Source organism: Chenopodium album, chromosome 17, assembly GCF_948465745.1.
Source record: "Chenopodium album chromosome 17, dcCheAlbu1.1, whole genome shotgun sequence".
Lineage (NCBI taxonomy): Eukaryota > Viridiplantae > Streptophyta > Magnoliopsida > Caryophyllales > Amaranthaceae > Chenopodium > Chenopodium album.
This window is the reverse complement of record NC_137850.1, coordinates 43008250-43079267: the sequence shown is the minus strand read 5'-3', so window position 1 is coordinate 43079267 and position 71018 is coordinate 43008250. Positions and strand designations below refer to the sequence as shown.

General features: G+C 34.8%; 7 protein-coding genes and 2 pseudogenes across 8 annotated transcripts in view; 2 read left to right on the top strand and 7 right to left on the bottom strand.

Moving 5' to 3' along the window:
- Positions 1-8356, bottom strand: part of LOC145589784 (uncharacterized) — a 9254-nt gene extending 898 nt beyond the window's left edge. Inside the window, exons 1-4 of the mRNA XM_081646471.1 lie at positions 7228-8356; positions 5736-5806; positions 4914-5025; positions 452-504 (exon numbers count right to left, since the gene is read on the bottom strand). Of these exons, the coding sequence (XP_081502597.1) occupies positions 452-504; positions 4914-5025; positions 5736-5806; positions 7228-8227 (1236 nt within the window). The 5' untranslated portion in view covers positions 8228-8356. The remainder of the gene's footprint in view (positions 1-451; positions 505-4913; positions 5026-5735; positions 5807-7227) is intronic.
- Positions 8357-23642: 15286 nt separating this feature from the next.
- LOC145588072 (uncharacterized) lies at positions 23643-29070 on the bottom strand. The gene is made up of 8 exons (XM_081644718.1): positions 28948-29070; positions 28616-28718; positions 27510-27608; positions 26808-26918; positions 26488-26634; positions 25934-26031; positions 24907-25117; positions 23643-24161 (listed from the first exon to the last, which is right to left on the bottom strand). Exons 2-8 carry the CDS (start codon positions 28689-28691, stop codon positions 24076-24078), a joined length of 828 nt encoding a protein of 275 aa, XP_081500844.1. The 5' UTR covers positions 28692-28718; positions 28948-29070; the 3' UTR covers positions 23643-24075.
- Positions 29071-29864: 794 nt separating this feature from the next.
- LOC145589783 (acetylornithine aminotransferase, mitochondrial-like) lies at positions 29865-33128 on the bottom strand. Its single transcript, XM_081646470.1, has 3 exons — positions 32672-33128; positions 31594-32028; positions 29865-30589 (listed from the first exon to the last, which is right to left on the bottom strand). The coding sequence occupies exons 1-3, from the start codon at positions 33101-33103 to the stop codon at positions 30065-30067; spliced, it is 1392 nt and encodes a 463-aa protein (XP_081502596.1). The 5' UTR covers positions 33104-33128; the 3' UTR covers positions 29865-30064.
- Positions 33129-33552: 424 nt separating this feature from the next.
- Positions 33553-37546, bottom strand: LOC145588071 (F-box/LRR-repeat protein 14-like). The gene is made up of 2 exons (XM_081644716.1): positions 37410-37546; positions 33553-35404 (listed from the first exon to the last, which is right to left on the bottom strand). The coding sequence occupies exon 2, from the start codon at positions 35344-35346 to the stop codon at positions 33943-33945; it is 1404 nt and encodes a 467-aa protein (XP_081500842.1). The 5' UTR covers positions 35347-35404; positions 37410-37546; the 3' UTR covers positions 33553-33942.
- A 1161-nt stretch (positions 37547-38707) lies between these two features.
- Positions 38708-43973, top strand: LOC145589782 (APO protein 2, chloroplastic-like). Its single transcript, XM_081646469.1, has 5 exons — positions 38708-39011; positions 40199-40260; positions 40652-40812; positions 41952-42301; positions 42840-43973. Exons 2-5 carry the CDS (start codon positions 40212-40214, stop codon positions 43669-43671), a joined length of 1392 nt encoding a protein of 463 aa, XP_081502595.1. The 5' UTR covers positions 38708-39011; positions 40199-40211; the 3' UTR covers positions 43672-43973.
- Positions 43974-44353: 380 nt separating this feature from the next.
- LOC145588070 (flotillin-like protein 4) lies at positions 44354-47067 on the bottom strand (annotated as a pseudogene).
- A 1098-nt stretch (positions 47068-48165) lies between these two features.
- On the bottom strand, positions 48166-54545 carry LOC145588069 (BRAP2 RING ZnF UBP domain-containing protein 2-like; annotated as a pseudogene). The gene is made up of 12 exons (XR_014101530.1): positions 54241-54545; positions 52989-53104; positions 52785-52893; positions 52574-52688; positions 51865-51962; positions 51223-51329; positions 50747-50996; positions 50594-50647; positions 50338-50480; positions 50132-50196; positions 48842-48896; positions 48166-48731 (listed from the first exon to the last, which is right to left on the bottom strand). The product of XR_014101530.1 is annotated as a BRAP2 RING ZnF UBP domain-containing protein 2-like (transcript).
- A 2761-nt stretch (positions 54546-57306) lies between these two features.
- LOC145588067 (putative receptor-like protein kinase At1g80640) lies at positions 57307-61890 on the top strand. The gene is made up of 6 exons (XM_081644715.1): positions 57307-57339; positions 58001-58201; positions 60356-60485; positions 61002-61129; positions 61299-61395; positions 61471-61890. Exons 2-6 carry the CDS (start codon positions 58007-58009, stop codon positions 61770-61772), a joined length of 852 nt encoding a protein of 283 aa, XP_081500841.1. The 5' UTR covers positions 57307-57339; positions 58001-58006; the 3' UTR covers positions 61773-61890.
- On the bottom strand, positions 61793-64161 carry LOC145589068 (uncharacterized protein At4g15970-like). Its single transcript, XM_081645635.1, has 4 exons — positions 63958-64161; positions 63057-63428; positions 62491-62968; positions 61793-61806 (listed from the first exon to the last, which is right to left on the bottom strand). Exons 1-4 carry the CDS (start codon positions 64159-64161, stop codon positions 61793-61795), a joined length of 1068 nt encoding a protein of 355 aa, XP_081501761.1.
- Between the last annotated feature and the right edge of the window lie 6857 nt (positions 64162-71018).

Here is a 71018-nt window from a genome sequence, read left to right as displayed (position 1 = left end):
GTTCTGGACAGTTATTATTTGCACAGGAATCAAGAAAGAAGAAAGAGTGAAAAGGAAATAGTGGCAAATGTAAGCATGTGGGCAAAAGGTTTTAAAATCAATTACCTAAAATGGAACGAAATAAAACTTTAAACAGTGTAAAGAACATAAAAGGAACAGAAGTAATAACTAACAAAGCGAAAGAACGACAAATATGAGAGTACACAGAAGCTCCAGACTGCCACCCCTAAAGCTGGCTATATCTAATAGATAATAAAGTATAATCATTATCATTTCTATTGAATATATAATATGCACGTCATATCAGGACTTCAGAAGCATATGACACCTTTATCAATTATTTATTGAAAGAACAATACAAATTCAAGAGAAACTTACTGTTCAACATATATATACACTGTAGTACACAATAACATACAGAAATGTTGAGGGTCCATAACAGAGTATTTACCTTCTTGTGCAAAACAGCAGACAAGTGAAGTATTTCTGTTGTAAGTTGTGCAACTGCAAAGTACAAAGAGAAAAATGATGATCAATTGCTACCGATAAACGAAAATGGCAATCAAGAAAACAACAGAAGTTTCAAAATCTTGATTTTATACTGGGGTATATACTTGAGCTGAACAGAGCATTATAGTATGTTCCCCAAACTCAAAAGTTCGAAAATACTCAATACCAGGTAAAAACTAAGGTTTCCACAGCCATGGTCAACGCTAACAATTTTCATTGACAAGAAATTTCCTTTCCCAGATGTCAGAACAAAATAAAACTAGCATATTGTCAATGACTCAAAGAGTGAAGCTGCACCTAAACACAAGATATAGCCAAACCAAGATGAATATGATCCGATCAATACAACACCCAATGAAAACGAAATTCCATCATTTTTTTTACACCAATAACTATAGCAATAAGACTGAAGAATCACAAGTGATCAACCATTTCAACAATGATGATAAGATCAGGCAGCACCTACAAAAAATAGAAAATGACTTAATACACAAAGCTGATAGCATTGTGCAATCCATGGGACCAATTCGTGCACATGAAAAGGTACCTCCAGAGGCTCCATTCAGGAGTCAGGACTCAGGAGATATGAGCCCAGCATAATCATGGCTAGTAAACGAGCAAGTGGAAAAACACAGTATAATAGTGAGTGATCCGGAAGGATCTGACACCATGGGCCATCAACTTGAAACACCCAACTAGATGTTCCATGTTTACATCCTTTCAATGTAGGAATTTAGATAGTGTTTGCCACTTTGAATCTCTTTCCTTCCACATCCTTTTGTTATGAATTATCATAACTGTAACAAAAATTCAAGGAAGAAGAAAGAGAATTCAATCTGACAACTATAGACATTGCAGAAGTCATGCTTTCAAGTGGCCTGATTCACTCCCAAAGCTTCTTCAATATTCTGGATGCCTTTCTACATGCCAACTCTACCTTATTTATAAGGAAAGCTATATCTCCTCTCCCTCTAACAAGCCAACTACCTTCCTCTTCAAGATACAACTACATAATTACATTGGACTAGCTACTATGTTCCACCCTTGGGTTGATATAATGTCCGTAACTTTACTTTGCTTTCCTATCCTTTCTCCCTCTCTCCTTCCCTTAACGGCTTAACACTTCCCCCTTTGTGATTTCAGACAGGATGCTTTTGATTTGTTGTCTTTCCACCAGTTTCTAAAGTGAGTACAATTTCTCTACACCCCAATTTGTTTCCTTCTCATTATTCCTAACCACTTCCCCCTTTGTGATTTCAGTCAGATTGCTTTGTGGTCTTTCCACCAGTTTCTAAAGTGAGTACAATTTCCTCTACACTCTTAATTTGTTCTTTCTCCGTATTCCTACTTAACTACTACAGTAGGTTTTACTGAAAGGTCATAGATAATTGGTGGTGAAGGTTGCCTATATCCCTTCAAAAAAACCAAAACTAAGGAAATAATTCCCTTCCTAGGCAACACTAGCTACTAAAAATTGCATTATTATTTCAACCATTTGAAATCATAATGATATATCCCTCATAGAAGCTATTTTTCTATGGATGCGAGTCCAACCACTTTTGCCAGGTTCATACAAGATGATAAACTGATGGTGGTGGTGGTTTTTCATTGCTTTTCTCAAAGATATTAAAACTAAGGAAACTTTTTAAATCCATCTTTTACCAATAAATTAAAATATAACACTAGCATGAACCCAGTTATTGTATACAATGTCCTATTTTAACCAATTCTATTATCTTGGTTGGATGGTGTTGAACTATTGACAACCATAGATTATTATCATGTGGGATATTGTAAGATTTGTCATTAACCACTTTTTAACATACGAAGCTAAAGTTAATAATGGTCAAAGGTACACATTAGAAACCACCAATAAAAGTGTATACCAACTACAATAACAGAGCTACAGAAGTATGTTATATGGGGAGGTCCAGGTACCTAACTCATACGTACAAAGGGCGACAATGAAGAAAGAACCAAGAGTCAAAAAATTAAAAAAAGAAAATATTAAAAAATACAAAAATAAAAAATAAATATATAAAAAAAAATTTAAAAAAATTGTGAGGCAGAGGAAGGCAGTAGAACAGAATGGAAGATAAAGATTAAAGAGAGAAACGAGGTCCATTGGAAGTGCCAAAAACTACAAACAGTATTTTCGACCTCAATACAAACAATGAACCATTTGTCTTGTGACAATTAATTCTCACAACCAAAAACTATAACTATAACTAATAACCCTTCCAAAAGAATTTGTAAACCTCTAATCGAGAGAAACTCTACTGTCTCTCCATTGCCAAAAAAGAAGTTAATAACTCACTGAACTGAAGCAGAAGTGGAAAAGAATTATGTTGAGGTGAGAAAGAACTAACCAGGTTTCTTTCTAGACCTTTCAAGACATTAACTAGCCCACTTTCAAGTATCATATTTCACAATCAATCATTATATTGCTAAAATGATTGGCAACCTGGTATCCATTGAGAAGAAAGATCATGTACTACATTTCTCAAGAATGTCAGAGGAGGGGGGGGGGTGAGACAATGATTAGTGCCTGTCCTGTAAATACTTAAACACTTTGACCATATTTGAAAATTTATTGGATTTGCACGAGTACATATTTATAACAAATATCAACTTTTTTAGTAATAGATGGTTAAAGATACTAATGTTTAAAAAATATGTGCTGCCACACATGGAAGACAAAGAGGAACATGGACCTCACATTTGGTATTTTTCACCTTTAAGGACCTCTCACTTTTTTTTTTCACCTTTAAAGAGCTGAAGGTAGAAATCAGGCCACTTAACTCATCTTTAACTCACCTCTGCATCAATTAGAATGTTAGCCTTTTGATAAACAAATGCCAAGTCCTTGTTAGGATTTATTAAAAAAAAAAAAAAAAACACAAATCCTTGCAAGAATTTAAAAAATAATAATAATAATAATAATAACAACTGTCATGTTTCTTCTATAACTGGAGGATGCCCTTGTCCACCAATAATCAACTCTCCAACTCCACCCACCTGGGTGCATGAAAAAACCCAAAACCCACAATTTTCTCCCTCTTATTTGCAGCTTCAATATTGTTTTTATAATTTCAGCCGGCAAACACGCATTGCTATCCAAAGCACCACCCATTGAAAATATCAACTAATATATCCACACTTTTTGGAATCTTTTAATTATTAATTGTTGAGTTAAAATAAATAAATAGATTTCTCTTCTAAAATTTGCCCATTCCACCGTCTTCTACACCTTTATGAGCTGATCTGATCAGCCAACATGCCCAACACCACCTTACTATCTTCTTCTTTCATGAATGAAAATGTATCAATTATAATTCAAAATCAAGCCCAAATAATAAGAATCAAATTGGGGGGAAAAAAAAACTATAACTAACTCACTCAAAGATTTCATAATCAAATTACCTCAATAAAATTTTAATCGAATTTGACTCTCTATCTGGCCTCTTCTACACCGTCATTGAAGGATTTTTCACAAACTCAAACTCAGGAACTCTATTTATGCTTCAATTTCTTGTACCTTTTTTTTTGGGTGTTGGTTGAGGGTTTAATTGTAGTGTCATATAATGAATTTTCTATCTTAATTATTTTCTGTTTTGATTTCTTAGATAGTACTCATAAATGACTAATATGAAGTAAGAGCTGAGATTTGAGAATGGTGGATGGAGGTGGAAGAGGGGAAGGTTGCAGAGGAGAGGTGGAGGAGCAATAAGCTTATGAGTTTCCCATAAATATTGTGCATGTCATCATTATTTGTGCAGACAAAGGGCCCACATTTAACTACACTTGGGTTTAAGTTGGTTAACTTTCACCGGAAAAGGGGTTTGAGGTCCTTAAAGGTGAAAATATAAGTGCAAGGTCCTTAAATGTGATAAATATATAATGTTAGGTCCCAGTGTTATACTCAACTCACATTTGTTAACAAACGGAGGGAGTCCCACAATTGAGTAAGCAACTCATGTATATGATTAATTATAAGCCATCACATTTAAACCAATAAACACCACCAAAATATAGGGCAGAAAGAAGATTTTCGGAAAGATAGTCCATTCTTTCCCTAATAGACATCATACAAAACTAACTCCCACCATATATTGGCTGCATAGCACTGTAATATCAGCACAAAAATCTACTACTCTACTTGTTTTAAAATTCTGTGACTTAACAATAGAGTCAGTGCCCTTGAATTTTTATCCATGAAAAAGGAAATTAACTATAACAGACCTTACAGGACAATTGATTTCCAAATAAGTCTAAAATCAGGGAAGCATTCAGATTAACCACACAAGGAAGAAAGGAAGTCTGCGACGGTATGATAAATGAAATACTCTGTAATATATAATATATATATATATATATACTATGTATAAAGTTATCCTGCTTACTTTGAACACGTGTTGATCCACAATCTGACTCGTGCATTTTAAACTCATCCCGCACTTTTTTCAACTCAAGCTTTAATTTCTCCTCTGCAGACATGTTATCTGGATGAAAATACTGCAAAGAGAACAATGAATTCAAATCATTATATCGAAAAGATAAATTGTATGATGTCTATCAAGAGTAAAGAAAATAGGCAGTATGATTTCAAACAGGATCTTAGCAATATTTCTATCCCTTATTATTGGTTCATGGTCAGATGTCAACATCATAATGAACTCGAATAAATATGAAGCTTTAAATAGAATGCTCTTAATTTTCAGAGTACAAGTAAAGGAGTTCCCAGCCATAGGTGTGCCATCAGAAATGGACATGAAAGCTAAACAGGGAAACAAATAAAATCATAACATACTCTTTATTTATTGTGATATACTACATATAAACAAAAAGTCTGTCCCATAAATCCCACTAATTTTATAATCCAAAATATTAAGCAGGCACAGTTTCATCCTAGAGAGATAAAAGCCAACCCCTCATACTGATCAAATTGGATCTGTAAATGAAGCTACACCCCACAGGCGTTCACATGTGTTATATAGTGGAGACTGACGAAAAAGTGATGGCAGCCCCTCTCTAGTACGTCAACTAGCATCATTCGTTGTATCAAACTGATTAAAATATGATACATAATTGTATAATAAATTAATAAGGCATGTTTGCAAGTTCAACTGACAAACAAGCATACAAATATATTTCATAATGATAACAAAAATTTCAGAGAGGAGACACAGAGAAAAGTAAAAGAGGTCTGATAAAGGAATCACTACCTTTTCAACTAAATGCTCTTGTGGAGGATACTCCGTGAAATTAGATGAAGACAACAAACCCAGACTCTGGACTACGGGAAAAAATGCATTCGTCAGCATATTACAACTTAATAGCAAAATGAACTACTTTAAAATTAAGTACAATATTACTTTAACCAATAATAATGGACAAAATACTTCATGTTTCAGACAATCCTCCTCTGAAGAATATTAAATAATGCAAATTACAACCATGCAGATTATAAATGTAACTAGAAACACTTCACAAACAGATCAAATACAAATTGATTTGTAGACAGCTAAGAGAGCTTCAAAGTAGCCCATTCATGCAGGCTTGCAGCATCCACTACATCGTCCAAGTGTAAAATAAATACTCTATATGGCATAATTTGTTGGAAATCATTACTTTAAATGGTGTAAATTTTCAGAAATTATTAGTGGAATTTCTCTGAAAATAAAACAAGATGAGATTATAGGATATTACCTAACAGAAAGCTTCAAAGAGACTTACAAGGCATATAAACACTACTCTTACTTTGCTACGTCCAAAAACAATAACTTTAATATGCAGGTTCCCATTAGGATAACAAAGCAAAACTAAGGATTTGACAATTGACATTACAATAGAGTGTGGCCAATGATGAGTAAATGCACAGAAGACAACATCCTTGATCCATCACACTTAGACTTTTCCTTTCATATGATTATTCAAAAGCAAACAATCATATCTTAAACCCAAACTTAGCATCATCCCCTCCATGTCTGCTAAAAGCATGAACATAGAACCTAAAGTCCCCATTTCAAGAAGAGAGCTTTAACCCCAAACATCAAACAGATCAAATATGTTGACTGCCTTCCATGTCCACAAAAGGATTTACTTCCTCTAGCATTTCATACTTTTCTAATTTATAACACATCTTAGCCTAGAATTATCATGCCAGTCCTTCAATGCTTAAACCAAAAATAAACTAAAACCTTGAATATAGATGAAACCATTTTCCACCCACCTACACCAACTTATCCCACACACAAGATGAACATAAGAGATAAGTACAATGAAATGTTAAACTTCCTTAAATACTTAGATCAAGTCCACGGATTGAGAATAAAACAACATCATTATAACGTAAGCATTCAATCAACGCGCTTGAGCTCAGCAAATTTGCTCAGATAACTAAAACAGCAGGGTATTAAGTCATTTCTTCAAGCTCAAACAAAAACTATGAATTCATCCTTCAATACACAACACTTCAAAATAACAATCCCAAAACCAAGCAAAGTTCATTAGCAATTTTTTTCCAAAAGAACGTTACAGATCAACCCCTTAGTTTGTGATTACTATACCTCTGATGATAGAAATCCTGGGATTCACACCAACTTAACTATCATGTAAAATAATAGACATAACATTCAACACAAAATCGCAATCACATTACAAAAAACACTAGTCTTCAAAGAATAAAAACATTATGAATGAGAGAAAGTGACTCACTGGGAGCATTCTTGAGCCTATTATCCTTGCTACTATTGTCAAGAGACGAAAGACTCTTCCTCAACTCTGCAAAATACTTTCCACTCTGATTGGATTGATTCTCCTCTTCTTTCTTAAGCTTCTTCAACCTCTCACCCAATTCCGAAATCGAAAACCAACTCTCCTCCTCTCCATCCTTGTTCTTCCCCTTCACCTCAGGCCTCAGCTCCCTCAGCTTCTTCCCCAACTCATCATGAGTGTACATATCAAACAACTCGAAACCAAACTCATCGTCGCCTTTGCCATCCCCAGCTTCCCCTGCCTTCATCTCCTTCTCCTTCATCTCCTTCCCAAACACCGCCATTGGCAATATCTCACTCGACCCACCAATCACCTTACCAACACCACCAACTCCGCCGCTTCCACCGCCACTTCCGGGCATTATCGGCTGCATTTTAAGGCTTTGCTTATAGTTATTCAACGACATCTTATCACTCGTATTACTCCCATCTACTCCTGTCCCCTTCATTTTTCGCAAACTCTCTCTAATTGTATCAAACGATAAACTCACACTATTTTTCCCAGCATTATCATTAGGGTTTCCGGCATTTCCGGTCTGAAACATCGTCTGCTTCTGCTGCTGCTCGAAACCCAGCGGCGGAACCGTCGATCGACGGCGAAACTCCGACAAATTCTTCTTAATTTCATCAAATGAAGCAGCATTTTTGGGATTCAAAGACCCTTGAGGATTTACCCCAATATTCGAATACTTCAAACCCGAAGATTGCTGCTCTTGTTCTCGATGTTGTTCATGGTGTTTCAGTTTGGATTTGATACCATCAAAGTAAGATGAAAAGGGGTGCGGCTTGTCGGGGGGATTACCGCCGCCACTGTTGTTGTCATCGGAGGAAGAAGATGAAGAAAAGAGGAGAGAGAAAGTGAGGTTAGATGAAGTGGATTTGAGGAGGAATTGAGAGGGTTTATGGTGGTGGGATTTAAGGTGAAGAGCTAAAGACGCCATTGATGAATGCTTGAGTAGTAGTAGTAGTAGCAGCAGCAGGAATAAACCCTGAGATTTTGGGGAAGAATGAAGGGTTAACCTCAGAAATTGGAAGCCATCGAAGAAGCTAACAAAGGTGGTTTGCTGAAGTTGGGTGCATTTTAATTTAGGTGGGCTTGTGTTTGTGTTGGGTTTTTCTTAGCCTACAATGTTTGTTGGGTTGCTTGAAGCTTGACCCAAATGTTTTGGTTGGACTAAGCAAGAGTTAGCAAAATTGATCCAAACAGAAAAATAATAATAATAATAAGGATTTTTTCACATTTGCTACCACCTAAATCACCTAGCTTTAGATTTGCTACCGTTTTAAAAAAAAAAATTTACTTTGCTACCGCCTAAATTAGAGTTTGTTAGATATCACTACCACTTAACGGGAATCCGTTAGGACTTTCGTTAAGTTTCTTAAGTTTATTAAAAAAAAAAAAATTAAAAAAAAAAAAAAAAAACCCAGCCACCCCACTGCCAACGACCCCCATCCCCTCAACTGCCAGTCTGCCACCCTCCCCCTTCCGGCGGCCGGCGCCAAAAGATTTAGCCGGCGGCGACCTCACCCCATCCCTTTTCCCCACCCACTAAGCCAACCCCTCTCCCTATCCCTCACCCACAAAGCCAACCCCACCACCCATGAAGCCATCCCCCACCGAAATCAGCCCCCCTCCCCGTTACCCCACCGGAATCGAACCCTAAACCCGAAACCACCCCTAACCCTAAACCTGAAGCCACCCAAGTGAATTGAGGGTTTGTGAATTAAGGGTTTGCGAATGTGGTGGTTTAGGGTTTGTGAATTGGGGGTTTGCGAATATGGTGGCTATGGTGGTGTTGCAGGCTTCTGCGAAATGGTGGCTGCGAATTGAGGAGGGACTGCGAAATTGGTGGCGGAGCTGGTGTTGCGGGTGGGTGCGAATTGGTGGTTGCTGAAGGTAACGGGGAGGGGGGCTGAATTTAGTGGTGGTTGGCTTCGATGGGTGGGGGAAAGGGAGTGGGGGGTTGGCTTCGTGGTGGGGGAAAGGGATGGAGGTTAGCTTCGTGGGTGGGGGAAAGGGAGGTGGGGTCGCCGGCGACGGCCGTTGTTTTGGGCATCGGTCGCAGGCAGAGGGGAGGGGGAGGGGTGACAGTTGAGGGGAGGGGGTGGTAGTGGGGTGGCCGGACGGTGGTTCGGCCCCACTGGCGGAAATTGTAACGGTGTAAGGCATGGGGTAGTAATTTCTAACAAACTCTGTTTAGGGTGGTAGCAAAGTTAAATAAATTTTTAAAACGGTAGCAAATCTGAAGTGAGGTGTTTTAGGTGGTAGCAAATGTGAAAAAATCCTAATAATAATAATAATAATAATAATAATAAAACATTGAGGATGGTGCATTAGTTGTAAATTTTCATCTCTAGAGTGTACTCGTGCTATTGTGCAAGATTTTATATTAATGACGAGTACAATACAATATGTGAATAGAAAAGTTTATTGAGAAAGTCAAAGGTTGCTATATACACTCGAATGCACGATATATTTAGATAATTTTCTTACTTATTCTGATGATTAAATGAGCAAAAAAAAAAAAAAAAAAAAAAACTTGAGGGGCACCCAGATACATATAACAATTTTTTGTTAGAAAATTATTGGTGCATGTATTATGTATATATTGGTTATATATTTTTAGAGCTATACCCAGTTAATTCCCCTGATAAACAAAATTTGCTTATCTGGGGGTATAATTGTCTTTTCACGTATCAGTGGAGGGGTATATGCGTCTTTTCATGTACTAGTTGAGGGGTATGTGTGTAATTTCTTCACCAAACAGTAAAAGTAAAAGGCAAACAGTGATTGGACAACTCACCAAAAATACTGAATAAATGACCCTGCTTTTTCAATATATTTACAAAAATGGCATCAGATTAACAAAAATTCATTTATCTGGCAGATTAACTTATATTTTCCCATATTTTTATGACAATGCATGTTTTATAATTGTGGATTGGGGTTTTAGCACTTTCTTGTTAAAAGTGACTCTTAAATTAACTATATATATTTGTTTGTTAAGGTTCGTTGTTATTTGATGCAAAATTTTGAATTTTCAAGTGAGACCTTGTTTATATTATTTTTTTTAAAAAAAAACATATTTTTAACACATCATTTTTATACAGTATCATTTTATTTATAAATTATTAAAGATTAATATTTGATACCATGAAAGAATCGAATTTAAATAATTTTAGGAATAGATTTATTTAACAATGTTGTACATGACTATATAGTGCATTACTATTATACTATTATAGCAGCATGAATTATTTAAGGCATATTCACATTTACTAAATTGACTAAATTGAAATGAACTAATTGAAACTGAAATGAATATTTTATGAGAAAAAGAAATTAGGAATTAAACTAAACTAAACTGAACTGATCGGATCTAAATTGAACTGAAATTAAGCTGAAGTGAACATACCTTTATGTTAAACCTCGAATTTCGTAAGTTGTAGTAGCTATATCCAACCTAAAAGAATGAAGGGCACATAATTACTTCTTTTATCCAAGTAAAGAGTTAAAGAGGAGGGAAAACTGAGCGATTTCCGTAAATAATGCTAAAATAAAAAATATTTCCGTGTGTACGTTGCTTTAAAAAAATATTTCCCACCATACCGTCCACGTAGGCTCGGATTTTTGGTTTTTTTTTTGGCTATTAATAAACCGCTAATAAAGATTGCGGTTCTACACAAATTAGAACCGCTAATGGTATCACGGTATGGTTGGTATTAGCGGTTCTATTTGAAGAACCTAAACATAAAGCCTAATAAGTTACTGAGTATTTTAACTATAAATCGCTAATGACATTAGCGGTTCTTTTTTAAAATCTGCGCGCTATTGTTATTAGCAGTTTATAGCCTCGGATTTTACAACCCTACACTAATCCTACGTGTACGGTATCACGGAAAATAGTTTTAAAATTGACATATACACGGAATTATTTTTTATTTTAGCATCACAAAGTCTTATATGTGGTTGGCCAACCATTATAAGGGTTACTTTGCTAGTGTAATGAGGGTTACTTGATCAGTGTTAAAGAGGTTACTTCATAATTGTTATAGAGTTACTCGGTCAGTGTTATAGGGGTTACTTGATTGGTATTACAGGGATTACCTGATCAATGTTATAGGGGTTACTTTAAGTGGTCACACGGTGTGGCCGGCCGCACACAAGACGAGCTGTTTTAACATTATTTACGAAAATCGCTCTGGGAAAACTCATTCTAATCTTATTGTTTTACTCGTTTTCATCTAATTGTCAAGAGTATATGTTACAGCTAGTAAATATATAGATGAAATATAATTTATGTAGGCACCTTTAGAAAAGGAGAACAATATCAATATCTATTAATAACCTATACATGCAATTTTGTTTTTGTTAGTTACTTAACAAATTATCTACATGGTATGATGGAGTTAATTACGAGTATATTTTGTTAATCAATGATGCATTATCCCCTAGTTAACTTGGTCACGACTACAATTTGACTTTACAAAACAAACTTTAAATAGTTCGGCCAACCCTAAACTCCATCTGAATATAATTTGACTTATCATATTAACCTTGAACATATATTGGACGGGAAAATACAAGTTAGTATGCCAGATAAACGAATTGTTTTTAATCTGATGACATTTTTGTAAATATATTGAAAAAGCAGGGTCATATACTCAGTACTTTTGGTGAGCTGTCCAATCACTGTTTGTTTTTTTCTTTTACTGTTTGATGAGGAAATTACACGTGTACCCCTCAACTAGTACATGAAAAGACGCATATATCCCTCCCTTAATACTTGAAAAGACAATTATAGGTATCTCTCGTATTGTACTTCATATGATCTATTTCTTCCTTGTAACCAACAAGTGAAAAAAAAAAAAAAAAAAAAAAAAAAAAAAAAAACCTTTAGACATAGATGTGGTTTTGGTTTATATACCAATTGCGTCATTTCAATTTCTTCCAAGAACAAATTCCACAAGGTTATTATACTCACTATAGATTTATGGATTAATCCGTTAGCTTCCCTCCAGGTTGCGAGTTTAACTAACACATAAACTTACCAAAGCGATACAACAAATTATAAGAAATACAAGTATAATTTAACCTAACACTTTTCAATTTTTATTTTAATTACATAAACCATTGATTCTTATAATGACACCAAGGATGAAATTTCTGATGTTGCATATATTTTGTGTCATAAAATTAAAATTAAGATAGCGTATAGAGAAGTGGAGTAGTAAAATCCTGGAAAATCAGCATCCCTTCAAACTTCAAAATCCATCAAACTCCCAATTTAATCTCTGTGCACTTGCAGTTATTTCCATCAATAAGTAAAGAAGGTATCTTTAACTGTTACTTTGCAGTGGGGGCCCTCTTTCACAACTTATATCAAAGAAGGCTCTATTTTCACCTATAAATACCACCCTCAACTTCCAATTCTTTCCACAACTCAATACTCATCTTCTCATCTCATTCTCTTACTCTCTTACTCTCTTATTCTCATATATTATAATTTATAAATTATAATCTCTTAATATTTCTTAATCTCTTATTCTATTATAAATTTTACATTTTTAATATTATTAGTCTACTACCAAAAAAAAAAAAAAAATTGTTATATTTACATTCGGGAAATTATAATTTCGGGAAATTATAAATTCGAGAAATTATAAATTTGGGAAAGCATTGAAGCGTCATTGTAAGATCTAACTCAACTTTATTTTAATTTGTTATTGTTATTGTTATTGTTATTATTATTGTTATTATTATTATTATTATTATTATTATTATTATTATTATTATTATTATTATTATTATTATTATTATTATTATTATTATTATTATTGTTGTATACTTGGAACTACTTAATTACATAAAAACTACTTTCTATTTTAGATCCTAGATCAAAGTATGATGGCACATTTATGCTAATTGATATTTACTATGAATGCATGCAACTCGGTGATGGTGTCGAACAATATAAAAATCATGTGAAAGATAAATTTTTTGAGTTATATAGAGTTTATGAATCTAAATATGGAACCGTCACTCATTTTGCCCCTTCTCAAACATCCAAAAGCGTAAGTAAAACGGGCAAAAGTTTGGCGGCCCAAGCTGCTAACATGTTATCTAAGTTTTCAGGTAGTGGATCATCATCAAGGCGAACACAAAGCGATGTTTCGGAGTTGCAAATGTACTTAAACTACGACTTCATGAAAGGCTTGGACGAAGATTCGAGGTTGGGGATGGACATCCTAGATTGGTGGAAATCCCAAAGCACAAAGCATCCAATTTTGGCGGCAATGGCACGTGATATTTTCAGCATCCAAGCCTCCTCCGTTGCCTCGGAACGAGCTTTTAGTGCTTCGGGAAGGGTTCTAGACGATAGAAGAACAAGTTTGAAGCCCGAAACACTAGAAATGTGTGTTTGCTTGAAGGATTGGATGGATGCCCAAGAACGCATCCAAGATCGTACTTTTACGGCCAACGACAACATCGATGGTTCCGATCGTTCTGGTTCAACTAGCTCCTCCGCATTAGCTAGTGAACATGAAGCCGAAGATGAAGACGAAGAAGATAATGAAGACCTTGATTGAAGATTACCAACAACTCGAGAATTAATATTAATTAGCGAAAATTCTAGTATTTCCTATGTACTCTATTAATTAGTGAAAATGTTAGTATTTCCTATGTTGGCTATGTACTCTATTAACATTAGCCGTATAATAAAATAACAAAATAAGTTATTCATCAATTATTGTTAGTTGTACCCTTGTACTTCATATTATCTTTTACTTAATAAATTTTTATGAATGAATTTTTTCAACTTTTAATTTTATGGAATATGTTATATTGTTATTTAATTTTTGTCTAATACTTATATAGTTATATGAATAATATGATATATAGTAAATTATGAATGAACAATAAATATTAATATAATTTAAACAATATTTAATATAACTTAACTCCATAAAAAATTTAATAATTATTAAATTCAAATATTAAATTGTATAATTATTCAATTCAATTTTTTCTTTCATAAAAAAAATTCAAGTTTTTTTAAAGTTTTTTTTAATTTTTTTTTTTAAAAAAAAAAAAGAAAAAAGGGTAAGCCGTGGCCCGTGGGCCGGCACGGTGGCCGGCACGGCCCGCCTCCACCGTGGGCCGGCACGACGGGCGGCCCGGCACGGCACGACCGGCACGGTGGGCCGTGCCGTGCCGTGGACAGGGAAACCTTGAAGGCCGGCACGGCACGGCACGGCCCGCCTCCACCGTGGGCCGGCACGGCCCGGCACGACACTGTTCATGGCCCGCCTAGGCACGGCCCACGGCAGGCCCGGCACGGCCCATGCCCACCACTAGTTCGGCCAACCCTAAACTCCATCTGAATATAATTTGACTTATCATATTAACCTTGAACATATATTGGACGGGAAAATACAAGTTAGTATGCCAGATAAACGAATTGTTTTTAATCTGATGACATTTTTGTAAATATATTGAAAAAGCAGGGTCATATACTCAGTACTTTTGGTGAGCTGTCCAATCACTGTTTGTTTTTTTCTTTTACTGTTTGATGAGGAAATTACACGTGTACCCCTCAACTAGTACATGAAAAGACGCATATATCCCTCCCTTAATACTTGAAAAGACAATTATAGGTATCTCTCGTATTGTACTTCATATGATCTATTTCTTCCTTGTAACCAACAAGTGAAAAAAAAAAAAAAAAAAAAAAAAAAAAAAAAAAAAAAAAAAAAAAAACCTTTAGACATAGATGTGGTTTTGGTTTATATACCAATTGCGTCATTTCAATTTCTTCCAAGAACAAATTCCACAAGGTTATTATACTCACTATAGATTTATGGATTAATCCGTTAGCTTCCCTCCAGGTTGCGAGTTTAACTAACACATAAACTTACCAAAGCGATACAACAAATTATAAGAAATACAAGTATAATTTAACCTAACACTTTTCAATTTTTATTTTAATTACATAAACCATTGATTCTTATAATGACACCAAGGATGAAATTTCTGATGTTGCATATATTTTGTGTCATAAAATTAAAATTAAGATAGCGTATAGAGAAGTGGAGTAGTAAAATCCTGGAAAATCAGCATCCCTTCAAACTTCAAAATCCATCAAACTCCCAATTTAATCTCTGTGCACTTGCAGTTATTTCCATCAATAAGTAAAGAAGGTATCTTTAACTGTTACTTTGCAGTGGGGGCCCTCTTTCACAACTTATATCCAGGTTTTCATGCCAGATTTTTTGTACCAAAATCCCTGCTTTTTTGCCTTTTTTTTTTTTTTTTTTTTTTTGTAATATTATAAAAATATAATACTGTAGTAATTTGATTTAATAGGTACTGTAAATACAGATTGAAAATATGAAGAAAAAAAATGAGAAAAAAAGTACATTTTGGAAGATATATTGGCAGAAATCAGGGGATATATTTGAAACTCAAGGGATCTATGAATCTATTATTCCAGGTAGCTGAAGTTTCCTCTTGGACCATACTGTATACTTATTTTATGTACCATAGTATTTTGATTTTTCATGTATCCAAATTTAATATAGAGGAGAATTTACATACCGTTACATGTTATGTGCAATGATTTGACATAAAGCAGAGAGGGAAAATGTCTAATCGTTGCACATAACCTGTAACGGAGGTACTCCCTCCGTCCCTAAATTACATTTCTCTTTCTCTCTATTATGTGAGGAATAAATGTTACAAAGAGGAATGTAATTTAGGGACGGAGAGAGTAGTATTTAGTTTTTATGAGATGCATGATTATCATGTTTGGAAATGCCATTAGCATATAGGCTTACTAAAAAACTTTTCTTTAGAATTCCAGACATCAAACATTTAATTATTACACCATCTAAATGTGCAATAGTTGTAGTGTATACATTCGAAAGTAGCTGTAATACAGTATAATATTCACGTCCAAGTGTACAACATGTATCAAAAATTCAAAATTATCAATTTCACTAATTATACTAGTGCTCAATTTACAAAGTTTTCAATTTTTTTTTTTTTTTTTTTTTTTTTTTTTTGGTTTTAAAAAAGCATAGTTAACCCGTATTTAAATCTAAATTAATTAACAATTACTCGGTATAATTTTTATTTTTTGTTTTTGTTTTAAAGTCTATTAGAGTATTTATCATTGCTCAATGTATGATATCACCAAAATCATAAGGAAATTTAACGACAAACAAATGTTGGCCAAGATTCCATTCAAAATCACAAGAAATGATTCCATATTTCCATCTTAACCAACGTGATTTTTATAATTTCACAACTTTCAACACATAATGTCTTTTTTCGTTCTCTTAACCCTTCTAGTGGCTTCTACCAACAAAATTAGTAATCTAATTAGTAAATTATTAAATAATTAGGTTAAAGATACATATATACTTCATTCGTACTTGTATTATATAAATTCTCCATCTAATTAACCATGCACTAATATAATTTCCTTACCTAAATACTTCTAATCCTAGCACTTTATGACCTTAATACTAATTAGAGAAAAGAAAAGGGATGGAGTAGTTTCTATTTATGTACTCCTACGTTCAAGTCAATAAGCTCCATAAATCTATTTTTAGTAACAAGCTGAGACATAGATGTTACCACTTGACATTTTTTCTTATACATTGTTGTTGTTGTTGTTGGATTATTAATATTCTTAATAAACTCGTACGAGGAAGATGAGGACGATGATGTCGGCGACAATGTCGTTGAGGTTGAGGTGGGGACCACCGACGGTACTTGGAAGTTTGTCTTGGCCTTGGACCCTCGGAGTCGCCGAGCTGCTGCGTCATACGCACGCGCCGCTTCTTCGGGTGTGTCGAACGTGCCGAGCCAATGCCGGCATCGCCCGACTCGGTCTCTTATCTCGGCTGACCATCTCCCCCATGGCCTCTTTCTTACTCCCCTATACTTCTTCTCCACCCCTGTGCTCGTTTCGAAACGTTTCGCCTTAGGGTTTGACTGTTTTTTCGAAACGTTTTTTCTTTCATTTTCACTTTCGAAACGTTTCGGTGTGATAGGGTTAGGATTGGAAACTTTAACCTTGACTTCTTTGCATGTTGTTGGTTTGGTGGTGGGGGTGGTGCCAAAGAGTACATGTTGACCTACAACAGCGGCAATTCCTTCAAGGACCGGAGACGATGGCGGCGAATGAGAAGGAGGAGGAGGAGGAGTCTCCTTCTCTTGGTTGGTGTCAATTGTTGTAGTAGGCAAATTGAAAGAAACGTTTTGTGATAATGGTGATGAAAATGCATCATATTGATAGAGGGTGTTGAAAATAGGATCTTTGTAAATGAAAAAAGGTAGATTTCGAAACGTTTCTTGCTCAAATAAGAAGGAAGAAACGTATTCTAAGGTACTATGATCATTCATGGTGGCTTATGTTAACTTGAGTTTGAGAGGAGAGAAGAGAACAATAGGATGAGAAATGATGAAAAGCCACTCTACTTCTATAGTTCTATATATAGTGGTCAATTAATAAATGATAAATTTTTATTTTTATTTTTTATTTATTTTTGAACAAGTAATTTATAGTGGTCAATTAATTTATAGACGTGTGTTAACTGCTCAAATAACCGACGAATATATAGTGGTCAATTAATACTAATTATTTATAAGTAATACAGTAGAAATTAATGGGAAAAATAAAGTTTATAATAATGAAAATAATTATTTATAATAATGGTAGTTTGAGATTAATGAAACTAAATTTATGCAAAAATAAATAAATGCGAGGTAGACGAAGTAAGGTCATGCAATAGTCACAAAAGTGTAACAGCTAGTAGTAGTAGTACTGTAGTAGTGGCCAAAGGCAAGTAGTGTAGTGAGTGTGAGTGAGTCCAAATATACTCCATAAACAGTATTTTGCTGCACTTTGGAAAAGAACGTAAAATCTGTTTACAGTTCTACTTTTAGTATTTCTTGTCTCTCTTTCATTTGGTCAATATACATCTTACCACTATTTTCAAAAAACAAAAAATATACTCCATATATATATATAATCCATATATATATATAATCCATATTTAAGTTATTTTAGTTGAATTATTTGTTTAGTATATGAGTATCTAATACATAGTAATACTTTTCTTAAAACGCTTGCTAACACAATGAAGAAAAAAAAAACAAAGGAAGTATTTATAGTTTATGCATCAATGCATTATGCATGTATTTAGGTAGGTGAGATGAACATAGAGAAGTGTAAAGTGTTATTCATGTACTCGTAGTTTCGTTTTAAGATAACAAGTTTTAAATTATTTGATGGAAACTTTACAAATTATGCAAATGGTTATTATTGAGCTAATATTTGTTCATCAAGAGCTATGTAATGCTACTATGTCAATCTTACATGTACTGCAATATTTGTTCATCAAGAGCTAATATTTATTGAAGATCAAATGACTCCAACATGAACCTCAATTCCCATAGTCCTTATGCCCTGGCCTCTTTTGTGTGGGGGACGAGTTTAAGTCTTTATTTTAGGTATATAGCATAAAAAATGGGACACACTGGGCCTTAGCAATCTTTACCTTTACCTTTAAAATTTATATGTATGAAATGTTTTTCATTATAGAGAAATTAAACTAATATGTGAACACATGTAACACATACGAGTAAGAGGGATAGCTCAAGTGGTTAGAGCTTTCCTCCCAATTTTAGAAGATCATGAGATCAATTTTCATCCCCGCCCTTATGGCCTTATGGCTATCTAAACACCCAAAAAATAAAAAATACATACGAGTAATATTTTAAAATAATGAGCTGATATAAACTCATAACATAATGCAACGCAATTATGAGCAACTAAATTATGAATGCGTTCTTGATTTTCATTTATTTTTCACACTTCTTAATGTATTTATTTATTATTAACCTTTTGATTTATACAAAAAAAAAAAAAGGTATGTCTTATAATTTAAAAACAAAGAGAGTACAATACATAATTACATATGCACTATGCACTATATAATTTTCTTTTTAAGAAAAAAAAAATCTTAAAGAGAATTTCAAATTACTATCGTTGGAAAATTTTAAAGTAGTTAGGTTAGTTTTTGTTTTTTTTTTTAAAGGTTGATTTTATTTTATTTTATTTTTTTAAAAAAAGGTTAATTAGTTTAGTACAACTTAGTAAAACGTCTAAAATAAGCCATATTATAGTCTTAAATTTATAGATGAGGGTAAATTAATGATGAATGTAAGTACAAGTGACATTACAGTCTCGAGATGGGTTAAAAAAATAGGTAAAAAAGGAGAACCGTTGATAATGTAAAACAAAGATACAAGTAATTCTGTAAATAATTAATGGGTGGAAGAGTAGCTTATTAGGTTGAGGATACCGTAATAATTAACGTCAGATAATCGTCATAATAAGAAAAGAAAAGATAGTATAGCTCTAGTTTGACTGCTTGAAATGATTGATGTATAAATATGGTACAGTAGCAGAATTTATTTGACAATAATTCTGAGTATTTTATAGATTCACATCTTTATTATCTTGCACCAGTTGCATGGCGTAATGCTCACGATGTACCTTAGGATATTCTCTAGTGGTTTCTCACTGTACTCCACTATCATAAGATTATTTTCATCTTTACAGTTTGATTTTTAATTAGGCACATAATATATAAGGTCTTGGTGTAACATAAGAAACGATTTTAACATAAGAAACGATTTTAATATACCTATATGTGAGGAGAACACAGAAAACTATGATCTCATATAAGTAGATAATTGGTTGATGATTTATTGATTTTGGATATGATTGATCATGAAGCCCAATAGTTGTGTAATGGTTAGTGTTATTTTGGTATGGAACTCAAAATTTGCACAATGATTCATGATCACTCGTAATTGAAATCATTATTAGTAGAATTGAGTATTAAATCAATTTCAAATTCTCCTACATAAAGATCAATTTGGTTCACAAATATTAGATCAAGAAAAATGCATTTAATTTAGATGAACTCTACATGTAGATTTCTAATTTGTTTTTGTGGAGCCAGGTTGAGTACACTGCCTCTTTCTTAGTCAAATTATGTTCGAAAAAGTATACTGTGATTAATTGTATAAGCTGAAATTACATTTATTTTAAAGTATTTAAAATGTTTTATAACTCTAATATAAATAAAACGTTTAATTTTATAGACATAAAAAGGACGAAGAGATTACTTCGCATATTAAGGAAGTTCCCAACAACTCAACAAGACACAGCAAGTGTCTAACTGTTAGGAATATAGGAAATATTCCTAACACTAACCCAACCTATGCCTCTAAATTAAGGAAGTCTCCAACAAGCAATAGCAAGTGTGTAACTCTTCATTAGCTAATTAAAGAAATACATCCCAACAAACCAAAGAGAATGTCGGTCCATTACCCACTAAAACGCACAATACATGACAATATTTAGATATACTTGTATTAAATCTATAAATTTGGGAAAACAAAATATGCATGTAGTAGTAATATTTTAATTTTTACCTCAAAAAAAAGTTACACCCTCCCAAAAAAAAGAGAAAAACAAAGGGAACATACTTTGGACTGACATGTAAAATTGGTTTCCTCTTGTTTTTTTTACTGTGTCATGCAAAAAGGTAAAATCTTTGGGATTAAAAAGAGAAACTGAAGCAAAATCGGAAGTAAAAGTAAGGTATGATTATAACTTTATGAAATTATTGATGTTAAGAAAGTGCAAATACGTGTAACTGATAATCTGTGCTGTTTACATGCTTTCTTGTTTGTGTTGTTTTAAGTGTTGCCATAAGAAACATGCAACTAACATCACTTGAAAGTGTAAACAGTGAAAAAAAGTGTTACAAAATCGCTTATTTTTGTTCTTATAACTGGTTAGAAATAATTATGGCTTGATTGGTAAAGTCCTAGGTATTATGTACTATTGTATTGCTATAATTAGAATTGATTTGGTTAAAGAAAATGAATGTATTACTACTTTACTATGACTTTTCCATGGTTTAAAGAACTTATTGTGAATAAGATTGTTAGATGAGAGATTCAGAGTTAGGGTCTGTTCTCTTCAGCTTATTTTCATTTCAGTTTAGTTTAGTTTAGCTCTAATCAGTTTAGTTTAGTTTAGTTTAGTTCAAATCAGTTTATAATTTTCTTCTCTCATAAAATATTCAGTTCAGTTCAGTAAATCAAAACAGGCCCTAAGGTTTACTTGGGGATACACGGATGTGGCGGGAAAAAAAAGTAACACCTATGTTTCGTTTTAATTGACACAAATCATAATCATTTTGACAATAATAGTCACTTGTAAAGAGGAAAAAAAAGAGTGATTTTCACTTAGGAATATAAATTTAAAAGAAAATATTTATTGACAATGATAACAATATAATTGAATTGGAAAATTTAATACGGAGTAAGGAATTAGCCATAAGGCGATATATAACCATAATATATAATTTGAGACGAAGAGGGTAAAATTATGTTAGGTATAACTGTATAGTATAAGGAGTAGCCATATTTTCCAAAGTCTACAATGGCTTAATCCGTGGCAAGCACATGAGTATAGCAGTGAAACATGCACAATAAACAGTATCTGACTTGACTTTGGAAAAGAACAAAAAATCTATTCCCAGTGCTTCATTCTTAGAGTTTTCTAACTTTTCTTTGTCTTACTTTCATCTTGTCGATCAACTGATAGTTATACAACATTACTCTTTTGTTTTATTCTTTATATTTTTAAGAAATAGCCAAAGTAATTGAAGCATATTAGTTTCTATTTCTGAGTTTAAAAGAATTATAGTGCAGAATTTTTGGATGGATTATTAGAAGGGAAAAAAAAATTTAAAACTTCAAATGTTGGATTTACAAAAATAATTACAATACCAACGCAAAAAATTTGGTACGTATATGACATTTTGGATGAACATATGAGAAAAAATATGAATGTACATGAATTTTAAAGTGAATGTATACAAAATTACAAAGGAAACTATAATTCCATATTGAATAGGCCACTTCCCTCACTCTGTTTCATTTATTAATCCTCTTATTTCTTGGTATAAATTGACCAAATTTTCTACATGAGAAAAAATAGGATCTTACATAGTATATATAATTAACTCCCATCAGTATAAGGGTCTGTTCTGTTCCGTTGAAATTCAGTTCAGTTCAGTTCAGTTCAGTTCAGTTCAGCTCAGTTCAGTTCAGTTCAGTTCAGTTCAGTTCAGCTCAGCTCAGCTCAGTTCAGTTCAGTTCAGTTCAGTTCAGTTCAGCTCAGCTCTTAATTTATGTCTAATGATATTGCTAATGATATAAAGCCAAATTTCATTCTTTTAAGATCTTATTACAACGACAACAACAACAAAAATAATAATAATAAATAGTATATAAAAATAATAATAATAATAATAATAATAATAATAATAATAATAATAATATTAACAATAATAATAATAATAACAATAATAATTGAAATAATAATAATAATACTAACAATAATAATCAATAAATAATAATAATCATCAATAAATAATAATAATAATAATAATAATAATAATAATAGCAATAATAATAATAATAATAATACTATAATAATACTAATAATAATAATCAATAAATAATAATAATAATTATCAATAATTAATAATAATAATAATAACAATGATAATATTGATACAATTCATTGTTCAAATGGTTCTATTTTTTTGAAACATATTTCTAATGTTAATCTCATTGAGAAAATTAGAGGTTTCAAGTTTTTAATATATTTTCCATACATTTTATAATATATTTTCCATACATTTTATAATTATAATTATATAGTATATTTTTCGTAAATATTTTAATATGTACATTTGTATATACACATATGTATAGTAATAAATATCAATAAATAATCAAAGATCACTAATCCGTAGTTAAAAATCACTAATTAATAAGTTCAGTTCAGTTCAGTTCAGTTCAGTTCAGCTCGGTTCAGTTCAGCTCAGCTCAGTTCAGCTGAGTTCAGTCAATCGGAACAGGCCCTAAGTCTATAAAAGGCGGTGTAGTTAAAGTATTCCGTACCAATTTTCCATTTAAAAAAACTCGTGGACATTTCGTAGTTCAACCATAAAAAAATTTGGAATTTCATGGACGAGTATTCTTAGACTAATTGACACGGTCATGGACTTTGTGAGCATCGTGTACACGTTCAAGTTCTTATTTGCAGATGTAAGTTCTGATAAAGATGAAAAATAGAGCTCAAATTTTTTCAGCTTGAAGAATATAATAGGTTCTTGATTCCAGTGGTTTTGCAACAGCAGATTTTTCAGCTTCTATACTCTTGAACAGGAATGTTATTTCTGATACTGTAAAAAGAAATCAAATTCCTCGATAATAGACAGCAACACAGAATTAATTAAGCTGGAAGTATGTGTTTGATCAAACCACATCTACTTAATCAAGAGACTTACATCATACTTGGCTACTCTTGGCCAATGTACAAAATAAAAAAAGAAAAATCTAAAAAATAAAGACTCACAGCACGTACAAAATTGTTGTGTTTCATTGTTAAGCATACAGGGTCACTGGTTTCAGCTTGGACAGCCTAAGGTTTTTCAGCCCTCATCACTGGGAAAGATCAGGTTTCTGCATAGACATGGTTTCTGCATAGACATAGCACTAAGGGAATCTAAAGCCTATCCGTGGATGATATCGACAGTTCTTTGTGGCTTCCAACTCATTGAATTAATTCTCTAGCCTTCTTTTAAATACTTCTGTTGCTTTGTGATTGAAAGGAAACAGTTAGTAAGGTTTAAACTTCCTTGCAGCTCGTATCTGTTGTATCCGTTTCTTGTCCTCCTCAAATTTACTTTGTAGCTTCATAATATCTGCAAACAGATAGGATATGTTGAGCATAGAGAAATGAGGTGAAATTAATCTGCATCTACAAATTGTCTATGTGATCCAACATGTGATCATCTACGTGAAATATTAGAGCTAATACTGTAACATGTCAACAGTAGCGAAACACAAATTATAGAGTATATAGACTAATAAACTACATGTCCAAACCAGTTGAGCATCATGTGATAATTAAGTCAATCAAAGCATTACTCGATTATTATCCCATAATTAGGTGAAATGGGCATGCAATAGTTGCAATTGCTCCGTGCTTGGAAAAAGGATGTAACAGCACCAGTAGAAAAAGGTTGTGGCAATTATGGGGTTAGCAAAAGAATAAAATATCTAACTTCATAAATGTAAATGAGCGACTCTATTATGTTTCACAAGTTACACTAAGGATGGAGCTAGAAACTTTGAAAGTTGTACCACCCTAGGTGAGTACGAGGGAAGGAGAAGTCATGAGATTTCTAATAACAAAATGCAAGTTTGAAATGCATTGTTGACAACACAACACATGATAATGCAACACCTCATTTGTCTATCAAGAATGCCAAGGCTCAGTATACATGAAGAACCAAAATCAGCATTGAATTAAATAGTAACCAAGTAACCATACGAGACATCAACATAATCCACAAAAGTGGACGCCTAAAATAAAGAGGATTTCAATGCCATCCCACTTTGCAAGTAAAAAGTAAGTCTGAGAGCATAAATATAATGTAATCATACCACTCCTGTGTGCTTCTTTCCTCTGGAATCGGTAGAAATCTAGCCCAACATCCTTACTCTTTTTCTTGGCCAATTTATCACGCACAGCAGCCTCAGCTACAGATCCAACAGCAACACCACTATCAGGATCAGTTGTTCTTTTCCCACCCTTGCGGTGTACAACAACAGTCCATCCTTCCTCAGCAAGCTTGTCTTCTCTCTCTCTTTTTGCCTGTGATACAAAACCATGACAGTTATAAACATATCAAGGAAGTAGTTAAGGACTTGAGGGTAGCCACACACCAAACTGGAAAACAGAATTCAGACATGATCACCAAGGGCAAAACCATTTAGGAAGTAGACTTGAATTTGTTAATTTTTACTTAATACATAACGATGTACAGGGAATGTCTAAACAAATGACAAGGCAGCTGCTCCACATCAAAGGATGATGCCGACAACAATGTGTCCAAAACAATCCCTACCTTTTAAAAGTACGAGATAAGTCTTATGAATAGTGCTTGGACAATTATAACCTCTAAAATATTTATTTACTCAATTGCCCCCATTCATGTTTTTAGCTCTTTTTTTAAGCTCTTAATAATAGTGTGTGGACATTTATACTCCTAAAAATATTTGTTCACATATTATCCCTCATTAATGCTATTAACAACTTAAGTTGTGATGTGAGACCAAACCGAAAGAGCTTCCCGAATATTGCTAGTTATGGCACGCGCATCGCGTGCGTTAGTCACCCTAGTAACAAGAAAATTAAGAAAATTGTAAACATCTGCCCTTAGTCCTGGACTTCCAATGATTACAGTTAAGCAAGTCTGCAAGAGCATGCACATTGCAACAGTAACCCTGTACTTCTTGTTTGTACGTGCTTCAGCAACAAATGTATGAATCTATAATGGGAAGCAATTATGTCTTATAAAGGCAGAGACATGAGCATGGAAAGGATGGCAAATAGGTTACAACTATAAATGCCTGAACCACATTTATATGTAAATATAAATGTAATGACGAGGGAAAGAAGAAAAATCACCTGCTCCTCCTGCTCCTCATGTGCAGTTATAAAGTTGTCAATTTGTTCTTGCAGCACCTTCAATCCAGGTCTCCTAACGTGAAACTCCTTAATCCACTCTATAATTGACATATGTTAACCCAAAAGGTCATGCTAAATGTTGCATTTAAAGTTCAAATAACTTAAACATGAACTCTGCTGAGTAAATCAAGAAACAATGAAGATGCTGACATAAAAGACTCAGAGCAAAAACCCCCAGAACATAAAATGTTACCTCACAGAAAGAATGGAAAATAAAAATCCCAACAACTTCAGATTTGTAAGCTGAGAGGATGAAGGGATGTTCTATTCACCTGAATTTTACTCGTTTGAAATTATCTTATATGAGCTTAACTTATCTAATTTTTCTTAAACTTGTCTTGTCTATAAACTTATTTTTCCTAAAATAAACGAAAATAAGGTAATAGAATGGGGCCTAAAAGAAAAATTTAGTGCTGTTTTCTAACTAAATTTATATGACTACCAAAAAAAAAAGATCACACGTTCATTTGGGAACACTAAATTTATTTGCATACTTTTCATCCCTTTGGAGTCATCTTCATCTACTGAAGAAATTTCATATACATCATCCATTGCAACTTCTTGCACCTCCTTCACTGACTTGATTTTTTTATTTGTTGACTGACCATCCATCTTCTTTTTATGAGCCTTTTTTGACTTTCCTAAACAAAAAAAATTGCATTTATGTCAACATATTAACAAAATCTCTCAACAGCCCAATGAGATAATAAACATGCAAATAACTAGTATCAATTATCCTTTCACCTGAAGTAGCAGGTCTGCATTTTTAAGAAAACAGATAAAGAAGAGAGAAACCATTCATAGAGCAACAAACCTTTTATTTTTTTACAGGAAACCTCTGCATCTGGTCTCTCAATCACCACTATGCTTGGTTCACTTGGATGATTATCCTTGATTTTGCTTTTGCGAGCTTTCTTTGACTTATCTACAGCATAGAGAAAGCTTGCTTAGAGAATAACAAATCACAATTATATCTCTGATTTCCATTTAATGTAGTTTCGCATTGATAGCAATCATAACATGCCTCGTACTTTTTATCTACTTCAGACACTCCCTTTATCAGGAGAACATTCTAAAAGTCCATTCAGTCATTCCATTCTTTTTAACAAAATTAGATTTACCCCCTCCATTCCGTTTTAACAGTCCCATTTCATTTTTAAGAGATCAAACTAATTAGTATATGACTAACTTGCTATTGAGTTTTGATTTAAAAAACTTTGAAGTGGAAAAATATGGCTGGCATGCTTGAGTTTCAAACCACCATCCCAGAATAAAATTACACTCTAATTACTCTGTAAGGAAAAAAAAAAAAAAAACAGAGGTTCAAAACATGCCTTGAGGACTACAAAAAGTCACGTTGAATATGAGAAAAAAGAAATAGTATGTGATGCTCCTTAAAAAAAAAATTCTTTGGGGAATAAGTACCACAGCTTTATATAGAAGGAAGAAATATACGCTACTGCTGATTTTAATCATATCAGAGTAGAAAATAAATGAGCAGGTAATATGGACTTACAAGCTTTTTGATCTACTCCAGCCACATTATCCTTGTTCTTCTTGACAATAGGATACTTGCCATCATGTTCAAGAGTACATGCATTCCCTGCACTTTCACCTGAAAAGAGGTTCCATAAGTTAACAATTTATAACAGCAGCAATAGCCCATCAATTTGAGAGCACTATTTAGAAATTGATACAGGGAAACAGTAATCCTATGTATATATGAACCCCAAATTTGGAATGTTAGCATCAAGGAATAGCTTGAATAGGGAACAAAAAAGACAATAACAAGAAGTTTACATTTAAATTTTTTATGCATAGAGTTTTAGCAGGCTTTGGAATCAAAAACATACAATGTTCCATCCCTCACACCTTGCATCCAGAAGTTACTGTTATACAATCAAGAATCAAGTATAATAGAATCATCAAAGATTTGACCTTTTTAGAGCTGCCAATGACTCGCTAAAGCTTGCAACTACCAAAAATAATGAGTACTAAACTTAACTCAGCTAGCTTTTCATGCCAGGAAATAAACTACTCAATTTCAGTTCAGGATTATGTACTCAGAATTGCCTTTTTTTTTTTTAACCAATCCTTGTAACAAAACATCATATCATAAATGACTTTTACAACATCATACATTCATACTCCATATTCTAGAAGTACGAAAACCTAAAACCATAGATAGGATACATTAGCATATATTTCCAATTACCTGTAATTCTACATACTCTAAACGTCAACATGTTTCCCCCTTTCTACTTACAACGAGGAAAAAAAGCACCATTTCCCATCTCCCCTTCTTCCCATGAAAATAAACAGATCACAGACAATTCCAATTATTAGTCATTCTTCCCTTAGTTTCTTTTGAGAAATAACATGATACCAAAACAAATTGACACCAAAATTCTAGCTACTTTGCATATGTATATGCACAAATGTCGAGTCCAATGATGTATTATGCTCACAGAACAGAACTATAACAACTCGAAGATCGTCATTGACACATAGAATCAAAGTTTCACATTTATAACTAACAAGATCAAATTACAATACCCCATATTGTAGTTCATAAAATAAGAGCTCATAGTTGTAAAAAGGCTAGTAATTTGAGCTACAAACCCTTTTCAAGAAGCTCCCGACTACGCTTTTTGATCTTCATCTTATTCATCTTCTTATCTAGTTTGTTGCTTCCCATTTCTTGGGTACAAAGCCAGAAAAAACCCTGCAAAATCAGGTTTATATCTAATTACCTAACCAAATATCAAAACCAGGCCACCATTAAACAGGGGAGAATATCGATTTTATAGTTCTGTCATAAATTCAACACTTTAAAAAACAAATATGACAAAATCATCGGATTAAACTTCAATAACCATTTCACCTCAGAAGAACCCTAAATTGAATAAACTAACGACTAACATTAGAATCTGAAACTGATATTCGATGATTACCTATGCTTCAATGGAGGAGAGAAAGCTAAAGAGCAGCTTTAACGGAGAACTCAGAACACGCTTCAATGGAGGAGAGAGAAAGGGTGCAGCGGCGCAGCCGTCTAAAGTGATGATGAGTCTGAGAATACACTTTGTGTGTATCAGACTATCAGGGGGTAATATCGTCTTTTCCTTGCTTTATGTGGGGGTAAGGTCGACATTTTGGCTGTATAAGAAATTGAGAACGGAACTGTTCACTGTTGTAGGGTTTCCGTTTTGTAGAATCGTTTTTTGTATTAGGCAGGTTTACGTTAATATTTAGGAAAATTTGTTCGGAAGAACCTTTTGAAGTGAACATTTTGTTCAGAAAAACCTTTTAAATTTTTTTTGGCCAAGAGAATCCTGTTTAAAATTATTTTTTTGTTCAAAACAGCCAAGTGGGACATTCCGACGTTGACTAACAATTTTTCGAAGTTGACCACCCTTTTCCCTGTACGACTCACATGACTCTTAAATCTCTTATCACACCCCTCCTTCCCCTAATTCCATTCCCTTTTCCCTCCAATTAGAAATTAAGAAAATGGGGTATGTGTGATTCGAGATTTAAGAGTCACGTGAGTCGCACATGAGAGGAAAAGGGTGGTCAACGTCGGAAAGTCCCACTTGACTATCTTGAACAAAAATAAAAATTTAAATAGGTTTCTCCTGACTAAAAAAATTTTAAAAGGTTATTTTTCTAATATTTATTGTAAAAAGGTCCATTTGAAAATAACTTGACAATTTTTATACTCCTACTCAGTCTTTAGTTACTTGAAGCCCTTCAAAGGTAATTTTATACTCCGTATTTGTAATTTTATCCATTCTTTTTCACATTGATATCACTATGGAGTACTAGTATTAAAATTTTAACAAGCAAACCGAGTACTTTGTAAGATAAGTGTTCCCATTGAACGAGTAGTATACATTGCAAAAAACAATTGCTACATTATTCCATGGCACAATTCAAAGAGAGGCTTAGTAGAAAAAACGTATCCCTGATTTACAGCTAATCAGCTACTATGCCTAATATGTGCTTCTGATCTATTGTTGTCACAGGAAAATTTTACATTTATCGTACACTAATCCAACATAGACTGCTTCAATCCAAGGCAGGGAAACACTTAAGGAGAATCTCTGCGCTTTTTTCAAGTTCCTGCTCTGATATGATAAGTGGAGGAACCAATCTCACTATGTTTCCTTTCCCAGCAGTTAAAATTAACAGTCCTGAATTTCGACAAGCATCAACCAGAGGACCAGCTGGTACATCTAATTCTATACCAAGAATAAGACCCTGCCCTCGGACTTCTTTGACATGTCGGTTTCCTCCCAATTTCTTTGTCAAGAGTTCTTTGAAGTACTGGCCTTTCTTTGATACGCCAGCCAAAAAACTAGGACTCAAGATTTTATCTAGGACAGTAAGTGCAGCTTGACACACAAGTGGTCCACCAGCAAAGGTGCTTCCGTGGTCTCCAGGGTTTATAGCCGATGAAACTCTTTCTGTAACCAGCGCAGCTCCAATAGGCAAGCCTCCGGCAAGAGGCTTTGCAAGTGTCATAATATCAGGGTATACACCATAAGCTTCATGTGCCCAGAGGTAACCAGTTCTGCCCAAACCACATTGCACCTAGTAATTGACATATACATAAGAGTTCAGTGAGTCAAATCGGTAGTAAAAAAACAACTTTGTGGTTAAGAGTTAGTAGGCGAGAGGGATGGAGTGATCGTGGAGGCGTGAAGGATTACTTCAACATCACTCTCTTCCCCAGGCTTATTCCAACTCTTTCTAATTCAGCATGGAAAAAGTGGAGTCCATGCTATCCCGAGTCAAACCTTCACAAACCACAACATATATAGGTTTTGTTAAAAGTACTTTTTACAATCATCCTTATTCCTTAAATAAATACAAATACATAAGCAAAGGAACATAAGTTACATGACCATCTCTATTAATGCTCTATATTGGGATATCAGATTAAACCTATTCAAGATGCACCACTATGCTTCACATTACTAACTCACATAAATATACAGGTGATTAGGGTAGGGACAAGGCATGTGGATCAGCTCTCCAAGTTGTAATATAGCAGGGAAGGATCAGAATGAACTTTTCATCAAATGCAGGAAGTATTACAGGGTATTTGTTTGGGAGAAGTCTAGACTAGCATTCAATTCTAGAATGCAGCCACGCCTTTTCATTCAACCCAATACCAAGCTGGCGCAGGGCATAGTTTGCTATAGAAGAGGTTGCGGATGTCACAGTGCAACTCATACAAGGACAGGGGCCCTCTTCTAAATAATAAAACACCCATAGTAATATCCTGCTCAAACCTTTTACTAGAACCATCATTTCCTTTTCCCTTAGACCAACTTAGAGATAATCATTCACAAGCCATGATTAGCCAGGCAAACACACACTATTTCAACAGCTTGCCACAAAGAAAAATTTGGATAATTTAATCTAACTCAATTTACACTAAAGGGAAAACATCAATAAAGGTCCTCGGGAAAAAGCAAGTGGTCAGTCGTAAGAAATTGAAAATATATACCATGCTGAAACACATCATGCTCAACTGTCATAGAGGATGAACCGTAATAATGAGTATGAACCAAAACACAGTAATTTCTTACCTCATCATAAACCAAGAGTGATCCAGCTTCATCACAAGCAGCACGTAATGACTGTAAGAACTCCTTGGTGGCACTGTATATGCCCCCTTCACCTTGAATGGGTTCAACAAAAACAGCAGCTACTTTCCCACTCAATATAAGTTTTCTTGCAGCCTCAGAATTACCATATTCAAGAAAAGTGACTCCAGGCATGAGTGGCTCAAAAGGAGATCTGTAATTTTCTTTACTAGTCAAAGAGAGAGTACCAATTGTTCTTCCATGGAAACAATTACTAAACGCAATAAACTCAGTTGGTGGGTCTTTTGCATCAGGATGTGTATGTCTCTGGAACTTTCTAGCAAATTTAATGGCAGCTTCATTTGCTTCTGTTCCAGAATTTGTAAAGAATACGCGATCAGCAAACGAAGATGAAACTAGACGCTTTGCAAGCTCCACCTGAAATCAATTTGCAACAGTCTTCTCATCACAATCCATTAAAAAGGCGAAAGAACAAGAACAGCACACAACAATCAAGCCACTGACACCTCTACGTCTACATCCATCCATCACATAGCAGTCCAGCAATTACAAAATTTGACACAAATTGACACCATACATAATTTTACACTGTATTTCATGAGCAAATCATCAATCAGCCAAGATTTTAAACTACTAAACAACTACTAGCTCAAATGACATTCCATACTCTCCCTCCAACTAATCAATATGAGTGAAGAAACTAAGCCAAAACCATCTATTTCTAACATGAGACAAAACTCTACCCATATATCAATACCCAACAACTATAACATCCAATTTTTACAATGCACAAAATTGATACACAAAATAGCTCCTCTTACATAAACCCTGGCCCCACCCGAGGACTTACGTGTCTAACTAATTGACCCGTGTGAGATTCCGGTCCAATACCATACAAGTACTTCTTTTTACCATCATTAAAACAGACACAAACCTCAACATAATGTAGTTTCCCATAAATAACACAACAATGACCTCCAAAATCAAAACCCATTTCTCCTATTACAATTTAATTAATAATAACAACAACATAATGAAGAAATCAGAGAAAAAATCATACCATAGGAACAGAGTAATAAAGGTTGCTAACATGGGCCAAAGAATGGGCCTGATCAGAAACAGCCCGAACCCAATCAGGGTCAGAATGACCAAGAGCATTAACAGCAATCCCAGAAGTAAGATCCAAATACTCTTGCCCTTCAACATCGAACAATTTACAACCTTTGCCATGGGAGAAAACAACCGGAGCTCTAGCATAAGTACCCACAATCACCTTTGCATCATCCTCCATTATCTCCTTTGTTTTGGCGCCAATTTGGGGAGCATTCTTCTGGTCCAAAACGTCGACGTATAAGCATGTTGAAGGTGTGAATGAGTGAAGGTGTAAGCGTTTATGGTGGCCGGAGTTGAGGGGTGGGAGGTTGAATTGACGGCGGAGATTGGTGGATGAGGCGGCGGTGTTGCCGAAGATGCATTGTAGGGAAGAAGTCATTGTTGATTTAGAGAAGAAAAAATGGGGTGGTAGACTTGTAGTTTAGGGTTTTGGAAAGGAAATGGGTTTTATTGGATTTGTTCTCTTTGTCGTACTCCTTTTTTTTTTTTTTTTTTTTTTTTTTTTGAACTCGATTTTAGAAAAATTAATACTCCTTCCGTATTTGAATAATCTCGTATTAACAACAATTTAAAATGAGATAGATCATTAGATTATTCTCAATGTATATTTTATGAAATTCGGTTTCTTTAGGTGTATGGATACAAGTAGCTAAAATTGTGTATTGAAAAGTGTACTATGTCAAAGTATTACGGACAATATAATAAATTTCGTAGAGGGTAGAGTATACTATAGCTAGTTAACTATGGAGTAATGTATTTGTGTCTTTACAATTATTATTGTGATTAACAAACGATGAGCTAGGATTTGTATAAGAAATGAAAATGTGATTATTAAGATGGTTAACACTATGCATCAATCGAATCTACTTCTTAAAAGCAACTACAATTATTCGTGCATACAAGAAGAGCATCTACTGTGAATCTGTAATACAAATACTTTGTACAAATGAACTTATTGTTATGCCCAACAACGAGTTCCCCACGCTGTTGGGCACTCAACTTAAATACAACTTGTAACTCGTAATGGCATCAACAAATAAACAACCGTACATGTATGAGCTTTAGTTATTCAACAATACACCAATATTACAGTAAAATCTGACCAACGTGAAGCTACTAATCTACAGCAGATGCATAACTTCCTTTGATGCAGCGACAACATGAATTTTCCTCTATCCCAAATCAAGTAATCCTGTGGAGTAAGCAAACAACAGAAGATCAGTACATCCAAGACAAATCTTGCTTAAATGACACATTTCTTGCCACCCTGTGAATGCCTCTCTCAGAAACCTGAGGGCAGTCTTCCACTACCAATAAATCCAATTTGTTTGATCCCACCAGTGGCTTGAATCCATCATCAGTGACTCCCAAACACTTGCTAAGCCGCAAAACAGACAATCGTGGAAACTGAGCTACAAGTTGTAGGCCTTCATCACTTATCTCCTGACATCTCACGAGTTCCAAGGATTCAAGGCAGCAAGCTGAACATAAATCCTCCATTCCATCATCGTTGAACGAATAAACATGGTCCAGTGAAAGTTCACGAACAGGGCAACTTCTAATTAAATACAGAATTCCACCTAAAGTAAATGACGATAGTGAAGGGAATTCACCATCTGCAAACGATATTCTGACAGACTCCAACGTAGGACAGTTTTCTGCCAGTGCCTTTAAGCTCTCGTCTGTTAATGTTAAGCGATTGCTAATTAGAAGAGGTACTGAGAAATCTGACGGAACACGGAGAGAAATTGACCGTAGACCTTTTGAGCTTTGAGATAAGCCCACGATGTCAGCGTCCCTAAGTCCAACACACATGTCCAAGTGAATTTTCTCCAAGTTACTGCACTTGTCCAAAACACAAGCAAGACCTCTTCCAGGCATGATGATGCAGTTTATCAAGCTCAGTTCCTTCATATTAACACATGGGATCAATTGCTTTTGCCATCTGTCTACTGCTATGCGGTCGTATAACTTCATATATCGATAATTGGCATCCACTTCAAATTGCAAAAGTTTTAGATTCCGCCAACTATATCCAAGCTTTACCAAGTCACCTTCTCCAATAGCCCGACAATTCTTGATAACAAGGTATTGAATTTTTTCGAGTTTACCAAGATATTCAAGCCACTCAGCACTACTTATGTTTAAGCATCGAATAAGATGCAGCACACTGAGATTCTTACAGCCAACAACAACAGAGAGAATCCCACAGCCAGTTATTCTAGGAGTAAAAATCAATTTCAAGGATGAGAGTACTGAACATGATCCCAAGTAACCAATACCAGCGTCTGTAATGAAGGTGCAGTGACTTAATGTCAGATCTGCAAGAGAAGGGCAACTGTTTGATAGAGCAAGAAGCCCTTGATCATCCAACTGTTTCCCCAATTTGGACATCCACCCAGAGTAAACAATTTCCACTTTCATCAGGTTAGGAAACCTGTTGCATAGAGTGTTTAAAGCTTTATTTGCTGGGTTCAGACCACAACCAACACGAAGAAATAGTCTCTGCTCATTTTCAAGCTCAAGGAGGCGCTTGCAAGCTAAAGATAGAGAGTTTCTATCTTCAGTCCGGGAAATCCTACTTAAAATGTCCCATATCAATGCATCTGGCAAAGCGTCCATTAAAACTGAACTTCCTTGCGTAGGGTGTAGTCTGCATGCAGCACACTCCCACAACAAGCTGGACATGAAAAGAAAAATGGCCTTTAGCACAATTACAAGAAGTATAGAATAGGTGCACAGTAATGAGTCACAATTAAACCTATGCGAAAGGATGGGATGTTAAAATTCATATCTGGATAATTATTCATCTCATGCAAGAACCTTTTTGAGACAGTGATGGAACATAACACACGCGCTTAAAACTTTTTATTATATATTAAAAGGGTCCGGCTTTAGTTACATATCTTCAAATTCCCCAGCTTTTACAAGGACCATAACTACCTTTTCTAACTTAGAAGCATATAGCAATCTATGAAGGTGATACATCATATCAAAACTGATGGTACTCTTAACTGAAAATTTGAAAGGAACACATTAGCTTGGACAATTTCCAAGGCAGTAGAGCCATTTTATATAATTTTAAAGCATCTCTTTCCTTCATTGAAATCACATAGATGACTAATAGAAAACAATTCCATAAAAGTGCAGTGCCATTCGTTACCTAGACACAATCTTGGGATAAGATCCCTTCATACAGTTGTTCACCAAAAAGAAAAGACATAAGTTCTCTCTGAAAAGAGAGCCATACGTCACTAACGTCAGCAAGACTAAAAAGATATTCATGTGTTTAATTTCATTGGATACCAAACCACAAAACACCACCACAAAAGTTACCTAAATACATATATTGAAAGCTAAAGAAACAAATACTAAGACTTCAGGGTAAATACCAAAAGAAAAAAAATATCTTCAATTCCATATTGATGAATGCATCAGGGCTGCCACTGATGCCCTAATATTCATTCACCAAAGCCACAAAGGGCACAAACTAAGCAATCATGTTGTAATCTCACTATCCCAGTACAACATAAAAAATTTCAGTCTTAGAGGGGCCAAGAGTAGTGGTGCACTGGTGCATCTTCCCCTTTAGGAAATTCTATACTTCTTCCGTTTTTCATAGATGCAGCACTTTCTATATGGGAAAGTTTAATTTAGATGCATCACTTTTCCTTTTAGTTGATAAAAATTTTCTCTCTCTCCTATCACATGGGTCCTCTTTTTTCCTCTCTCTCTCTCTGTTATCTCCAAAATTTGTCAAAAAATACAAAGGAAGTATGATCCTTTTGAATTGGCTCTCGCAAGGAGAGACACCAAACTTCCTTTGCTACCTTGCTAAAATATTATAAATTAAAAATATAAGTGTAGTACATAGTATGTGATAGATAAGGTCAACAAAGTTAAATCATAGTAACAAAGACGGTAACCATTATTTTCTCCCTCAAAAAATCAATAGCTAGCAAAGTAATGCATAAGATGGTCATACAATAGGGCTGCATCATAATGCCACCATACGGAGTTACTTTAACTACTCGTATGAAATAAGTCCATCTGTATTCCTTTAAGCAAAGAATCCATTCAATCATAGCCATCAACATAAAAGATTATATATCCTCATAATATAGTGAACATGCAAATAAGCAATCCATAAGTTAATAACCACCTTTTAACATCATTAGTACACTAATCAACCATTGATGTAAACACTAGATGAAACGAAACCACATTAATTTCTTTTCCCTCCTAGAATTTTCTCAGCTACAGAGCCAACTAGCAACTTAGAGTCCACCTGACTCACAAATTATAAACTTAAAGCTGGCCCCTTTAATTCCTTAAAAATCTATTACTTAATAAGACCATTAAATTATACCAATAATATGATAGGAAAACATACAAAAATTACAAAATCTGTTTTAAGAACAAAGTACACAATTCTGGTAATGGTGCTTATTCGTTATAATTCAACAGACAATTTGATAAAGCAATACCAAAATCAACGAACACCCTCTCTAATTCAAATATGTAGCATATTAATTTAAGATGATGTTTAACAAATAAGCCCCAATTACTAATTTACAGAACAACCAAATTTTCCCCAATTATTGAATCTGAAATGCGAATTGAATAGAATTGAACAATATTTCAAGAATTAATCCATATAACAACATAGGTGATTAGGGCTTTACCTGATTAAATGGGAGTTTTGTGCTGTGAAATTTGCCAAGATAGGACAGAGGACTACGAAATGTGAAGGAAGAACCCTAAAGAAGAAAGATGATTTTTTTTTATGGTTTGGAGATTTAGGAAGTCGTTAATTCGTTACGGTGTACTCCGTAAAATAGTTTGGGGATTTTTTTTTTTTAATATATTTTATACTATTTGGGATTAAAAATGATTTTTCTTTATCAAGAAGTCCATTCAATGAAAAACATTCATACAACTTAAAAACTACGGGTAACATATATTATGTAAATAAAAATGAAACAGCAACGGAAAAACTAAGTAGCCCGTAACAGAACCAGATAAACAACATGCGACGTGAGGTTTACAGACGAATCTAGTCTACCCTTACAAGTTACAATTCACTTTGTGAACCTTTCTGTCAAAAAAAAAAGGTTGCAACCCACCTTAACCTTGCAAAATAGAAAGCACCTACGAAAGCTAAAGCGCATTTTGTAACCCGATGTCTAAGAGCCTAGAGATGGACGACGATAGAACGAAACCGATTGATTGGTTTAATACTTGATAGGGACCAAATAGAGAATTGAACACCACAAGAAGGGTTAAAATCCAAGTGTTGCAAATTCAAAGGAACAACTTCAAACGCTTTATGGTTGAAAAATATAACAAAGTAATAATAACAATAATAACTTAGAATAAGATTTTTTTTTATGTTTTATTTTTTTTAACAACACACAAATAAGCAAAATAGAGCCTATTTAGACCCAATATTCTTATCTAGCCCTACGAGCTAGAGAATGGACTTTAAACACAACCTCTCTTGATACCTTATTACAAGAAAAGCAAACTGGATTATTAAAGGATATGAATTTCTTGAGCTAATTAGTGTACTTCCCACAACATAAGGATTCTTATTACAAAGAATAAGATTGGCTATGGACTCTTAATTTGAAAGATTAACATGAGTCTGACACGACATGATTATTTGTTAGCTCGTTTCAAGCACGACTCGCTTGAGCATGGGATATACTAGCACTGCACGTGGTGCCAATACAACTCGTGCCCATAATTATGGTACATAAATTACCTATAAGCATTTCTTAAAACACGTACGTAGTATATGGATTAACGTTTAAAAAAAAAAATATTTATTTTTTCAAATAATCATTAAGGCTGTGATTTTGATCCCAAATAAGGAATAAAAAAATAAAAAAAAAAAAAAAAAAATCACACCATTACACCCATTCATAATTTTTTTTCTTACTATCCTCCTTTTCTTTCTTACGGAGTATTATCTTCTTATTCCCCCAATAAAGGCCACAATCTCTCTCAAGTCTCAACTCATTTGTTAGCTCAGTTTCGTTTCTTGTTCCTTATGTGCTTTTGCTCTGTTTCTTCAATTCAACCCCAAATTCCAAAAAATACCCAGAAACAGTAATTATTTACTGGTTTGATTAAAGATTACCCAGCAAAATTCAAGTTGAAATCAACCCGAATTACGTCAATTTGGAGCTACTCATTTGTTGCTAACACTGAGTTCACAACCATTTTTATTGTTCAAACTTTCCTATTTGAAAAAAATTGGAACTTGAGTGAAGAATAAGGAGGTATGATTTTAAGCTTATGTTATTTATTGAAACTACAATAAGTTGGAATTTTTTGTATTAAGTTTTGTTTATATTGTGTGGATAAATGAAATTATAAAATACTTGTTCTTCGTATTTGATTTTGTTATGGAAAGGTATCTAATTTATACTTACTGATAATAACAATTATGAATTCAGTGGAATAATTTTTTAAATTGTTTTTGGAGTTTGTTAGTTGATTGCTATTGTTCTTTATTCCGAGTTATAACACACTATCGGACACATATTATTTCCTCTATCCGGGGTTAATAGTCACGTTGATAGTGTAATTTGAATATGTAATGTGACAACTATATCCGGACGGAAAGAGTAGTTTTAAGAAGATGCCAATAATAAGGGGAGTTATGTTTTAAAAATGAAAAAGAAGTAATGTATAGAGAAAGATTTATTGTATTTTTGGAAGATGTAAGTGTCAAATTTGAAATATAATGCAATGTTTATCATCTTCCTATCTCTAGTAAGGGCTTAGGGGAAGTAAGTTCTAGATTTCGGTTTTATATGAGTGGTCGTTTGATTGGATGTAGGGAGATAAAGTTGCAAGGAAATTGCCATTCCATTATTATTAAGGATTGAGGAGTCGATTTCTCTCATATATCGTCAGTTGCTAGGCTTTATAGTTTATACTATATAAACAGCTTTCGCATTCTATAGGAAGTAGAATTTCCTAAGAATGTGTACTTGATGTGTATTTGTGAATCTAGTAAAATTTCAATTATCGACTCTTGGAGAATTGCAACTTCATGAAGAATTTCATGTGAAATTAACAAAATATAAGAACCTACGACCATTTATGTATAATTATTTGGGTTTATGTTTAATTAAGAAAGGGTACAGGTCAAGTTTCTAACCTGATTATATCAGTCAAAAGTCGAAACTCTTAAGTGCAAAGTCGATAGAGTCACATACAACCTTCAGTTATTGTGTAATTTTTATGGTGGGGCCTAGTCCCTCGTGTGCACCAAAAAATAAAAATATAAACAAAGTTATGGTACTAGGCTTTGAGTAATTATCTTTTTATGTTTGTTTGTTGTTTCCTTGGAGTTTTCTTTGTATAAATCTTTGGCAGAAGGTAGCAGAAGTGAGTTAAGAAAGTTAAATTATTTCAAACTTTCATGCTGATGGAAATGATCCTTTTGTTCTTTACTCAGTCCATCCCTGGTGATGCCATTGGTGGTTCTCCAGCCAAGTTCAGTGACTCCAGCATTAGGAGGTACGCCTTTATCTTTAACTGTACTAGAACTTAGCTGATCAGGATGGAACAACTAATCTTGCATCATTTGCTAAGTCTCACAAAAGGTTTCCTGAGAAGAGTTTACTAGTCACCTCCCTACCTGCATTTATGTCCTTTGAAGCCTTTGTAACTCAGAGCTGTGCAAGTGATCCTAGAAATATTTTGTGAATTCGCTTTGACATAACCTCCTTGGAATAGATAATTATCTACTTGTGCATGATGTGTATTCAAATCCAGTTGCTACCTCCTTTCAAAAAAAAAAAAAAAAAAAAAAAAAAAAAAAAAAAAAAAAAAGTTGCTACCTTCATGTTAAAGTTGGCAGGAAGTGAAGCTGTTTTCCACATATAATTCCGTCTTATAATTCTTACAGGGACTTCATCTCATCTACAAGCATGCCCTATGAATTCAGGCTACCTCAATGAATGTGTCTTGCTTAATCGTAATACTTTACCCAGTGTTTCCTACAGCAGAAAATCAGAGTTTGTGAAGCTCAATGGGTACTCCGATCTTGGTTTTATTAATCATTTGAAGGTATGATACACCTTTTGTCATTGTATGTGTTGTGATTCAAGACTTTAGGTACATGAATGAAGCTTCAGTATTTGCTTCTGCATTGCCACTCTACATTGTCATAGATTGTTATCTTTCCTATAAGAGGCCATGATGAGGCCTCAGTTCTTCAGATTTGTACTCTTTTGAAGTTATGAGATCTAGATGATTGTGTATTGCCAAAAAAAAAAAAAAAAAAAAAAAAAGCAGATTTGCATCACATTCTGCTAACTGCAAAATTTAAAATCTGTGTTTTGGGAAAAGGAAGAGGGGCGGAGACAAAATGTGATGGCATTGTATTTTGGCGAATCTTGCTGCCAGAATGTTACCATTATGACTTTAAGCACTGGTAATCAATGGCTGTCCCTATGTTATAGACAGTTGATTGTTAAGAATTCTTAGGGAAATGAAACGCATGGTATGATAGAATATATGTAGGAACACACCCTTCTGAAAATATTTGTGCTTTTTCTTTGATATTTATTTATAAAGCTAGCACAAACAAACAAAATGCTTAAACCAACAGTGTTTTAGTGGATCTCCAGAAATTTCCTTGAAAAAATTATCTTATTCACTGGCCAGTATACTTTTGACATCTTCTGTCACCTTTCATCCTCACTGCAAAAAATTTCCTTGAATCTAGTTGGTCCATCCCCACTGCAATTCAGATTTAGAATAGAAGGAGGCAAAATGGTTCATTTGCAAGAGTAGAAGAATTTAAGGGAACAAAACAAAAAGATTCTAAAAACCTGGAGAAACCTCTCTATCCACATTTCCCAACCATCTTCCTTTGTATGTTATAGTTTTTATAGGGCAAATTAAAGTTTTTTGTGTGCTCTGAAACTGATCCTAATATGATAGTATAACACTTTTGATTCTCATCTCTCAATTTATTGTAATTCAAAATTTAGCTGATTGCTGTTCTCGTTAATATTTGGTCCTAGAAGAACCTGGAACATTGTCATTAGTTTGAGTTGTTGTAAATTTGTAATCTTCCTTTGCATTCTGTAAAATTTTGAGCATGATATACGTTGAATACATACTCTATGTACCCTGTGTATGTGTGTAACTAGCTTGCTCAGGTTTCTGGATTAACTCTGTTCTGATTTTTCTTCCTTTAGTGTGGCAATCTATCCAAACTGTTATTGAAGCATAGAATTCTGCCACAAAGTTCAAGCCATACTTCTTCTTTGGTCATTAAAAATGATCATCCCCAAAATGCTGATTTTCCTAAATATTACTCAAAGAGGGAAAAGAAGCCTTTTCCAATTCCTATAGTAGAGCTGAGGCGAGCAGCCAGAGAGAGATTAAAGAATAGCAGAGGTCAGCCTAGGAAACCTGTGCCACCACCAAAGAATGGCCTGCTGGTGAAGAGCCTAGTACCAGTTGCTTATGATGTCCTGAATGCGAGGATTTTATTGATAAATAATTTGAAGAAGCTCTTGAAAGTTGTGAAAGTCCATGCATGCAAGTAATATTTCTTGTCAAACTCTTACTCAATAATTTGCTAGTTTCTACATGTACCTGCATATACCCATGTAGACACTGCTGAATTTTCCCAGTGGTTCCGTGCTGGCATGCAATTTGGTTGTAGTGAGCAGTTTTTATGAAGATTATTATCGATATTTGAACCAGTAATTTTGAGTAGTTAAGTATTGTAACACTTGTCTTCAAAAAAAAAAGAAAAAAAAAAGGTATTGTAACACTTGACTTTGTCGTCATCCTAAAGAGTTGAATTACCTGATAGTTGGAATAGTATAATATTTCAATGTTGCATGCATCTGCACTTTTTAATCTGGATAATGATTGTAATGCTCATATATCTAGATTGTCCTTGTTATGTATGGGGCTTCTTATTCTCGACGAATTTAATTGAAACACATGTTGCAACTAAAGGAAATTGTGGTCATACTTGAGATAACAACTAAGGAATATTAGAAAACTTCTTTCTGATTACTACAAGTGATTTTTGTTTTCATTTTTATTTAATTTATTTATTGGCTGTGTAGAGGCTGCAATGAGATCCATGTTGGACCCGTCGGGCACCCTTTCAAGTCTTGCAGGGGTCCAGGAGCATCAAGTCGGTATGGTTGTCATGACTGGGGAGGTGTTGTGGTGGAAGACATTTTAGTTCCTGTGGATTCTTACCATCTGCAGGACCGTCTCAGGAAGCGTATTGCTCATGATGAAAGATTTTCGATTCCCCGTATCCCTGCTGTGGTAGAACTTTGCATCCAAGCTGGAGTTAATCTTCCAGGATACCCTGTGAAGCGGCGAAGGAAGGCTGTTATTCGAATTGGGAAAAATGAATTTATTGATGCAGATGAAAGTCACCTGCCAGATCCTGAACCAGAAACTCCCAGAGTTCCAATATTATCTGAAATTCCTGATGCAGAAATAGTACCCCCATCAAGTGCTGAGGAAACTGTCTTACTCGCTGAAGAAACACTATTAGCATGGGAGAGGATGAGAAAAGGAGCCAATAAGTTGATGAAAATGTATCCGGTTAGGGTATGTGGGTATTGCCCCGAGGTGCATGTGGGTTCTTCAGGGCACAAGGCTCAAAACTGTGGAGCCTATAAGCACCAGCAACGGAATGGACAGCATGGTTGGCAAAGGGCAGTACTTGATGACCTGATACCCCCAAGATATGTGTGGCATGTGCCGGATGTCAATGGTCCTCCAATGAAGCGGGAACTTCGAAGCTTTTATGGTCAGGCACCTGCAGTGGTGGAATTGTGTGTTCAAGCTGGGGCTGCAGTTCCTGAGCAATATATGCCAACTATGAGATTAGATATAGGAATTCCATTAAGTGTTGAGGAAGCTGAAAAGGTGGTTTGAGTTTCATGGACACCAACGGCCATGTCTATAGTTGTGATGTTCCTCACGAACCATGTCTAGAGTTGCACTTTTAGCAAAAGAATGATTTAGTATCATTAAGAACTTACCGTTCTGTTGATGCCTCACTGTAAGCTTAAGCAATTTTGTCAGGTCTTGATTGTGTTAATAAAATACAAAGTATTTATTAATTACAAACATTCTTCAGTGTGATCAGTTCAAATTTTCTACAATGAGACCTTGGTTTTTTCAGGAAAAATATTTGTCATTTAACAGAACCTATGATCATTATATAGTATATTAAACTGGCTTCTCATGTTCTCAAACATGCATAATATCTCCAGCCTTGGGCACACACTCCTGCTATAGAGCTTGTATGATTAATCATACAGTCAAACAGTACTCCTTTTGTTTTTAGATTTTGTTCTAGACAACAAGGTCGCAAAACAAACATCTAGTTGAGTTAATGTAAGAATAACAAAACCAGGAGCAAACTGCAATCATAAACAGGACACAATTTGCAACTATATGGTAGTTCGTATCATTGTATGAATTAAACCCAGAAAAATTTTCCTATGTATGTGTATAACAGCATAAAACAAAACAAAAAGAGTACATCATAATATGATGTTCCAATAACCTAACATCTTAGTGACAAAAACTAGATAGTATAACCCATCCCCTAATGAATCAAGTTCATATATTCAAAGGTCACCTCACTTGGCAGCTGCAGCATCAGAATCATTGCCATCAGTCAGAGTGGCAAGCCAAGCAGGAGGGAGCATCCCAGTCTGTTCGTTGACCGTCTTCACTAGTGGAGGCAGCATGCTGTAGATCTCGGCCACATCTCTCATGGATCCACCAGACCCATTTCCACCCCCCAAGGCGGCCCCACCAGATCCTGATGACCAAATGCTGATCTTTGGCTGCAAACCCTGCACAGCGTCAGCATTTATCTTAGCCATCTCTTGGAATGTTCCAGAATTGATCTTCATGTAGTCCCTCATTGCTGCATAGTTTCCATCAAGGGCCTTGAGAAGGGTAATGAGGTGATATCCTTGGGCTTGAACAAGGACCGAGATTCCCTCCACCTCTTTCTTCTTGCCATAAAGTTCTGCATCAGCTCCTTGCTGGCGAGTGTAGAAGGCAGCTGCTGATGCCTTTTCTGCCTCAGCTTGCTTTTGCATCCTGTAGAGAATCGCATCCGCTTCTCTTTGGTTGTTGTATAGGTTTCTATTAGCTTCTTGAACCTGATAAACCAAGAGTTTGCATGTTAATTCAAAGCAAGAAGTAACACAAGGAGATTAAATAGAAAATTATTACTCACATTTATTTCTGATATTAGTATCTTCTGTCATTTAAAGTACTGGTATTTATTAAGATCAGTGAATGGGGTTAAACCTTAAAATCATTACATTGCCACACGCCTTTTCACAGCATAGGAAGTTGAGAAGAAGGAAGCAACAAGATATAGTATCCAGATAGAAGCTTAATTTTGCAAAACACAGTGCAAACAGAATGTGTCACAGGGTTAGAATTGCATGCAGCTCATATTTCCATTACCAGATTTGGTTAGCATTTCAACTTTAAGGTGCCCTCAACTCTGAAGATAATTACTTTATGCTAAAATTTGTACTACTTCATTCATTTTTGGATTAATGCTATAACAATTCAATATCCTTACCTCATATGGTTCATACTCAAGAATTTGACAAAATTTCTCAAATCCTTTGTAAAAGATGGGCATACTCTTCACATTGCTCAAGGTATCATGTACAACCAAATTACAAACTAACCAACAAAAACTTGGCTTATCTTAAACTGCAAAATGACCTTTTCACCGAATTCAACAGGTATGAAAATTCAGAGGCAAAGAGATTCTAACATAGCATCAATAACATACAAGTTTTAACATCAATAATTCTACAGAGCTAGCAAATATGTAACATGATTATTATTACATAAGCATAAACATCAATTAATTATAATAAATACCTTGATGTCATATTCAACAGTGGCCTTACTGAGGAGGTCAGCCCTGAGTTTTTCAGTCCTAGTGAGAGCATTCTTCTTCTCCACCTCAACTTGCAACTCGGCCCCTCGAAGGGAAACAGCCTGCTCAGCCTCAACTTCTGCCAACTGAGCCGAATTAGACCAACCGGCCTTCAAAGCAGCAAGCTCGGCATTTGCTTTAGCAACATCAGCCTCCTTCTGGTTCTCAAATATCTTAATCTCACTCTTAACCTTGACTTCTGCCTTCTTGCCTTCTCCTTGCCTCTGAAGGGATATGATCTTAGTTTTTACATCAATTTTCGCTGCAGTTTGCGCTGTTTCCCCTTCCCTTTGCTTTGCTCCTACCTCCCCTTTCATCTTCGCCTCTGCAACATCCACCTTAACATACAAAACACATACTAAAATCAGATCAACCATATATATTTTCCAAAATTTAATAACGTACTAACATAAGTCTGCCTAACTAACATATTTTCTTGGACTTAAACAACACGGAATCATTAACACCAGAAATATACTACGTTAGAATTTTACTAGCAATTCAAGATTATCATTACAATTCCACTTTTTTTTTTTTTTTTTTTTCTTCTTCTGACTTTTTAATATTTCCCCAATTAACCATTACTCAACACATTGTATCTCATGCGAAAATTTCAATAAACATTGCACTTTCACATCATTTAAAAACACAAAAACCCCAATTCAACAATTTTTTTGTCTAATCATATTAAACCCCTGAAAATCTACAAGAATTACAACAAAATTAAAAAGAAAACAGAAAAAACCCATGAATTAAAACTTCAAGAATCAAGAAAATGTTACCTTAGCTTGATTAGCAGCCTCCATTTGAGTCTTCTGACCCAAGTAAGAAAAATACTCATGACCAGGAACATCAACAAGCTGCTTTATATTAGCATTATATATAAACAGTCCAAACTGATTCAACTCCAACTGAACTTTCTCAAACACTTCCTTCTTAAACTCTTTAGTACCCTTAAACACCTCTTCCATAGTCATAGTAGCAGCAAGAACCCGAGTTTTGCCTTCGATAATACCCTGAACAAGTTGATGAACATGATCAGAGTTCATGTCATGGGGTGCCATGAGCTTAGCATACAGAACAAGACAAGCATGATGATCACCATCGACTCGAGGGCCGATAGTGAAGACTGCAGGGAGCACAAAAGGGAGCTTCTCATGGCTTGGACATTGAAAGTGAAGTTGACAGGTGATACATTGACACGAACGTAGCGTTGGCCTGGAAGAATGAGAGCTTTCTTTGGCTAGTTTAATGTCTTGGATTTTCCAGCCTGTTATGGCTAAGTATTCTGAAGGTCTTGCTATTTTGTATAATGGGATTATCATGGTTTAGTTGTTTTTGGGAGAGAGTTTTTGAAGGTTTTTGATGATTTTGTGTTAGTGTTGAAAATGGAGTTTTGATTTTTGGTGGGTTTGATCAAGAATTAAGCAGTATATATAGGAGATAGTAGTCGGAGCTTTTATAAAACAGAGTACTTAATTTTGGGAGTTCTAATTTTTTTTTTTGGCGGGTGATTTGATCTTAAATTTGGTAGTTATGGAGGTTCTTACCGTTTTTATTCTTTGTTAAAATTATTTTAGATTTTGTTACTTACCTTATATGCATGATCATTTATGAGACAAATAATAAAATTTTGATACTCATGGTTGTATTGCCCTACATTAACAATTGTAAATAAATTAATAAGTACTGTAACATTTTCCCTCAAAAAAAAAAAAAAAAAAGTACTGTAACATTTCCATAATTATACATGTTTCCTCTCTTTTTACCACATAGATCCCTCCTTATTCCCCTCAATCTCTCTTTTCTTCTTAACACCCGTGTCCTCCTCCTATGTTGTAATATCTAGGGAATCTAAGCATAATTTTTTGTTCGAGGTGCAAAATGCACCTAAGCTATAATTCAAGGTGTTAAGACCATTTTTGCTTTTACTTGTAGTTGAGAATTTGTTTGTTGAAGCTATAACTTTTATTGTTGAAAATTTACTAAGAAATCCCAAAATAAAAGTTCAAAAGAAATGCCTTGAATAGTTTTGATTTTTTCAGAAAAAACAATATATATTCTTGCTCCCTACTCCCTTGATTAGAAATTGATTTTCAAACTTCAACACAATTTATTATTATTTTTTTATTTTAATTTTTAAATTTTTAGCCGTGAGTCTTATATTATGGCAATTGAGGTCTAGTGGTTGACATGGTTGAAAGGAGTTTACTCAAGTTTAGAGAACGATGGATGAGAAATTGAGAATTAAAATTGAAATGAAAACCCAGGCTTTTTAAACCACAATTTTGACAGGATTCAAATTAATCCATCTTCAACCAAACAATCACTCCATCTCACTAAGATTTGTACCAGTTTATGTCTACTTTGTCTAGCATAAGTTTCTCTTAACAAAATTATACGTATGAATATGCTGCAAATATTGTATAAGACCCTCGTTAGAATGTCAGGAAAATCTTTTTCTTTCAAGTAACAAATCGAATACTTCATAGTAGTTAACACACAACACCCTCACATCTACTATGATTTGCAAGGTTACCAGATAACAGTATATCACTAAATAGCTGTACAGTCAGTACCTTAATATAAGCTCAAAAGCTAATTAGCAAATGTATGTAACAGCGACATCACCAGCCTGACCTTAGGGCAGAATGCTTCAAGAAAGTTTAGAGACTTCATGCCAGTGAAGACCATAATGTTCAATATTGCTACTCCTGTATTCTGTTATCTAAGAAACTACCAGAACACGCACTTATATTTACGTATAACAAACTCTGGTTCACCCATTTCAATCCAAGTGACTGTGCAAACAAAGTATCATCCCTCATTAAAGCTAGCTTTGCCATAGATTGAACTAATTGCTTCACCTCTTCTTCCGGTTCTTAGATTTGATGGCTCTGGTAGAGGATTCACCTCCTAACTTCAAAACAGCACCATCATCTACTTCATCAGAAATGGATAGCTGCTCCACTGCTTGCCCTGCTTCAAGGTGCAACATCAAGTCTTTAAGCTGCAATGACACAGAAGATTGCACGAGAGTTATCATCAGATGCTCCAAGGTAGCTAGGCCAAAACAGAAGGAACATCCTGGAAGATGACCATTTTAACAAAATGACAAACCTGTTCTTCAAGATCTCGTATTTTTTCATCCTTCAGTCTCACAGCTTTCTCCTCCCTGCAGCAACATATAAATTGTACACTTCAGTAGCCCTATGCAACATCATTCGACTTGCAAAAGAAACAACTAACTATGTACTGTAAGGATACCATCAAAATAAATTTATTTCTGCTAGTATCAAAATAATACAATGTAGCAGAAACTTCATCAATAATAAAGCAGAGTGAAAATAAATAGGTAGGTGAAAGCACTCTTCCAAAAATATTCAAGCCTACGAATTTTCAAATTTCCCCAAGAAAAAGGAAGTTTCCCAGCCCGTCTCCCAGGGGTTTATTACATCACTCAGTCAAGCTTCAAAAGCACCTTCAATTGAGCTCACCCACCACCACTAATTAATCTCTTCAACAGATATAACAATTGGGAACTTAAAAAACAGTTATTACACTAGTTTACAGAAGCATTATGCTGAAGCATTCAAACAAACAAGATAGAAACAATTACCTCTGCTAAGCCAATTAGCGAGTAAACAAGTAATCACAAGATCAAATATTCACTTATCTTAAAAAATTTTCAAAGAATGGAAAAGGTTACAAGCATCGAGGTTATGCTTCTTTAAGGCAACTACTCCCACTATAACCCCCCCCCCCCCCCCCTCTCTAATTTTCTTGGTGTTATTCATTAATAGCTCTGTTCCTGAAAGTTCTTTGCACTTTCCATTTTTGCTATTCCAAAGTCCTTTACACTTTTGCATAATTCTATTTATGAATAATCTCATTTACTACCTTACCCCTGTTACCCTACAATATTTACACTCCCTCTCTTTATCCACTTTTTTCTTACACTCAACCACCACATCGATATTGCACACTCAATAAAAAAAAGAAAGCACAAACTGTTATTTGTGTCAAAAACACAGTTAAATGCACAAGTAAAACCCAGTCAGACACAAACTGATTCATCCATGGATCGTTAATATTAGTTCCTAAACTTGTACAGTTGTACTCCACGAACATCAGAACAAACAAGGAATTTTATTCACAGAAGGTCCATAACAAGGTCAGGGTCATGTGTCACCATTTACAATTCATCACAAATCCATCTCCTGATTTTGATACATCATCAACTTTGAACAAAACCATTATGTGTCAGAGGTGATTGGTAAATGCAAATGTTATGGTAGAATGTAGCGTCCTGTGGTATAAAATATAGAAAGGAGGATCCCTACATCAACAATTGTTTGACGATTTTCCACAATCATAATATATTAAAACAAGGTAAGAAATTGGAATTACCTTTCCTCAATCTCCTGTATCTTAATTTTCCAAATCTCTTGATTTTTCAATAGATTTTCATTAATCTGCAATCAATCATTGAACACAAGGGTCTAAGTTCATGTTCGTAAAACCACCGAAAATATAAACAAATATATTCATAGATGACAAAAGCTAGCACAAGAAATCTATCCAGCTATTAGCCAGAACCTGAGTCGGACACATACATCATCCAGAAATTTCTTTTCTTTGATACATCTATCCAATTTTGCTTGCAATTTCTGCAATTTCAAGCTCACAGCCTTGCCACAGCTTCAGCTATATCTTTTTCAGTCTCTTCTTTAATCTCTTGCAACAAAGATTCAAAATACTGCAAATACAAACCAAAATAATGATCTAGTCAGATCAAGAAATGGCACAATTATCATTTCACAAAGAACAATGCACAAGACATAGTAAAACAAATTCATTAGGTGCCCTCACCAATTTTTGATTCTCAAGCTGTGTGGAAAGAAGCTCATTGTATTCATTTACGATCTGGTAAGACAACCAAGTGCAGAGAAATTTAATCTCTGCAATTTGCAGCAACAAACCAAAGATCTATAGCTTTAAATTAAGAAAACAAAAAAAACATACAGCTTCAACTTTACTATTTACAATAGCATCGTTTATTCCAGGATCCCCACTACATTCACAGCTTCCACAGCCATGCGTAGCATGTGAACAAGGAACATTAAGTTCAACCAACTTCCCATCAGTTTTGGACTGTATTAAACGGTGCACATAGTTGTCACCAACATAGTCCCAAACACGCCTAGTTTCCAAGTCCAGGGAATAACAGTGCTGTGTTTCTTTCCAATGCATAATAGCATGGCCCTCTTTATACCTGGATTAAACGCTTCCTGGTCAGAAAATTATAACAATTAGAATATCTTGTCTATTTGACAGTTATATTACATATACTGTTTGATGTTTTTATTTTGATTTATTTTCTTTACGTTCCTTTGGCAATTTGAATAATGATAACAGTTTCTTAGCATTAGCTACTTGAAAGTTGAAACACGGGGTTATACAATGCAAAAAATTTCTCATAACAGAAAAAGAGTTATTACCTTCCACAACCCACAAAACCACATATTACGCATATCCACAAATTCTCTGAGGTTTGACAAACGAAACATGTTGAATTATCAGGTTGCTGCTGGCAATATCGACAAACCTATATGATGACCATAACAGAGTAATGATTAGAATCAGCAATACCTTAGCAGCACACAAAAGGTTGATATTCCAGGGTTGGTACCTCTAATTCCAGAACAGGAAAGGCAAAACAATGATCAATAAATCTCCTAACAATTTCAAGCTAGCAAAATTACAAAGCAGGAAACCAACAAGACAACTAGTCAACTACCACTCTTGGGGTTTGGGGGAAGGTAAAACTGAATCACCAAAATTTCACAGCCCTGGATTATATGCTTGGTAGAAAAAACAAAATGTTACTCATTAGTTATATGAAAATTCTGATTTGTAGAAGTTTTTCAATAAAATAAGCACTTAAGCTATAGGCGCAATTGCACAAAATATACTCAAATAGAAATAGAGTAATCAACACACATAAAAGTTACAAAGTTTTATTTGGGGAGTCTGAACTCTAGCATGTGACACCAATTTTCAGTTCTTAAAGAATGAGCAACATAAGTACACCAATAGCACACAAAAAAATTGTAGTAAAATTCAAAAAAGATTAAGCTTACAGGACAAGAAGAATCTGTCCACTTAGAGATGCAGGAGCAGTGGAAAGAATGATTGCAAATGGTTGTGAGAATTCCATTGGTTTCTTGATCCAATCTCTCTGCCATGTAAGCAAACATTTAGAAAGACCATAAAAGCCAAGGGGCAAAAGCAAAGAAGACAAAGCTTATGGCCATTTCCACAAAAATTTTAGTGGTACGGACATGTATGTGTAATTATATGCTTTTGTGTAAACAAATCATGTCATATGTCAACAAATTCTAATGATTAAATATCCACACAAGATGAATAAAAATAAAAAACTAAAAGTCATGTACTTCTAAAATGTGATTCACAAGTTTTGACTTTAAATAGTCTATTCAACAAAATCCACCAAGAATGTACAAGGTAATTGTCAACATTGCCTCATTAGTACGACCCTCAATTGATAAATGTTCCTAAGCATCTAGGTTAATCACTTAATCCAGGAGAAGGTTAAATACTCCCATTAGTTCTGCACTAGTTTGCTTGGAGCAAGACATTGATTGATGTGAAAATTAAGCTGCTAAAGAGGGAGGAGAAAATAATATTAAAATTTAAAAAAATAAGAAGTTCCACTTGGTTTATGTTTACACTAGTTATTTTAATATTATTCAATGCAATAGTAGCAACAAATCTAAAAAATTTGTGAAAAGAAATACAGAGATATGCCATAAATATACATAAACATACCTAAACATACTGGACATGTAGGTTGCTCAGTTGAGTTCCCAAGAGAAGCTTGTCCATGTTCAATAGAGCCCGTGTATTGCACATCAATAATAAAATGCACATGACAAGCTTCTGGCTAGAGAAATAAGCAGTCAGAATTTACCAAAAAAGAAGGTAAAAAGATGTAAAATACTTTGCATACACTTAAAGAAAAGTTTTTGAAGTCAACAACCTCCAAAGATGAATATGTTTGCCCATTGAAATGCTTGTAGAACCCATCTGTTGAGTCCTGACTGTCAAATCTAATCAGAACAATATATCTGTCCTCCATTTCATCATTCCTTGACAGAACACATAACAGTCAGAACACATTCAATAAGTACGCATAGAAAATGAAACATCACACAAGAAATCCCTTAAGATGTAAACTTCTCACCTGACAATCCGCATTTCAAGCATATGCTGGATAAAAGAACCAGAAAACCGGCAAAAATCTGCATAAGTCATGTGATTTGGAACCCCAAGAACACATACAAGAGGTTTTCTGCCAACCTAAGCATCATCACGAGTGGGTTAGGTCTTTCTTAAAATAATTATCAATGTGATGGAACTTGTAACAAATTTTGAAGATCATTATGAAAGTTTGTAACCATCAGTCCATCACAGCAAGAATGTACAGAATTCCATGAAAACTAAAGAATATACTTATTGCTGTAATTCATTAATTTGACTCTGGAACACCCATCCTTTTTCTCCTTATACCCAAAAGGACAGAAAATTATTGCTTTTCCAAGACTGTTATGCTGTTTAATCTATTAATTTGTTCTACAGTTTCAAAAACTTACTACCCGACTTTAAAAAAAAAAATCAAATTTTAAACATCTCCAACAATACCACATTCATAATCATGATAGGATAAGATGCCCCTAATAAAATTTTATGACAGAAAGTGACCCTAGCGTTATACTAGTGAAACAACAACAACACTTCTTGTAGGACTTCAAAGTCAAGCAATTCATTTATAGTTTCGATGTCTCAAGACTCCCAACAGTAACACAATACATTCAGACAAAACCCCAATCAAGAATAATGGAATATACAAATGATCAAAAATCAACCTCAAAGTCTACAAAGTTTCACTTAGAGAGGATGAATACATGATGGAGGGAGTACAAGGTATAATACTAATGCATACCAAGTTGGAACATACAAATACTAATTCATGATTGGAACCAAGTTGTAAGATTGCAATTAGGTATAATACTAATTTTCCAAAAGCTCCAATAAGACTCCAATCTAGTGCAGAACAGGGAGGGGTGGTGGCAAGACCAACACAACCTAATTGCAATCTTACAACTTGGTTCCATAACACTAATGCATACCAAGACACCAAGTAAAAACTACATAACCCAATTGTTCACATTAAAATTCCTTGATAAATTGTTCGAAAATCGATATCAGAATACATTTCCAGCTTTGATGATCTAATACACACTTCAAACTAAGCCATTTTTTCTCTCCGAAATTAATTCCATCAAATATTGTAATTACATCATATGGACCAACATATTTGATTCCACAAAGCTAAATTATCAAACAAACAACTCAATTAGACCAATTAAAACCTTAAAATTCATAAAATCAGCAAAAAAACTCAGAGCAAAATTAAAAATGGAGAGAAAGTATACCGGAAGAAGGGAAAGTGAGGGAGAAGAAACATCATTGGAGAAAAAATGCATGACACCTCGAGTTTCTTCAATTCTAGGGTTTCCGGAGGAAAACGACAAGGTTTGAGTAGAGATGCTGCTACCGGAGAGTTGCGACGAAGAGTCGCCGGAAACTATAATCGCCGGCGCCGGTGGAGGAGGAGGAAGAGGAGAGGTTAAACTGCTTTGCGGTGGTTCGGTGGTGGGAGACGTGCTGGCGCTTGCAGAGGTTGCTTCCGCCATTTTTGGGATGATTTTGAGTATTGAGTTTAAAGAGAGAAATTTGGGAATTGAAAATGTGTAGACGATGAATATTTATAAGGTACGAATGTACGATGGTAGATTGGTAGGTGGTGTTGGACCATTCTGTCACTAGGGTCTTTCCGTCGGGTTACTTATTCAAGTGTTACTCATTCGGTCGTGAGTTAATTATTTAGGGGTTACTTAGGTCGATTAGGGATTACTCGATCGGTTAGGGATAATTCTGGCCACACGGCGTAGCCAACCACACATGTAACTTTGTATTTTGCGGTCACAAATCACAACTCTTTAAGCATCTCCTCACGATTTACTCCTAGTGATTTACGAATGGGAACAAGATCCTCTCTGATTGAGCTAGTCGGGTTTTGTTTACATAGAGTCATAAAAAGGTCAACAAAAGCAGTTTTAAAAACGAATCACTATTATGAGTAGTAGGGTCGTTCACATTAGGTTATCTATATCGTTAAGCATAAACGATACTGTTAACCGTTAGAGCGATTACTAAAAATCAAGGTTAACCGTTCCTTAATGATATGGTTACCGGTTAACCGCAAACCATGAATTAAATTTTAAATCATTACTTTTTTGCTCTTTTAATAGTTTCAAGCCTAATACATAGTTAACTATAAACAATAATAAGTTCAAATTAGTTGGATACAAACCTATAAAGATTCACTTAGAAGAAACTTGCATGATTATATATATATATATATATATTTCCTAAGAAAGTAAATAAAAATATTTTTTAAATCAAAACGATTAATCGATGGTTAACCGTTTACTCAAAACTGTAACTGTAACTGTTAACCGCTACATTTAACAGTTCGGTTAACCATAACCATTTTAACAGTTCGATTAATTACCCTATTAAATTTATTGGTTATACCGGTTAACGGTTACGTTTTATTATTTTTTTTTTTTTTTTTTTTTTTTTTTTTTTTTTGCACACCCCTAACAAGTAGTATGACTTTATTTTGGTAAAGATGTAAAGCAAATACTCTCCTATTGACACTAATTCCTTTTCTCTCCTTCCATCTCATGGCCATGCCAGCGATCAACTACCTTTGTGGCTCAAGTCAACCAAACAAAAGATACTCTAGTAGAAAAATATGTAAAGTGGACGTATACTAATCCCTTAGGGAAAGGCATTTGCTCATGCGAGTGGTGCTCACACTAGTGCTAATTGTCGTGTGGTGGTGCGGTGGGTGGTACTATTGGTCGTGCTGTGGTGAATGGTGATAGAGGAGAGAGAAAGGGGTGTGGCTACTGAATTTACAAAATAACCCTTGATATAAACAAGTTTTGATCGTATACAGTTTTAACTTGTATTTTCTCGATATGAAAATGTTTTACTCTAATTTCCTCATTGTTCAATAGTATTTTTGTGGGTCAAACTTTAGTAACTTTGACTACAAATTATCATTATTTTATCCGGGTAGGAGATATGTTTGCAATATAGTCAAATTAGCTTAGAGTTTTTCACCATTATTATTAGGTTTGGTTCTTTCTCTTTATTCATATAATATGAGTAATATATAGAAAAATAATTAAGTTTAGCAAAAATAAGTTTGGTTAACTAAAAATAAATTTTAATCTATAATTAAAAATAATGCAAAGAGAACATTATTTTGTTTATTTTTTAATATAATTTTAACACTATAAAAACGAAAATGTTTAAATTTAAGACATACTCCCTTTGTCCTCTTTTAGTTGCACCACTAGATTAGTACCCGCGCGTTGCACGGTAGTGATAAGTATTTTTTTCATATTTCTTTAGTACATGTTATATAAATATATACTATCTTCGCTCCAAATTACTCGCAACTTTGGAATATTTTATATCTCACAAATAATACCCCAAAGTTCCGGAGGTAGTATAAGAAAATATGTACATTTTTTTATATGGTCGGTTATAATTTAATGTTACATCATAGTAATATTTATTATACTATTAAAAATATATTAAAATGATGGTTATTCAAAATATATTTAATATTGCATCATCTAATAAGGTTATACGTTTAGAGTGCAAGCACAACATTACAATATTGATGTCAAACACTCAAAGTCAAGTTTTAGATTTTTCCTTTTCATATATACTTGGTCCTAGTGTATAGCAAGTAAAATGAAAAGGCAAATAAAAAATAAATAAATAAAAATTTGATGACATCATATATAAATTTGGAGGGAAATTTTGTAATGAGTAATTGACACATAAGACATTTTAGCATGTTTTGTTTTACTATTAGTTTATAGAAGATATGAATGATAAAACTCTCTTAGGGTGTGTTCTATTCACCTGATTTTCACTGATCTGAACTTATTTGAACTTATCTGAACTTATCTGACTTTGTTAAAACTTATTTTAGTTGTAATTTGTACTTGACTAACCCTTATCAGAACTTATTAAACCTTATCTGAACTTATTACACCTGAAATAAGTTCAAATAAGGTGAACATAACAGACCCTTAGCCTCACACAATAAATGGGTCCATGTTAAAAAAAAATTGATTTGAGAGTTTTTTTTTTTTTTTTTTTTTTTTGTGTTCCGGTTATTTCGGATTTGAGGGTCAGTTCTACTATTAGTGGTTAGGTTCCGCTCCTCTCCCAATCAATGTTGCGGGGGATCCAGATAGTATCTTGAAACCCGTAAAAAGTCAGATGAAACAACCGAAAGACACGAGTAAACCCGAGTTAAAGGGTTAAAATTCAACCCACTACTGCACAGTTAATTACAAGTATTAATTGATTAAGCACTTCATCGGCTCATACTCTCATAGTCATCGCGAGTTCTCCAGGCCATCTCCCAATCTACTAAGGTTTGTCAGTTCAATATCTTTCCATTTTCAATCTATAATCTTAAATTTCATTACTTTGCAATTTTTCTTGTGTTTGATTTTAAAAATTTATGGTATGTTTATTATGTTAATGTTCTATTGATAAATTGAATTCATATTATGAGAAGAGGAACTCTTGCTTAATTGCGTTGTATACATTAGATAGTTTAATGAATCACCTCCAAAATATAGTTTAAATTACTTTAAAGTTTGCCCCTTTCAATTTCAAGTGGTGGGTATTTATCAAATGTTTGTAGATGGGTCTAATTTGGATGAACCAAGCTTATGTGCAAGATCAATTATATATTTAACCTGTAAATCTTGGCATAGTGATTGTGGACAAATTTGTTTATGTGATTCGTTACACTATTAGTTGATAGTGTGATGCGTTTAAATGGGGTTACTGAAAATACATAACCAAGGCTATAATTTTGAAGGGTTAGGACTTAGGAGTGTTTTATGGTATAATTTAGGTGTTAAATTCAGATGTGAATTGGCTTGCATCGAATGCATCTTTTTTGAACATTATCGTGTTTCGTGATTGCTGTTATGGGGGTTAAGGGGAAGTCAAATGTTTGCTTGTTCAGTTATGTACATAATTCGTGAGATTTATTGAACTGTTTGTTATCATTTTTGGATGGAGTTAGGTATGGAGATCACACCACTAGATATTCAAGCGTTTATGAGTGAGCAACCACTAGGTAGGGTGGATGCATTTGGCAAGACTTTCCTTGGTCACATTCCTGCAAACAATTCCTATGGACTTGGGGAGATGGATGTGGCGATCAGAGTGTCGCACCCTCGAATAGAAGATCAAGAAGAGAATCTTCAAATACAGTTTAAAGTATGTTGAATGTTTTATAGCTGATGTGGTTCTTTTTTCTAAATTCTTTGTTTGTTTTGCTGATTGTTGAATACGATAATTAATTCGTAAAATTTAATCCAAAAGTGGTTTGTTTCAGCTGGCTAATTGCGTAGGCTAATATATTAAAGAGTATCATATATAGTAGTTACAGAAGAGCTTAATAATTGATCGGTGCTTGTGTCTATTCCATGTCGGTGTTTTGTTACAAAATAAGGGAAAAGGGTATTGTTATTTTAGATCCTATCTGCTCCTTATATCTGCTGCTTTGACTTGAAGCTTAACTGATCGAATTTTATTTTGGGGCTCAAATCTACTAATTCCTCACAATTACTGCCGATTTGGCAGGCTGTAATAGAAGGGTAGGATTGATAAAAAAAAAAATTGTCAGACACCCCTTTGCCCATTCCTTTTTTTTGTCCCCCCTTTCTCCCCCTTTTGCCATTCCCTTCCGTCATTGGCAAATTTGCCTCTGCCATATCTTTCTTTCTTTTCTATTCTCTTTCACTGCCCTCTTAACCAGCAACTTCATATTATTTTTATCATTTGCTATTCCTCTCCTATTAGTCCTATCCTTCTGTTTTTTTGAATACAGGTTTTGTGTGGATCTAATTCTTCCTTTCCGAAGTAGAAATTTCAACCGCTAGGTACTTATACTAGGTGGCTTATCTTATCAGCTTCTAGCACTGTACCCTTATCAAGAGGCATTTAGGTCTTCTATGCTAAAAGGGACGGAGAGGTGTGGGGAAAGATTTGAGTGGGAGTACTGTTGTTGGAGATACTGGTTTTCGTCAATTTCTGGTGGTACGCAATATGTTGTTGATAAATCATCAACTGCTGAGCTTGAAGGAGAGTGAAGATGAACCAGTGATTCATCGTTGCCTATTTTCAGAACGCTCTTTCATTTGTTATGTCAGATCATTTTTGGTATCTAAGTTTTGTTTCCTAGTTTTTAGTAGATACTTTGGCTAATGGGAATGGAAGCAGGTTGAAGTTGAATGTGAATTATACTATACTTTCCGAAGATCCAGCAAAATACTTTTATTGATGAGGTTACAACTTACACGGGCTTTTCGTTTGCTAAAACCTCAAGAACTTTGGTAAGGTTACAAAGATGCCTATCTCAGAGCAAACCTCACCCCTCTTAAGCTCATTATTTCTCGAATCCATCTGCTGGGCATGGGAGTACATTATCAACTTTCTCAATTTCATGGCTCAATTATGCCTCGTCTTGGTCTATAATCATTGAAATTCAAAACCACCTGTATATTTTACTGATCTCCATGTTGTATTCCTGTGAGTTCAGGTATAAGACAGCGTCAAATGATAGCCAAGATTTTTCTTACCCCTATTATGTAACGACTTTTGGAGAGATTAGCCAGTGTGATAGGCACATTCTTTGATTGACTTTGGATCAAAATGATTTTTCTGTGATTTTACTTGCATTATTTTAAAATAATATTTTTCTTCAGATTATTACTTTGAGCTTTAAGATTATCCCTTTATAATGTTGTTGCTGTTTTGATTGTCTCTTTCTACTTCATATTACTTGTCACTTTCAGTATGCTCATAGACGGATCCAAGGGGGGGCCTACCCGGGCCTTGGCCCCCCCAATGCCCAGATTTTGATATTATATAAATAAAAAATCTTGTATAAGTATTCAAGTTTTATAGTTGGCTTAGTTGGTTAGTTACTTGTTCCATAGATTTGGAAAGTCAAGGGTTCAATTCCCCTTGTTTGCAGATTTTTTTTTTAGTGTGGATTTCTTAAACTCATATCCATTTATGGCTTTATTATTTGAAATGCTTTATAACTTCGGCCCGGGCTATAAAAAATTTCTGGATCCGCCCTTGAGTATGCTAATTGCCAATGCTGTAATGAATGTTGATTTTAGACGTGTTAGAATATCAGTGCAAGTTTATTTGCCTCTTAAAAAAACTAATGCAATATTATGTCATTTTGAAATGCAAATGTAATGAGAGAAAACACTTAATACATGTGTTAATAAAGAATAGAGGGAGCATTTAGTTCTTACGTACGGAGTATGTTGAATTCAATCAACATTTAAAGTTGGCAACTTTTCTTTTTTCTGGGACTTATGCCTGTAATTTATTTGTTTGCATTGTGAACTGCAGAATGAGTTGAAGTTGTGTTCTCTTAAACACCGCAATATTATTGGTTTGATTGGATTTTCTGAGACAAAGGAGAACTTTTACCTTGTCTATGAAATGGTGCAAGCCAGGCCGTTATCAGAACTTGTCAAGGGTTAGTTGCTTGTTTGCTTTGTCTAAATCTTATAATTGTGTTTTATTCAATTCTGTTAATGCTTGAGAGTGTAGCATAGCGACACATTTTCTTTTCATTTATGATCATTTTTAATGAAAATGGTATCTTCCCTTTTCTCTAAAAATTGTTAACCTTCTCCTACTCTATCCCTTTTCTTAGTTCTCTGTTTTCTATTCAGATCCCCAATATTATGTTATACATATGGGACAGGTTGGACTTTAGAAGCAAGAAGAGTACCTATTGTTTGTATGTGGATCACTTCGATTATGAATATGGTCTGTTGGACTTCTGAGTCATGTCTCTGTGATTCGAACTGAGTAAATAATGGCAAAAACAGAAACCTAATGCATCTTCATCTGCTTCTTCAATATTGAATTACCCTGGCTTCCATATTTGTTTTAGTTACTGATCTAGCTAACCTAATTGATATATAACGCATGCATTACTACCATCAGTCCATCAGCATAACATTTTTTTTTTTTTTTGGTCAAACAGGCTTGACATGGGAACAAGCATTGAAGGTTCTTAAAGGAACTGTCTCCGGGTTGGCTTTTCTTCATAGCCATTCAGAAGGGCCATTTGTGCATTCCAACATCAGTACTAACAGTATTCTTGTTACTAAGGTATAATCTTTTGTAAAATTGCTTTGTATTATTTTATATGCCCCTGAATTGTTGCTTTGTTATTCTGCACATATTTGCATCTCTATATCCTGCTGATAACTGAAATTTACTATTTTATTGCCAACTGACCAAATATGTACCTTTTGTACTGTTGTCCACTGATCTGCAGGACTTTGTCCCTAAAGTCGTTGATTTTAGGCATTGTGTAGTGGAAGGGCAAAGAACCACCCACGATAATCCCAGATACTATCCTTCATCGCAAGAAGGTATGCGTTTTTAAATTGATCACAGATGTGTTCTCCAAAATCATGGCTCATCACGTTTTATATATTGAAAAACAGGCGCTATTGTCAAGGAAGACATCTTTGCATTTGGACTTCTTGCCCTGCAGCTGATTACCAAAGATGGAAGAACAGCTTATGCAGTGGAGGAAGGTCTAGACCTCTCTCCTCACCACATACTTGATTTATATGTCCCAATGTTCAGAGAGAAGGGAAATCTTGTGCATGCATCATATGGGCAAGAAAAGGAATCGAGAAAGATTACAGAAATGATATTCAACTGTTTGAAGAAGGATTCTCCACTTGATTTGAAAAGTTTTCACAGAGATTTGGTTTTATTAAGCTTAACTAAACAATGTTAATTGTCAGTTAGTTGTCCATATCATGTTCCAGTAGCTGCAATATTGTCACCAAGAATGAGCAGTGTTGTGTACAGAATAAATCATTTGTAGCAATAGTAAAGTTTTCTTGTTATACTGAGGTTCTTTTTGTGAAATCTTTCATTTTCATACACACTTCTCATAAGGAATTACCAGATCCTCTCACGCTCCCTTACCTCTGTAGTAACACCACGTAATGTATTACGAAACAGGGAAAAAAACTCAAAATTCAAAACCTGAATGCGCCTGTTAACTTTAGCACCATATTATCTTAAAGTTGCGATATCCTTTACCTAGCAGACTGCCCACCAAAGTGTTGAAAAGTTTACCTGTTAATTTTACAGTGCAGGTTAGCTGCTGCGAAACCAGTGGAATACTCTTAGAAAAGTACAGTGCTTGAGAACCTTTGTTGTAGATTCCATAAACCTCAGGTCAGTTATTTCAAATTAGATTGTTGTGATGAATCTTCTCTTGTAGCTATTTACAAATGTAACAAACTCAGATAACCGGAAATTCAGTAATTACAAAGCTTCAGATGACAGTCATTACCATTGTAACATTCAGCTTTACAAAGTAGAAATACAAAATTCAAGAGAAATTCTTTCCCTTGCTAAATTAAGTAAGCTAGTGATTAGATACAAGTACAAACCTAATCAAATGCAGAAGATCAAGAAAAATTAACCGAGAAAGGAATACAAACATTTGTTTGGGACACTCCAATTAAAAGGTTGTGATAATTCAGACTGATTTGCAGAAATAAAGGTTTTCCAATCTTCTAATGCAGTCTTTAGATCAGCAATTTTGCTGTCTAATCCCACACAACAATTAGCATGCATTGTACAAACCTTGTTGAAATCTCTGCTAGGCGAACAAAATCCGCTAAAATAATCAGTATTCAAGAACCTTATTTTCAACCCAAGTAGTGCAACAACTGGATCATGCTTTATTCTGTTAAAAGCATCTTGTTCATGTAAATGTGGATACAAGTGTCTTGATGATACCCAAAAGTCGTAGAATTTGATGGTACGATTGTTAGACCTCGCGAAAAGAAACCCCATGTTGGGGAAGTTGTTCAAGTCATACTGATCTCCATTGAATCGATCACATGAAGTTTGGAAGTCTGAATCATCAGTGATAAAATGTGGGAATGGATCTCGAAACCATACAACATCAGTATCCTGTAAAAGCAAAAAATATGCAGTTGATTATATATTATAGTTATGTTTGGTAATACTAATAAAAAAATGTGTCATTTCTTAAGATTACCGTTATAATGAAGTTATATTCCAAGGTCAAAATAGTTTGCAAGAAAGCAAGTCTTCTCCACAATATGTCCAAATACAGGGGTGTCATGAAGTTGGCTTGATGAGCAATTGCAGATGATTCATTAGTCTTCAGAAGATAACAATGGGAGACTAATGTCTGGCATCGAGTGTATGCGTCATCGTCGACTGCTATAACCAACAAATGGTTGAGAAGGTAGGCTGTATTGTTACCAATTCTGAAACTCTCTAGGAAGATATCGAAAATCGAGTTTGGTGCTGCCCATGCCTCGTTTAAGTATGTCAAGATCACTGTTTTCTCCTTTGTTGAAGCTGCCTTTAGAAGCTTTCTTAGTTCATAATACTCATCATGGACCTTCAAGTTTCAAAATTTTTGATAAAATGTAAGAAATCAAATCACATTGCATAAGAAAGCAAAAGGTTTTGCAAGAAAGAAAAGAACTACTCCCTTTATAAGAAAGGGGTAATCCTTTAATTTGGTAATTCTAAAAACACTTGAGAGAGTTGAGAAAACCCGAATTTAAATCCCTTTTCAGACAACTTTCCTCAATTCTTTGTTTATTTTCTCTAATAATTTTAGTTTTTATAAAAAAGAATTCTTATAACGGTATCAATGTGTTATGGGTAAAAACTCAATTTTACCTGGCCATGTTAATTTATTAAAATAATGATGGAGATAGACAATGCCAAAATGTTACACGCTCTACATGTAACAAGTTATAATATGACATGATAAAGTTTCAAGCATTCAAAACAACGCATAGTTTAGTAACAAATTCTCGAACATGAAAAATTATATTTAATGCTTATCAACAACCTTAAATTTATCGAAAATGCAAAAGAAAGGAAATTGATCTATTGTAACAAGAAAATTGTAGACTCACTTGTTCATCAAGGGGCGAAAATCTATTGAAACGATTGAAAGGAGAAGTGAAGCTTAAGACGAGGAATGCAAATGCAAGAGTTGAGATCAACACCGCAATTTTAAGCAATATAACAAAATTACATGGCCTTGTTGTTGTTGATGATGAAGAAGAAGAATTCATCAAATTCAAAATTGGACAACTCCAACCTTTTATCTCCACCATACGTCCTCCAATTGTTTTGGGGATCAAATTTGTTTATATTTCCACAGAAAAATTACAAGGGTTACATTATATATGTTTCGGATTGTAAGTTGAATTACATAGATTTCTATGTTGTTTAAGGAAACTATTGAGATCATATCATATCTTTGTGTGATTTGGTAGAATATTTGTAGCTCTATATATTTCCCAAGGTAAATCAATGAAAGGCAAGCAATTCTATTGTGATTATTTTCTATTTCTCTTTAATTCTTCATGGTATCACACTACAAGAAAAATCACTTTTCGTAGCGATTATTTCGTAGGGATTGTACATTCGCTACAATATGCAAGTATGTTTGTGAAATAACTAAGGATGTATCATTTTTACAATCGCCATGGTTTTCCCATATAAAATCGATACGGAAAACATAATAATACATATCCACACTATTTTTACACATTTATATAATTTTGAGAAATCGAATCATTTACAATCGCCACTAAATCCTAAAAATCGATACGAAAAGCCTTTTCAACACTAGATATATAAATATTGTTTGACAAAGAGTACATAAAATATGTCATAGCTTATTGGTGAAACATTTAATATAAGAGTTTGAGGTTGCATGTTCGAATCTTGTAAAGATCATACGCAAGTTTTTTTTTTTTTTTTTGAAGAAAATGAGTTAAACATTTATAGCGATTGTAATCGCTACAATAATCACCATGATTGGATGTAGTTTTTCGTATCGATTATTGAGGCCAATCCCAGCGATATTGAAAACCACTACTAAAGGCTAAGGCAACGGGGGATATTGTATCGAATGACCATTCGTTGGGAAAGCATTTTGTTGCAATTACAATCGATACTAAAGGTTAAAATAATTGCTACGAAAAGGTTATTTTCTTGTAGTGTCAAGAGCAAGGTTTGTTTTTTTGATTTTTTTTCTAAAACACCATGGCTGGTGACGATGTTCCACCACCGCCACCACCCAAGATTGAACCAAACTCTCCGTACTATTTAGGACCTCAAGATAGGCCTGGCGATTATATTACTCCGACTCGACTCAAAGGCGATAACTACGATGGGTGGGCTGCCGATATTCAGACTGCCCTTGAGGCACGTCGTAAATTCGAATTTCTTGATGGTACGATTACAGTGCCTGAATCACCATGTACGAAATCAGACTGGACTGCCATCAATGCTATGCTGATTTCGTGGCTCTCAAATACAATTGCTCCAGAGGTAAAATCCTCCCTTTCAAAATTCAGAGAAGCAAAGCCTTTTTGGGATCACCTCCAAAAACGTTTTGCCCAGACGAACGGTCCCCGAATTCAGCAACTTCGCTCTTCGATTGCTAAGTGTGAACAGACCAAAACTATGGCTGTTTCAGTATACTTTGGAAAATTACACGCTATATGGCAGGAGCTTGATCACCATGAGCCTCTAATCTCCTGCTCGTGCTGCTCCTCTTGTACAGCGGGAAGGCTTCACAAGCAGCGCCGAGACCAATCCCGTCTCCATGATTTTTTGATGGGGTTGTACTCGGATTACTACTCTTCTCTTCGTTCAAATATTTTGTCACAAGATCCTTTGCCAAGTCTAGACAGAGCGTATCAACTGTAGTGCAAGAAGAACGGGTACACAATTCAAAAAAGGAGCACGAAACTAATCCCACCGAGGCAGTCGGCTTTGTGCTCCGAGCAACTACAGGTGGGGGGCGTGGCTCTGTTTGTTCTCACTGTAAAAAATAGGGTCACGACTTCTCTACTTGTTGGTTTAAGGACCCATGTCCTCATTGTAAGAAAAAGGGACACGACCCTACTCGGTGTTTTGAAGTGGTCGGGTTTCCTTTGGGCTGGACATCAGGTCCGAAAGAGGCAGCAGCAGGTCCGGGCAAAAGGGGGGAGTGCGTGCCAATGTAGCAGCAGCAGAGTCTACCGCGACTCCTCCCTCGAATCCTGGCAGTAGCAGTGGTGTATTCACGGCTGAACAATGGAAATCCCTTTCAGGTTTTATTGGTAATACGAATATTCCTGAAAATCGTTTACACGGTAAGTTTGATGATTCTTGTTGGATAATTGATACCGGAGCTACTCACCACGTTACCGGTAATCAATCGTGGTTGTTTGACGCTCGTTATCTTGAATGTCCGGTTGGTTTACCGAATGGTGAGAGTGTGTTAGCTACTTTGGAAGGTTCTGTCCGATTGTCCGATAAAATTACCATCACTGGAGTTCTTTTTGTGCCACACCTTAATTGCAATTTGCTTTCTGTTACAAAACTCTGTGATCAATTAAATGTCGTTGTCCAATTTAACTGTTATATGTGTGCTATACAGGACCGACTGAAGCAGCTGATTGGAACGGGAATTAGGCGAGACGGACTATATTATTTCTTTGGCAAACTGGACGTGGTGCAACGTGTGTCCGTGGTTGAAGCAACGTTAGATTTGGAGCTTTGGCATAGGCGTCTGGGGCATCCTTCGGAAAAAGTAGTTAAGTTACTTCCGCATATTAATAATAAAAATAGTTTAGATAAGGGTTGTGAAATGTGTTTCCGTGCTAAACAACCTCGAGACAAATTTCCTTTGAGTGATAATAAATATTCTAGAATTTTTGAGAAAATACATTGTGATTTATGGGGTCCATATAGACATGTTTCGTCATGTGGAGCTCGATATTTTTTTACCATTGTTGATGATTATTCGAGAGCAGTGTGGATTTATTTATTGCTTGATAAAACAGAAGTTTTTCAGATGTTTATGGCTTTTGTTGCTATGGTTGAGAGGCAATTTAATCAAACAATTAAAATTGTTCAAAGTGATAATGGAACCGAATTTAATTGTTTGATTGATTTTTTTTTACTGCTACTGGCATTATTTTTCAAACCTCATGTGTGGGAACTCCTCAACAAAATGGCAGGGTAGAGCGAAAACATAAACATATTTTGAATGTTGGGAGAGCCTTGAGATTTCAAGCTAAATTGTCTATTTCTTTTTGGGGAGAATGCGTTTTGGCTGCAGCTCACTTAATAAATCGTACTCCAACTCCTCTTCTCCAAAACAAAACCCCATTCAAAATTTTGTTTCATAAACCTCCTTGTTTTGATGCTATCCGTACTTTTGGTTGCTTATGTTTTGCTCATCATAATCAAAAGACAAAGGGGGATAAGTTTGCTAGTCGGAGTCGTAAGTGTGTATTTTTGGGTTACCCTTTTGGGAAGCAGGGTTGGCGCCTGTATGATCTAGAATCTAAGGAATTTTTTGTGTCTCATGATGTTAAATTTGTGGAAGACATTTTTCCGTTTGGTTGCCCGGATGATGTCAATATTGAGTTGGGAATTCATGGCACAACGAAGGATATACATGTTGATTTTGCGGATGTTGATTTTGGGATTGAAAAATGATGAAATAGCTGCTGAAAATAGGGAGGTGTCCATGACAAGGGGGGCTATGCGTGCCCAGCAGCCCACTGCCGCAGACACCCAGAACAGTCCGCAGCACTCCAGCACTGATCAGCCCGCTGGAAAGGCTGCGGACGCTGATCAGTGCTCGCCAGTCCCGCACAGCGACAGTGCACAGCAGGTTGGCGACAGCCCTCCGTCGTCCAGCACCAGCAGTCCGCACAGCACCACCATGTCTGATGCTCAGCAGTCCGAGTTAGGGCGCGGATTTCGGGAAAAATTCCCATCAGTTTTGCTCCGTGATTATGTCACACACTCGGATTTTGCCAATAGTCCGTCTCCGCCATCCAATCAGTCTTCAGGTACTCCGTATCCCTTAGCACATTATATACATTGTGACAAATTTTCTGTGAATTATCGAAAATTTATTTCAGCTGTTTTTCAAACCAAAGATCCAACAACTTTCAAAGAAGCTATGCAGTCTGACGGATGGCGTAAGTCCATGAATGAAGAAATTCGAGCTTTAGAGGACAATGGTACTTGGACTTTGGAGTCTCTTCCCCCGGGCAAAAAGGCACTCGGAAGTCAATGGGTCTATAAGACAAAGTTTCTTTCTAATGGCGAGGTTGAGCGCCTCAAATATCGTTTGGTGGTATATGGGAATCATCAGAAAGCAGGTGTAGATTTTGATGAGACATTTGCCCCGGTTGCTAAGATGACTACGGTTCATACTGTTCTTGCTATTGCAGCTGCCAAGAATTTGGAAATTCACCAAATGGATGTTCACAATGAATTCCTTCATGGTGACTTGGATGAAGAAGTCTACATGAAACTTCCACCCGGTTTTCAGAGTTCGGATCCTACATTGGTTTGCAGATTAAGGAAATCACTTTATGGTTTGAAGCAAGCACCTAGATGTTGGTTTGCTAGGCTTACTACAGCCTTAAAACAGTATGGTTTCAACCAGTCTTATTCTGATTATTCATTATTCACTCATACTACTCGTGATACTCAGATTACTGTTTTAGTATATGTTGATGACCTGATTATTTCTGGGAACGATTCCGCTGCATTGTCTGTTTTTAAGGCTTATTTGTGTGATTGTTTCAAAATGAAGGATCTAGGTCCTTTGAAATATTTTTTGGGGATTGAAGTGGCTCGTAGCTCTGCAGGTTTATTCTTATGTCAACGAAAATATACTCTGGATATTATTTCTGAGACAGGTCTATTAGGCGCAAAGCCTAGTGGTTTTCCCATGAAGCAAAATCACAAATTGGGATTGGCAACGGGCGATTTTCTTTCTGATCTAGAGCCATATAGACGGCTTGTTGGTCGTCTGATTTATCTTACTGTCACACGCCCTGACTTGGCGTATTTGGTTCATATTTTGTCTCAGTTTATGTAGCAACCTCGTAGTGAACATTGGGATGCTGCAATGAGGGTGGTTCGATAGATACTTGAAAGTGACTCCCGGGCAAGGTATTTTATTGAGCTCTGATTGTGATTTAAATCTGCAGGGTTGGTGTGATTCAGATTGGGCTGCTTGCCCTCTGAATCGTCGTTCTTTAACTGGTTGGCTTGTTTTCCTTGGAAAATCTCCTATTTCTTGGAAAACTAAGAAGCAACCTACTGTTTTTTTTTCTTCTTCAAAGGCCGAGTATATATAGGTCCATGTCTTCGTGTTCTAAAGAACTAAAATGGGTGAAGGCTTTGTTGTTGAGTCTTGGAGTACAACATCCAAAGGCAATTAAGTTATTTTGTGATAATGAGGCAGCTCTGCACATTGCAAAGAATCCGGTATTTCATGAACGGACAAAGCACATTGAGATTGATTGTCACTTTGTTCGTGATGCGATTACAGAGGGGTGGATTTCTACATCTCATGTTCCGACATCTTCACAGCTTGCAGATATTTTTACAAAAGCTCTTGGGAAAGCACAGTTTGATTATCTTCTTTCCAAGTTGGGCACTTACGATCCGAGCGCTCCAACTTGAGAGGGGGGGGGGGGTATTGAGATCATATCATATCTTTGTGTGATTTGGTAGAATATTTAGAATATTTTCCATATAATTATCTTTTCTATTTTAGTTATTTTTCAAAGATCCTAAGATATCTTATGATACTAGGACTAGGATTGATATTGTAGCTCTATATATTTCCCAAGGTAAATCAATGAAAGGCAAGCAATTCTATTGTGATTATTTTCTATTTCTCTCTAATTCTTCAGAAACACAAATTACATTTCTATGACCAAATTGTGGGAGAAATGTATCACATGCATTGAACGTCTACGTATGCAGGGTAATTTTGTTTCTCAAGTACTTCGTCTCATATTTTATTTTTACACTATTTATATATTTTATATAGTTTACCTTATCATCCATGTAAAAAAAATAAAAAAAAAAATAAAAAAATTGTATGATTTATAATACTTGAGCTCTGTCAAAAATAAAATAAAATAAAAATTAATACACTTGAGCTTACATACTTGTTTTTACTATTGTAATTTATATTCATCTACATACAAATCCATTATATATGTATGAGGCCTTGACTAGTGGTTAACAGACATAAAGTATTATCCGTGTACGATTAATCACAAGAATAAATTCATCCACCCCTATTTGTGATGGTGTGCCATTGTGGCTCGTTGATACAAAAATATTATATTATAATAAAATTACAAATCCATTACGTGCGAGAGTGAGGGATAGCTCAAGTTATTAGAGTTTTTCTCCCGATCCCAGGAGATTCTGGGATTGTTTCTCTTACCCCACCTTTGTGGCTCTCTAAACACCAAAGGACGTGCGACATTTGTTAGGAACTCTCCAACGAAAGGGTTGTGACACGGCCGTGTGATTATTTGTAGAAAAATATGTCTTCCAACTCTTTAACGCCGTATTTAGGTCAGCAATTTTCTTATCTAACCCAATACAACAATTGGCATGCATTGTACAAACCTTGTTAATATCTCTACTTGGTGAACAAAACCCACCAAAATAATTTGTGTCTAAAAACCTTATTTTCACTCCAAGTTCTCTTAAAGAAGGTTCATGTTTTACTTTGTTTAATGCATCTTGTTCATGTAAATTGGGATATTTGTGTCTTAAGGATACCCAATATTTGTAGAATTTGATCGTGCGATTGTTAGACCTTGCGAAAAGGAACCCAACGTTGGGAAAGTTGTTCAAATCAAATTGCCTGCCATTGAATCGATCACATGATGTTTGAAAGTCGGAATCAGGAGTAAAATGTGGGAATGGATCTCTAAACCATATAACATCTGTATCCTGCAATTTGAAATTTCAAGTCAATATTAAGATTTGTTAGATATAAATGGAAAAATTTAACTGTCAAACATTATGAAAAGCAAATACGACAATTAATAATAAATGTATTCCATAGAATAATGAAGACATGAAGTAGAAGGTTAAGTATGAAGAGATTTATTTAAGTTCGAGTATGTATTTT

Bases quoted from the DNA above. Each gene is read 5' to 3' on its own strand.
- LOC145588067 (XM_081644715.1), top strand. From the start codon at position 58,007: ATGGAGATCACACCACTAGATATTCAAGCGTTTATGAGTGAGCAACCA. The intron at 60,486-61,001 runs GTTAGTTGCTTG...TTGGTCAAACAG, and splicing joins GTTATCAGAACTTGTCAAGG to GCTTGACATGGGAACAAGCA. The intron at 61,396-61,470 runs GTATGCGTTTTT...ATTGAAAAACAG, and splicing joins CTATCCTTCATCGCAAGAAG to GCGCTATTGTCAAGGAAGAC.
- LOC145588072 (XM_081644718.1), bottom strand. From the start codon at position 28,691: ATGGGAAGCAACAAACTAGATAAGAAGATGAATAAGATGAAGATCAAA. The intron at 26,919-27,509 runs GTAAGTCCATAT...TCTATGCTGTAG, and splicing joins TGGAGTAGATCAAAAAGCTT to ATAAGTCAAAGAAAGCTCGC. The intron at 26,032-26,487 runs GTATGCAAATAA...TGTCAATTATAG, and splicing joins TGACTCCAAAGGGATGAAAA to AGTGGATTAAGGAGTTTCAC.
- LOC145589783 (XM_081646470.1), bottom strand. From the start codon at position 33,103: ATGACTTCTTCCCTACAATGCATCTTCGGCAACACCGCCGCCTCATCC. The intron at 32,029-32,671 runs GTATGATTTTTT...AATTGATTTCAG, and splicing joins TTTATTACTCTGTTCCTATG to GTGGAGCTTGCAAAGCGTCT. The intron at 30,590-31,593 runs GTAAGAAATTAC...GTCAATTACTAG, and splicing joins CACTCTTGGTTTATGATGAG to GTGCAATGTGGTTTGGGCAG.
- LOC145589782 (XM_081646469.1), top strand. From the start codon at position 40,212: ATGCCATTGGTGGTTCTCCAGCCAAGTTCAGTGACTCCAGCATTAGGA. The intron at 40,813-41,951 runs GTATGATACACC...TTCTTCCTTTAG, and splicing joins GTTTTATTAATCATTTGAAG to TGTGGCAATCTATCCAAACT. The intron at 42,302-42,839 runs GTAATATTTCTT...TTGGCTGTGTAG, and splicing joins GTGAAAGTCCATGCATGCAA to AGGCTGCAATGAGATCCATG.
- LOC145588071 (XM_081644716.1), bottom strand. From the start codon at position 35,346: ATGGACGCTTTGCCAGATGCATTGATATGGGACATTTTAAGTAGGATT.
- LOC145589068 (XM_081645635.1), bottom strand. From the start codon at position 64,161: ATGGTGGAGATAAAAGGTTGGAGTTGTCCAATTTTGAATTTGATGAAT. The intron at 63,429-63,957 runs GTGAGTCTACAA...TGAAACTTGAAG, and splicing joins TTTCGCCCCTTGATGAACAA to GTCCATGATGAGTATTATGA. The intron at 62,969-63,056 runs GTAATCTTAAGA...TTGCTTTTACAG, and splicing joins AATATAACTTCATTATAACG to GATACTGATGTTGTATGGTT.